This window comes from Thalia democratica, chromosome 1, assembly GCF_965202585.1.
Source record: "Thalia democratica chromosome 1, ktThaDemo2.hap1.1, whole genome shotgun sequence".
Classification (NCBI taxonomy): domain Eukaryota; kingdom Metazoa; phylum Chordata; class Thaliacea; order Salpida; family Salpidae; genus Thalia; species Thalia democratica.
This window is the reverse complement of record NC_139165.1, coordinates 65,451,092-65,523,180: the sequence shown is the minus strand read 5'-3', so window position 1 is coordinate 65,523,180 and position 72,089 is coordinate 65,451,092. Positions and strand designations below refer to the sequence as shown.

The following is a 72,089-nucleotide window of genomic DNA, read 5'->3' as shown; positions in this document are numbered from 1 at the left end:
TACAATCAAAGCTTGTTTTTATTTTCTGATTCACGTTAAACAAGCTTATTTATTTGATCATTTTTTAGAAGAAAATATCATAATTAAGGCTTGCTTCTTGTGTTTTGTTTTTTATTCACTTAATTTATCATATACAATAACAAACCTGTAAATAAAATTACTAAATAAAAAGAATGTTTAAAGAATAGATCTCTTTCTAATGAATTACTAGCTTAATTGTCTTAAAATATGTTATATATTTAGTAATGTAATTAATATTACACATTTAAAGTACTTTCTGGTTAGATACTTGTTAAAAACTACAATTTCTAATACTTTTTCTAAAACTGTGTCTTTCAAAACTTTTAAAAAGAGTAGTTTACTAAAAATAAGAAAATAGGGTTTTATAGATAATTGAAGCAGTTTTATAATTCATGTCAAGTAATTTATTCTCTTACTTCTTTAAAAGATTACTAAATATTGTACAAAACTTTTAGATTAGTTAAAATAGGTTGAAATATAAGAGATAATTGTTTACAACAAAATATTTTAACAAGTTCATATCTATTTTTACTCTAGTCATTGACAGTGGCTATAGAAACAGCATTATTTACATAAACCACTAATGAAAACAATAAAACTAAGCAGTAACAAATTTAGCACTTAAAAAGATACCTTATCAACTGGTAGTATAAGTATCAGTTATATATATAACTATTTTTGTTGTAGTAGAGCTATACTTTATTCTTTCTAGAAGTTATTGCTACTTATTTATATAACTGGTCAAATTTTATACTACAAAAAGTTTCTAGAACAAAGCTTATCATACTACTTTTAAATTATCGATGAGAGTCTAACAGAGGCTAAGCCTTGACTTAAACTTAAAGTTTTCTTTATGTAAAAAAAAATCAGTCTCAAACTCTACCCCTTGCACCGATAAACGTTTTCTGGGGAAAAGTGAGTGTGTTACATCACTTGTAATTATACCTGCCCCATTAATATTTAACTTTAAGTATAAAAAATTAAATAGACAAAAACTATCTTTTAAACAAATAAAACCTTTGGTGACACGCCATTTTGAGAACACTCACAAGGCTAAAATCTCAACACTAAAAACCACAAAGTGTGGGAAAATCATGAAGCTCAAATCCCCAAGTAAGTGTTCACCGGCGCTACAACAAAAAAAATCACACCAACAATCCAATCATGTGATCACTGCCAACATAGTGAACTCACAATCAGTTGTTTGAAAAACACATAAAACTAGTATTATAATAAATACATTAGCATTAAATAACTATCTTGAAGCCTGATAACTAACTTTTTTACTGAAATGTTTCTCAGAAAAATTAAACTAAAAGAAAAAACTATTACGAAAAATGTAGTTTCTGAAACTTATATTGGTAAAGTTAATTTTATTTTAATAAAAGTAAGAATAATAAAAAATCTTATATTTATACAATACTAATTAATATATACAGCTAACAAATAAAATATAACAAAACTGGAAAAAAGCAAATAAACAATCACGCATAACCATACAATATCTTTCCCCGTCAACAGACCAAAACCAGCCAATCATGATCAGAGTAAACAAAAACAAAATAGACCATACATATATTAAGAGAAAAAGATTAAAAAAAAATCAAAAGCAATTAAGAAAATTCCGCATGCACACAATTTACTCAACCATAGCACTCTAAACCGGGAGCGGGTCAGAATGACACAGCGACAAAATGACACGGTTGTCAAATAGACACCGTGCGTCTCTTTGGCACAGCGACAAAATGACACGGTGCGTCACTTTGGCACGGAGGGTAACTTTGGCACGGCGACAAAATATCACGGTGCATCACTTTGTCATAGCGACAAAATGACACGGTGCGTCACTTTTGCACAGCGACAAAATGACACGGTGCGTCACTTTGGCAATGAGGGTCACTTTGGCGCAGCGACAAAATGACACGGAGGGTCACTTCAGCACAGCGACAAAATGACACGGTTGTTAATAAGGGAGGGAACGATTTGTTTTGAAACTTCAATCTTCATTGGTATGGACAACGATCTTATTTTTATAGGAAACTTTTCGGTTTCCTGTCTTCTAACCAGTTTTGTAGAATCAGCAACAATCACATTGATTAACTTTAAAACCAAAGACCTCAGGAATTTTTGATTGTGACTTCATAAAATAAAGTGAAACACGTAATATTTATATCTTTTACTGTCCATCGTCGTACTTATAAACAATATACTCATTTTTAAGCAGTAGCAAGGTGTTAGGTGTGCTTAAAAGCTGTGCTTAATAAACGACAAATAATTACTTGTATCAAACAAAGTTCACAAAGATGCAAAAGCAGCAACTTTTTTAACAAAATACGACTGCCAAATTAAAGGGAATTTATTTTTGATTTCTTTCGAATGGGAAAACTTAAACACAACTGTATATTTGAACTTGAAACGAGTAATAAAATGTGGCAAATGGCTTGCCATTTTGCAACTAAGAAAGATGAAAACTCATTCAAACATACTTTTAAACATCAGCAACATTCTGATTTAAAACAAAACAATCTACACTTTAGAACAATCAATCAGCATATCAAATCAATAATATAAACAGTAGTAGTAAACACATAAAAAAAATAGTTTTATCAGCTAAAACTCAGACGTTAATGAGAACAACTACTCTGCTGTTGTAATTCTAAATTCTAATGCGGTATTATTTTACGTTTTTATGCTTAAAAAAAGTAATACTTGCGCTCTTTTGGCGACTTAACTGGTTGCAATTTTGAACTAAGATACTGCGTTTTTTGACGATTTACGTTAGTAGCAACATCTTCAAAAAATCATTGTGCATTTGACTTAAAAGATCAAAATTTTGCGCCTCTATGCGACTTATATTAATTGCAACATTTATCGTGCACTTAGAAGTAGAAATATATTACTCTTTTTCAAATAAAATTGTGCACCTAAGCACTAAAAATGCATAGATAAAAGTATCAGTACAAATAACCGCAAATAAATTAGTTTTTTTAGCCAAACATTCCCTACATCAAGCATCTCTATAAATAAAACTCAATAAACCACTTCCACAAATTGTACAACAATGCATATTTAAATATTTTCTACAACAGTTCTACCCTCTCGCTCATATTAATTCCATAATTTTTTCCTAATTTTTTCTTAACATAACAACTAGACTTGCCAGAAAGGATTAACAGTAGAAAACAAAAGTAAATTATTATACAGTGTATTACTATTTTGTAATATTTTTTTTAATTTTAGAATAGGATTTTTTTAATTATAAAAAACTTAAATTGCTAACACAACTAATTTTTAATTTTGTTTTGTTAAATTCATTATAAAACTATGGTGTTATATATTCATAACATAATCTTTTACCAAAACCTTTTTTTGTTCAAAACTACCTAAATTAATTAACTTATTTTAAATATTCACTGGATAGTACTTAATGCTATTTTATACAAACTAGGTTTTAAAATGAGTGAATGGTACATTTTACTTTACAAAGTTTTTTGAATGTTTTAAAACCCTTAAAACACAGTTTAATACTCAGAGAAAGCTATTTTAGAATATTTATATTTATAGGTGTTCAACTAGTTAGTAATCAAATCAAAAGATACTTATAAGTAGTGATAAGTGATTAAAAAAGACTTAGAATAAATCAATAAATAAGTACAATTTCAAAAACATGTTGATTCTAGGCTGCAGCAGCAATGTTGTATGTATAACCTCTAGTGCTTAATTTTCTTAAAAGTTATAAATATATAAATGCGCACGAATGGTTGCATCAGACTCTTAATTTTCTCTTAACTGTTCATAATACTATTTTTAACTTTTTCATAAATTTAGGCTCCAGGACCGTTTATTTCAATTATTTGCTTTTAGACTAGTTTATTATACAATTTCAATACAGAGTTTTAGATAAACATCTAAATTTATTACCTTTTATTGAATATTTTTTTGTATTTTTTTGGAAATATAGGTTTTAACAATAAAAAAAATATTTTTAACTGCTCGTAATAGATTGTTAAAGCATGTGATTTACGACTCGATAGCTGAAATGTTCTTTGGTATAACTTTTCGAGTGATAATCTTTTGTCGTTTAAAAAACAGTAACAAAAAAACTTTTATGTTTAAATAAACTACTAGGTTAAATCAAACATATTTAATATAACTGGCTAATTACTACAAAAGCAGCTTGACTCTGAATTTTTAAAAACTAGTGCTAAAACACGCATGACTTAATCTAACAACGAAATAACTCTGTATTAAATTAAATCTAGATTATTTTTTAATACAATTCCTGATAATAATTAATTAAATGTTTAAGAAAAAGTACTAAATTTTATTCTAATACTAAATTCATTACATAAATATGAAAAGTCGTGAAACGTAAAAAACAAAACTTAAGAATTTTTTTGTTTTTATACTTTTACTTAAATTTTAAAGCATTTTATCATATTTAGTTTCAAATGTATCAAGCTACTATAGTTTGGAAAAATTTTTATAATTAAAAGTTATATTACTAAGAAGTTTAGTTTTGCTTAAAAGTTTGTTATAATTTTGTTTTAAAAAACTGAATGAAAGCTTAAAATAAAAATAATTTGTTACATTATCGAACAAAAAATTTCTACTGTTTGGTTAAGCTTTTTAGTTTTGTTTGTTTAATAAACTATCAAATGTATAAATTTACAACGCTGTAAAAACTACTTAGTACAAATTTTTTAAAAAATAATTTAAAAAAATTCAAAATAACGTTTTATTTTAAGGTTTACTTACTTACATATTTAATGCGCATTTATTTTTAAATTTTAATTTAGTTTTCAAACATGTGCTTTGAATGCTACATTTTTCGAAATGTTTACAATTCGAATTCAAAATGTGTTACTTTTGGAGTAAAGATGATAACTAAAAGAATAATTGGTTTAACTCAAACTTCTGTGTTGTTATACTTACTTTTCCCAATTTTGCTTACAATTTTTACACGTACTATAGAAAAACTTTCAAATTAAGGTTTTTAAAAGTTTGGTTTAAGCAGTAATAACGCTTATTGCAAAAATAAATAGTTAAAAGACGTTCAGAGCGAATATAGATGAAAAAAACGGTGCAAAAAAGACAATCTATGCTATAGTGACGCACCGTGTATCGTGTTTTGGCGCTGTATCAAAGTGACGTATCGTGTCAATTTGTCGCTTTGCCAAAGTGACGCACTGTGTCATTTTGTCGCCGTGCCAAAGTGACCCTCCGTTCCAAAGTAGCTCACCGTGCCAGAGTGACGCACCGTGTCAATTTTTCGCTGTGCCAAAGTGACGCATTGTGTCATTTTGTCGCCGTGCTAAAGTTACCCTCCGTGCCAAAGTGACGCACCGTGTCACTTTGTCGCTATGCCAAAGTGACGCACCGTGTCATTTTGTCGCCGTGCCAAAGTGACCCTCCGTGCCAAAGTGACGCACCGTGCCAGAGTGACGCACCGTGTCATTTTACGCTGTGCCAAAGTGATCCTCCGTGCCATAGTGTCGCACCGTGTTATTCTGTGTCATTCTGACACCCACCCAATACTTTGAGCGTCTTTTTTTTGTCGTTCAATAAACTATAATAAAGCAGAAATGAAAAGTTCTTTGCTTGACTTCTTATTTAAACCTTGTTGCGAAAAATATTGCTTTTGTATTTTCTACAGCTAATGAGGTATACAAAAAGTTAATATCAAAACTTAAAGTAAGAACTCAAAACACTAAAAATAGTTTTGTAATACTTTTAGTTAATCCAATTTTATAATTTAGGAATTTAACATAAAAGCAGTTACTTTTGTTACGTTACCAGTTTACTTTTGAAACAAAGATATTAAAAACGATTTAAGTGGTTCTAAAAATTTAGCTTTGTTCTGTGCGTAACATTAAAGTTTAAGAGAAAACTGTTTTAGCTAAAAAAAAATATTTTTTTTTAATTCAAAAGTAAAAACTAATACATAAAGAGGTTAACATTGTTTATTACAATGAGCTTTTATTCAATGAGTCGGCGTGTTGAACTCGTTTTTATACATAAAATTGAGTTTTACATCATTTCTAGGTACTTAAACCCTTAATAATGGATATATGAGATCACCATACTTTTTTGTTTAAGTTTAATGCTTATTTTAGCTTTAGTATTCAATTTTATAATATTAAACAAAAATGTTTATTTTATTAATTCAGTATACTATACTATAACAAGGAAAATTATTTTGTTTATTTTAAAACAAGTTTGATTTTATTATTTGTTTGAGATTTGTAGATTAAATGTAATTTACTTACATATCAATAAAAATATGTAAGCAAATAATAACAAAATTTCAATTTTTACTTACATATAAAAGATATAATAAAATTTATGTACTATATTGCAAACTATACTGTGCTTTTCAGTTTTAAGTTTGAAATAAATATCGTGTTTAATAGTTTATAATAGTTTATTGAACAACAAAAATAAAACGCTTAAAAAATTTCGTTTAAGGACCTGGTGCATAGAAAATATTTCGGTTATCGAGTTGTACACCATTTAGATACCTTTTAACGTCTTGTCTAGGACTTTAAAGTGATTTTATTACTTATACTTTCTCGTTTAATCTTAAGTTGTTTGTTCAGTTTTATGTGATTGCTTTTGCAGATGTAACAGGAAAAATGTAAATGAAAAGATCGTAAAGTCGAAATCTAAGGTAAATGACGGTTTAGTTCCTTTAGTAGTCTAAAGTTTTTACCAGGTTTGTCATTTGTCAATTCAACGATATCTATCTACAAATTAACTTGTATATATAACTTAATTTAAAACAAACAGTCATTTGATAAGTGTTCAATGCTCAGTCAATAAAGCAACATTCTAGCAAACCTGGTTTCTACTGGTTAATACTGGCTCTGCAGTAAGCTACAAAAAAAGTGAGTAAATTTTTTTTAAATGAATTAGCATTTTGTTGTAAAAAAAAAAAAAATTATCGTTATTATTATTATTTTTTTTTTTATAAAAAATAAATTAGCTCACGACAGTACTTACAAAGAAAATGATAAGTAGTTCAATAACTTATGGTCTTTTCCATACCAGTCTATTGACCATAGTTATGTTACAAAGTAAGTTTTCTTTTTTAACTTTCTCTTTAAATTTAGTTATTAATCAAAAATATAATTAGAAAAAAGTAAAAAGTAAGGCTTAGAGGAGGATTCTACAATTAAGTAAAAATTAAATTATAGTATTTAGTAGAGTTAAAGTATACTTTTTAAAACTTAAAAAGTATTATTTACAACTTCAACCGTATAAAAATAGATTTAAGTACATCTTTAGATAGCTTTTTATTGATGGGTCTTAATGTTAACTATTATTTTATTTTATAGTCTTAATTATTTTTTAAACAAATCTTTTCATGATGATAAAAAAAAGTTATTTAGTTTTTCAAAAAGTTAAGATAAAATTTATGCAAAGAATAAAACATTTAGATTTTAATAGTTTAATAAATGAAAAAAAAAACGCATAAAATATTTGGTCCTAGGACTTGGTCACGGTTATTTAAAAAGTTATAATAATAAAAAAACAAAAAATTAGAAAAAAAAGTTCTAAAACAATTTCAAAATTAAAATTTAAAGTTAAAGAAAAAAATCATCAAAAAAAGACCATACTTATTCGTATTAAAACATTCTCAAATAAAAGTTTGTCTATAATTACTATCTTTTTAACAAGTACCTTCAGTAAAAATAAAACGGTAGCTTGAAAATAATGCCAATGTTTGTATAAAAGTAGCAAGTTATTTGAATATTTGCTGGGTCAGCAAAACTTTTTCAAGGCTTTTTATTTTTTTATTAAATTTATACCTTTATCCCTGACCCACTTTGCCCAAACATAAAAAAAACAATCAAAAATAAAGTTTTAATGATTAAAATTAAAAATAATATGAATAAAGTTTTTTGCTGACTCTGCAAATACTATTTGCTCTTTTTATGCTAACGATTTGCAAAATTTTCAAGCTACCCGAAAACAATATTCCATCTACATAAAAATGAAATTTAGTCACTTAAATTGTTTATTTTAATATTGCATAGATTTCAAAATGCTTTTACAGCTAAAAATTGCAAATGTTCAAAAGCTTCAAAACTGTTTGCACATAGTCAAACAGAAATAATAAATTAACTTTGAATAAACAGAACTTATGTTAGAGTTCTTAAAATTATGATTAAAATTTACTGTTAAAGTCTTAATATCATTTGTCCCAAGAATTACATTAAATAAAAACTTTTGAAAAGTTTATTGTTGCAGTGAGTAGAGTTTGATACTTCTTGTTTTTTAGTAAAAAATGGGAATATAACTTTTAAAATTTTCATTATAATTTAAAGTTATCAGAACTGTTTTGTTTACTTAATTAACTGTTGAATTTTCAAATTAAAAAAATTAAATAGTTTAAAAGCAGGTAAAATTACACATGATGTAACATACTTGCCTGACCCTTGAAAAATATATCATTGCAAAAGGAAGAGTTTTAGACTAATGTTATATTATCATATAAAAGCAACTAAGTTGAAAAATGTCTGATAGTTTATTAGTTAAGTTTATTAAAGTAAAATTCATTTTTTAATAATAATTTAGATACATTTCGCTCTGTGCCTAAGTCATTTGTTCTTAATACAAGTCTTAAAAAACAATTAGAATTTACTATCAGAATTAACTTATAATCAACAAAAAAGAACATTGTTTACTTATTTAAACAAAAATTTTTTTACTTTATGAAAGAGGGTGTACAAAAAGTGAGCATTATTCTAAAGCTGAAAAAAAAATTTTTTAATTTTTTTCTATACTAAGTTAAAATTGTTTACCTCAACATAAATTGACATTCAACATTATGATGTCAACAGGGTGCTAATGATGTCATTGTTTCTGTTTAGTTAGAACTTAATTTACAAGATAATGCTAAAATGTTGTTTAAATGTTTACTTTTTTATAGACCCGAATTAGGTCAATAAATAATTTCAAGTCCATCTATACAGGAATCATACAAAAAAAAAAAGGATTAATAGAGAAAAGTTTTAATGTTTTAACTTAAAAGTGTACTATTTTAATTGTTTTTTTTATACATGAACAAAAAAAAACATAAGTAGCTGTTTATTTGATACAAGTATATTTTATAACTTAAAAAACATAAGAAGAAACTCTTCTTTTAGAATAATAAACCTTAATCAAATAAGTAGTATCATGTGTAAAGTTTCTGTCCTCTTCTATAGTTTTCAGTTAATTATCAAAAATAATCAAAAAAAATTCTTAATTAAAAAAATTATTTTGTTGTGCATGTTTTTGAAATTGCATACAAGGTTATGATATCAACATTAAAATCAACATAAAGTTTGAAAATCTTGTAGTTTAATTCCTCAAGCAATAGTTAGCCAATGATGAATTTAAAAAACTCAAAAATTAAACTATATGATCACTGTCACAAAATTGGAACCACAATCTGTAGGTTAATTTTAAACAAATAAATTACTAAAAAAGAAAACTACTTTTCTCTCTTGGAAAAAAAACGATCATTAAGCAGGCCACTGAATAATAACTGCTTATCAAGTTTGTTAAGTTTATTTAGCTTTGAAGATAATACCTGCTGCTCCTGCCATATTTTTTTAGGTTTGGGCTTATGTCCCTAATGAAGACAAGTAGTGAGTTCTGCTGAGAAGTCACAAGTAGTGAGTGTTTATAGTGTGGATAACACGATTGTCCATAGCCTTAGGAGCTAAATGACTTATACCTGTCATCTTTTTCTTCCTGTCACCAGCAGCAAATTGAACATGCAAGTTTTTCCAGTGAGTCATCTTTAGATAAAATCTATCAATGGAGTTTTCAGCATCTCAGATATTTTCATAATTAAGTTGATGCTTTAGTTTGTTAACCTTTTTACATGCTACAACACCTTTCTATAGTGTGCCTTTGACTTCTTCTCTGCAAAAAAAAATGCTGCAAATCTTGCATTTAAAAAGTTGCTCTTTGATTTATCTTTGTGTGTGTCAGGAATGCAGTCAGGAAAGACAAACTTAAAAATGTTCTGCATTCAACTTTCCACAACATGACTTGTTTAAATTATGTGGTAAGCAAAGTTAAAACTAGTGTTGGGACTGTCTATGTATCCCTCTAATATAGGTGCAGACAACGTTTTTTAGTCTGCAGGCCAGATGTGAAAAAAAATTAGTTCATGACAGTTGGTAGTACTTTGTTATTGTTTAGTTCACAATAATTACTCAATTTTTAAATTCAGCTTGACGAAAAACTATATCTACTTGACTATTTTACTATACTAAATGCAAGTTTTTTTAAAAATCTTCAGAAGATTGGAACTATGATTTTTTTAGTCGTTCATTTCAAATTGCAAAATATCTATTGTAAGCTCCAAAATTTGGTTTAGTTTTCCAGATTTACATGCTTGAGGCAAAAGTTTTACCTTTTGGAGACTAGATTCTAATATAATTTTATAAACATTGGTAGGTATGTCATTTAAACTATTCCAGCCAATCCCTATTCTAACAAGTTGCAGACATTACTTATATCAATGTTTAGAAGGTACTTGTACACTCTAACGTCTTATATACAATTCTATAATAAAATACTGAAATACTAAAATCTACCATTAGATAATCAAATTTAAGCTTCTGGATCTGTAACAATAACTGCTTGATATTTCTTATTGACCTTATTGACCATCAGATCTTATACACTGAATACACTTTGTCTACTACTGGATGTTCTACGTTGACTGAGTGTTTTTAATTGACTGGATTTTTCACATTGACTATTCTATGTTCTGAATTTACTAGTTTTTATATTTTGACTACTGGATGTTTCACCATGATTTTTGTGTGTTGTAAATTGACTTAATCTTACGTGTTGACTACTGGATGTTCTAAATTAACTTTATGTTCTGTTTTGACTACTTGACGTTTGTTGTCAACCATTGAACCTCCCTTGGCAACCATTGGATCATTGATTACACTAACAGACTTGAATGAATTCAGCTAAGCATTTCTTGGATTTTGTAGTTTTCCATGATTTTGGATCACCTAGCTTGTCTTGCTCACATTGGAATAACCAAATACCTTCATTTTAGTGCTTATTTTTAACCCAATTTTGAATCCCTTCCACCAATAAAATATAAGAACCTTTTTTTTTTTATCTAGAGCCAATAACTTCCAGGTAGTGAAAGTTCAAAATTCCAAAAACAAGTAATTTAATTCAAGCTTATATAACAGTATGTTACTGCTGTGTATAAAATAAAGTTACAGTTTTTGTATTTGGTTGTAGACTAAAATTTTCTAAGTATTAAAACTAATTGCACTTTTAAAAATTATGTTTGCTCACACCTTTTGCAAACAGCCATTATTCAAGCATAAAATATGTTCAACAGAAGCTGCTTATGTACATGTACAAAAATTAAAAGTACAACTTCTATAAAGAAAACTTATTTATTACTTTTCCTTTTGAAATAAACTCTGCTTCATTTTTTTTTTTATTTAAAGTTAAAATCATTGATAGGAGTTAAAGTTTTAGTTTTTAAATTTCCTTTTTAAATTTATTAGATATAGACATTTATACATAAATTCCATATAAGTAACTTATAAGGATTGAATTTTGAGAAAGCATTGTATAACTTGAATAAAGGGTGCTTTTAGGTAGAATACAATAGAAAACATTTTCTGGTATGAAATTTATTGTACAAAATGTTTTTATAAAAAATCTTTGACTGCTTACAAAATATATAGATTAGTTTGTCATATTTTTTATCAAAAATTTTAAGTAAAATATATTTTGAACTTTTAAAACAATATCAATTTTTGCATATATATTCATATTTGTATGAAAATTTTTTAATTTGTCTAAGCTTTAAAAAAAAACTTTTACGTATGTTGAAATCTCCTGTTAAAAATGAAACTTTTCTAATGATCTTGAATGCTGTTTTTTGTTGTTCAGAACATGTTATAATATTTTAAACATCTAATTACAAATTAGTTCAAGTATAAATAATGGTATAAAACGGTTAATAAAAAAATACCCATGCACCTATTAAATTTTTTTAAATTAAGTTCATAACTTTGTTTTTTTGTTTTTGAAATGTTTTATTTTTCAGTTATAAAATTTCACAATACTGATATCAAAGATAAACTCTCCACACTTTTCTATGTAATGAGATGAAGAATCATATTTTCAGAAGCATTGACATTAATGAAGTTTCTCAAATGTCAAAAATAAAAGTGAATGAAGGATCAACAAAACAGAAAAGACGATCTTTAAACATTCCCCATTATACTGCCGTACAAAATGCTTTTTCTAATTTAGCTCGAATTGATGACTTTAATCTTGAGGATTTAGGATCTGGATTTTTTTCAGATGTTTTCAAGGTAAATCTTTTAATATTGGTTTTGTTTCAAAATAAAAGTATAGTTTGTTATGTTTTTTAGTATAGTCAGTTCCATTGTAATGCAAAACTATATTATTAAACAAAATTTATTAATTTTCTTTTAGTTTTTGTAATAAAAAAAGTAACAAAATGTTACTTCATAAGTATTTTTAAAGTTTATTTTATGTTATTTTTAAAAAATGTTTTATGGTAAACTATTTTAAAACAAAAAAACTAGTTGATTTAGTTTAGTTTAAAGTATTTAACTATATTACTAGTAAAAATTTGTTACTTATCAATATAAAACATTGTTATATGTAGGTTACTCACAAATTAACTGGCCAAGTAATGGTTTTAAAAAAGAACAAAGACACAAATAATAAAAGAAGTATTTTAAGGGAACTTCAGTTGATGAACAGATTATCTCATCCAAATATTCTCAAGTAATACTTGTACAGTACAGTTTTAGTACAGATAGTTACAGTACAGCTTTAATATAATTAAAGTAAATTTATATGTATTTCTAGCTTTTAAAAATAAAAAACAAAACTAAAATAATCATAATAGTATTGAGTGTATAATATAAGCCTTGATGATTACTGAAAATACTGGTTTTAGAGTTGAAATAAGATAATTTAAAAAAAATATTTTGTCAAACAGATGCTATACCAATTCTTGTAAGTTTAAAAAAAAATTAAAAATAAGTTTAGTATAAATATACAAATTTAAATGAATTTATTATACTTATAAACAGTTATTTATAAATTTCATTGTGTAAAAAATAGGTTAAGGGCATAGGGGGGTAAACACCCTTTTTTGGTTTTTGATCTTATTTTATGAAGTTTTTACTAAGCTACAAGATGCTTTTTACAGATTTAAAAAATTCAAAACAATTTTTGAGATATAGCCGGTCAAAGTCGGAGGCAACAATAGGATCCTTATGGGAGGCGCAAACTAAAACAACAAATAACTAGAAATCACTAAAAATCTATCTTCTCCTACGTTTTTTGAGATAACTACCTCAAATTTTCAGGAAATGTTCCTTGCAATATTTAGAAATTTCTGTCGGAACAGATTTTAAAAAAATTAAAAAATAAAAATTTTATAACAAAAAAACAAAAAAAAAACTGTTTTTTTTCTTTATTTTTTAAATAAAATTTATATTTTTTAATTTTTCAAAAATTCCTTCCAACAGAATTTTCTAAATATATCAAGGAACATTTCCTGAAAATTTGAGGAAGTTATCTTAAAAAATGTAGGAGAAGATAGATTTTTAGTGAAATAGTCTATTTTTGCCGTTTTAGTTTGCGCCTCCCATAAAGAACCTATTGTTGCCTCTGACTTTGACCGGCTATATCTCAAAAATTATTTTGATTTTTTTAAGTCTGTAAAAAGCATTTTGTAGCTTAGTAAAAACTAAATAAAATAAGATCAAAAACCAAAAAAGGGTGTTTACCCCCCCTATGCCCTTAATTTTCCCTATTTTATAATACAATTTAATTTTGTGTATAGAGTTTGTTAATTAGATAAGTAGTATAATTATTTTTAAAACATATTTATGACAATTTAAATTCTTTATAAATTCATTTTTTTATATTTAATATTAAATTTCTAGTCTTCATTTTGAGCTTATTTTTGAAATATACTTACCATAAGTTTATAACTTTTAGTATAAAAGGTGCATGAAAATAAATTTATTCTAACTTGCTGACTTTTGTAGCTAACAAAATAAAATTAATTTGCATGCAATTGACAGATTAAAAGGTGCTTGTGTTGATGAAGGTCAAATTCATGCTTTAACAGAGGTAAACATTTGATATTTAAAATAAATTTTCTAATAATTTTATATTATTTTAGTATAAAACCATACTAAGAATGTTTAAGGATGACAACTGTCAAGTATTTTGAAAAAAAAATTATAGTATAAATAGTTAATTTATATTAATTCTGCTCACTAACAAAACTATTTTTTTACGTTTGTCCTAATGTAAAGTTTGCCGTGTTTATTGTTATAACCTAATTTCAAAATATGTAATAAAATCGACTGTATTTTTTTTACAAGTTTTATAGTTAACTTCATAATAAGTATATACTAAAAAAGCGCTTTTTAAAACTTAAAATAGTTAAATAAAATTTATCACAAAAAACGCGTTGCTTTACATTTTTTCTAATACACCAAACAGATGATTGTGAAAAAATATTTAAAAATTAAATTTTGAAATAAATATGAGTATTTGTTTTGAAACTTTCATATTGACTAAAGTTTGTGATTAAATTTTTTTTAAAGAATCTCATTCTAATAATATATTTCTTTTAATTTATTAGATACTCCTATATTATATTTTCTTTTATCTTGGTAGTTTTAAAGATCATACATAGACTAAAGTCTTTTTTAAAACTAATCTCTTATAAAAACCCTTACCTGAATTGTAAGTAAAATATTTCCTCAAATTAATTTCATTTTAATTTATAAAAAATAAGTCTCTATAAACTGCTGCAGTATATAAATGGTGGAGATTTGGACCAGTTGATTCTAAACAACATCAAATTATCATGGAATGTTAGAATTAGGCTGGCTATGGATGTTGCTCTAGGAATGAACTATTTGCATTCCTGTGGAATTTTTCATCGAGATTTATCTGCAAAAGTTAGTTTTGTAAATCAGTTAAATATATTATCTATGCAAGTTCATGGCTACTTGTTTTATTTATTTTTTATTATTTTATTTTTAATAAATTTTTTTTGGTGGATATCTTTTACAAAACTTTTGTCTAAAATATTATATAAAAACTCAAAACGCTTTTTTGTACTTTGAAACTTATAATTATTATAATCTTTGCTTCTGTGTATAAGGAAACTTGAACGAGAGGTTTTGTTTATTGCTTTCTGAATAATTCATCATTGCGCTCTAATAAATTTTCGCAAATCTTGGTAGCAAGACTCAACACTAGCTTTTATTGATTGTATTTTATGTTTTTTATTTTATAAGTTTAAGAGCATCAAACTGTTTAATTTTTTCACAACTTATTGTTAATTAAGTTATTCTAATTTAAACTAACGATTCTAAAACTAATAATTGAAATTATAGTTAGTTTTTAGTACATTTCAGGAACATTAATTTATTTAAATTTGAAACGAACAAAGTTTGATTGTTATATTACTATCATTATTGTTTTAATAAAATGTTTAACACGATAGAATAAATATAAACTTTACTAAAAGTTTTTTCTTACTCTTTAGTCAAACTTTTTCACAACTTATATTTATTAGCTTCATACTGATTGTAGCTAAACTTTTACTTCGGATAGTTTTTCAAAAGGTTTAAGTTTATGTTTCTTTAAAAAATTTAAGGCTTGTTTAAGTTTTCTATCCGTATCTACAGCGTAGTTTTCAAAAATAAATCCAAGTTGATATTTAGTGTAGTTTTTAAATAATCTTATCAAAATAGTTTCTATAATATAAATTAGCTTTTTACAATTATAGTGTTTAAAAAAAATTAAATTCAAACGTTATATTTTCTGCTACTGCTGACCATATCTTAAAGTAATTTGGAGTTGTTAAAATAATAGTTGAAGATATCCATTTTTTATAATGAGTTGTACACTTATTAAATGGTAAACAATACTGTACTTAATACTGTACCAATTCTTATACTAACTCCAAGTAGTTTATTATTAATTTATAAAAAATATTAATTTTTTATTTCAAAACATTAAATACTTAATGATATTAAAAGTTAAATTTTTTCTGTATCAAGTAGCTTCACTTTTTATTTTTAGGCAAGTGTACTAACTTCCATCAAATTTTTGAACTGTTTATGTTTTTACGTATCTACTTTTTACAATTAAACAACTTAAGTAAAAATCTAAAAACTAATATGAACAGAATTGTCTGGTCCGTGTCATGAATACCGGAAAAAGCAAACAAACCCCTTACAGCTGTGTGGTCGCTGACTTTGGGTTGGCTGAAAAAGTACCCACAAATGAAACCGAAATCAAAATATTGCAAGAAAAGCACTCAACAGGATGTATTTACGTTGTTGCACCTGAAGTTATTCATAGCAAACCGTACGATCAAACCGTATGTATTTGTTTATTTGGTATGAAATCTAGAAATAAGCTTTATCAGGAATATTTTGTGTAGGAATTAAGCTTAGGTTAGCTTTAGATCCATGAAAAATAATATATGCAAAACCCAATTTTCAAATAATAAAACATATGTAAGTTAGACCTTTTAAGTTTCTGAAAGTTCTATGTTGAATTAAATGACTAGTTTTGTCATTAAAATAGGCTATATATAAAAGTAAATTAACTAAACTTGACATGTCCACAATTGTTGACAAGAATTTTTTTATATATATTGATAAATAATAAAGGAATATCCAATTTAAGAAATGCAGTTATAAGTTAGTAGTATTTTAATTATCTTTCTATAGGTTTTTTTGCTTTATATATGTTTATAACTACTAAACTAATAAAGGCAATCAATAGAACTTATGTTTTTTTTAATAAAAAAAGTTGATTTTTATGTTTACAAATAAAACAATATTTTTAATGCGTTTGACCAAAATAAACTACTGTAACAACTTAGTGAACAAAAAGCTATTTACCATAAACCAATAAATATATATTTAGTTGTTTTTTTAAAAACGCTATGCTTTTAGAATTTTTTTGATACAATTTTTTATTTGCCTTTTAATAAAATGAATATATATTTTATACATATATAAAGTTTACACAAGTTCTAAAAAGTTTAAATCCTGTAACTTTCACAGGTTATGCCAAAAAAAAACAGTATTTATTTTGTTGTACAATTTAATTTTCACATTAAATTTATTCACAAAATATTAAGAAATTCGGTACCCTTTTTAAATATGTATTTATTTCTCTGTACTTGTACTTAAATACTGTTTCAGGCTGATGTGTTTTCATTCGGCATCATGTTGTGTCAGCTGATAGCAAGGCTGCCGTGCGATCCGGACAAGCTACCAAGAAGCAACGACTTCGGACTGAGTTTGGACCAGTACCAAGGAATACTCAAGTCAATCCCACCCAGCATACAGTCCGCCCCTCCCCCTCAGTTTCTACAATTGGCCTTCGACTGCTGCAATGTTATTATTAGTTGTTCATTTTATAAAGATATTTATCATTAAGATAGAGTATACTTATTGTTTTCTTTTTTTGTAATCTTAATACTCAAGAAACAGCTTGTAGTATAATTAAACAAAAACTTTAAATTTTTAAAAGGCTGACTGTGGTTAGGACTATGAGCGTTATTTGTTTTGTAACACAAATAAAAAACTTTTTTTCGAAGTTTTTATGTAGTATGCATTTTAATAAATTTATAGTTTACTCTAATTTTTCTTATTTAAACAGTCTGATAGTAACAGCATGTGTAGTGCGTTTAGTACATTTTTGAAATAAGATAGTGTATAACTTTTATAAAAAACTTTTTTTAAATTATACTTATTTAATTCGACTTAAACCAGTTTTTTTAAATTGGTTTTGCAAGTAATTTAGTTAAGGCCATAGGTAAACATTTTTTTTTACTAAAATTAACTTTGGCTTTTATATGAAAGCTTAAAGTACAAACTATAAGCCAGTTTTTATAGAATTCAAAAATATCATTTATCTTTTGAGATATTTAATTTTTTGTAAAAATTTTTCAATATAAACGTATGGACCGCAAATTTTTTGGGGTCAATTTTCTCGGAAATTTTAAAATTCACTAAAAACCTATCTCCTCCTTCATTTTTTGACCTAGAGACTTCAAATTTTCAGGAAATGTTCCTTTTAATATTTTGAAGAATCTGAATGTTGGAATTTTTGAAATTTTGAAAAATAAAAATTTTATCCACAAAAAACTAAAAAAAAGGGTAGTTTTTTGACAATAATTTTTTTTTTACTCAAAATTAAAAAAATTCTTACAATAGATCTCTTTAAAGTTTAATGATACACATTCTGTAAAAATTTGAGAAAGATTACTCAAAAAATGAAGGAGGAGATAGATTTTTAGTGAAATAGTCTTTTATCGCATTTTTAGTTTTTGCCTTCCATAAGGAACCTATTGAACGCCCTTTGTTTGATCGCTTATATCTCAAAAGTTACTTTGAGTTTTTTTAAGCGGTTAAAAGTGTCTGATAGCTCAGATTAAATTCTACAAAATAAGATCAAGTTGTAAAAAACAAAGTGGACCCCCCCCCCTATGGCCTTAATAATGCTAGGCAATTAATAATGCAGTGATATAAGTTTTCTAAACAAGTATGTGTTAAGGCAGTGCTTCTGAACCTTTTTCTAGTGGCGGAACCCTTTTCCAAAGTTCAACTTTTCTGTGGAACCCCTAATTTAATTTTACATAAAATGTTTAATATAATATTTCCTGCAAAAAAATAAAGAATTTCAGTGAAAAACGATTTTTTTAGCAAAACTATATCATTGTTAAAAATCATACCAATTGTAATAGTATTAAGTCGAGTCAAACTCAAAGTGCGCCAGATGCAGTAGGTATTTTATGATTCTATAATAAATAAACGAAAACAACAATGATTAATCGCAACGTCATAAAAATTTTTCCTCGCATAATAAAAATATTAATAATGAATACCCATTAAAAGTCCTACCGCTAGATACACACTAAGCAGATCAATGAATGCTATAATTATATATGTTTTCCATTTTATGTGTTCCATTTTTTTTTGGAGTTTTATGATTTATGTTTTTTGTTTCTTTCAAATTTCTTTATTAAATTTCGAAAGGCTTCGCGGAACCCTAGGGTTCCGCAGAACCCCATTTCAGAAGCACTGTGTTAAGGCATAGTCTGTTGTGTTTTAATATGCTTAAATACAGTGGGCGAGTTTGGAGGGATTTTTTGCTCAATTTTTCATTCTTTATTTTTTTGAAAGGCGTTCAACGAAAGTCGGGCGCCTTAATAGTGGACTAGGAGTAATTTTTTCTAAATATCTAAAATAGGTTAAAAGGAAATTTTTGTTTACTTTTTAATTTTAAAGTTTCACATAACAAGCGTTAAGCTATTTTCACTTGGTTGTAAAAACCTAAAACAATATATTTTTGTTGGTAAACAATATTCAATATAAAAACGCATAATTTATTAACATGGATTTACTAAACGTTGCTCCTTGGCATACCAAGTTCTTGTTACATTAAACTTCGAAGTTAAACTTTATAAAGGCTTTAAAAGTTTTGTTTTATATTTGCTTTGTTTTGTAAAAAACTTTATGTGTATAATAAAAAGTTTTTATTACCAATTATAGTTGCCATTGTAGATAAAAATACAAAACTAGGTTGAAACGGTACTTTAGATGAGATCTTTTTGTTTTATCTAAAATTGTATCTTAAGTTTCATCAAGTTTTTTTTTAATAATATTTCTAATATATTTTATAGCTTATTAAAAAGCACATGCTTCAATTAATATTGAAGCCGTGAAAAACAAATTAATCAAAAAGTAAAGCATTCTAAAACACGGCTCAATATTTATTTTTTTTATTATCACTACATTTTAATAATTATGAGCATTATATTTTACTAGAAAATTATTTAAAGGTCATTTAAAAGTTATGTATGATCAAATTTAATCATATTACTCTAAAATTGTATACAAAGTTCCAGAACAAACCCCTTATAAACATAGTCTTCCATTTTTATATCTTATTTTACTTTGTTTATTTTCTAGATTCATTTCTGCTAAAGTTTTTAAATGTTTAATCATTTTAATTTTTGATGTTTTTTTAACATTTGATTTAAATTTTTATTAGTTTTATCCCTAGTTCAAAGCTAGATAATCTATTCTGAACTTATCTTATATTAAAACTTTGTTCTTTGTTTTATTTTTTTTTGTGTACAGGTTGAGCCGAAGTTGCGGCCAACATTCAAAGAGATAATCAGTCGCTTGACAAAGATAAGAGAAGAAATTAAACATTCAAAAAGCTTTTCAAGTAAGTTGTTGTTTTAATACAGTTAGATAATGTTTTATGTAATTTAATTTTTTTGAAGCTATTATGTTGTATTCTGCTTATGGTAAATTACTTCTGCTTTGTGGTTCTTTGGGAAGTATATTCTCTTAGAAGTACTTTGTTGTTTATAACATTTTATCAGTTTTAATAAGAGTATCAAAATTAAAAAACACTCAACAAGTTACATGAACTCAGTTGTGGATACTTGACATAGTTTTTCAAGTACTTATTAAATACACACGTGTAATGTTTTAAAATACTTAATGATACTCAAGTTTTAATGAGTTCCGTACTTAAGTGCATGCACTTAGTCATAACTTAATTCATGTTTTCTATGCAAAACTTAGTGATAAGTTATTTGAAATATCCTTTTACTGTACTGCTGTTTTGTTTATATGTAAAAGTAAAAATTACTTAATTTACAATAAAATTACCAAATGTAAAGAAATATAAAAAACTACTTCCATTCATTTTATAAATATTTTAAACTTGGACTTTAAATTTGTCGTTTTTTTTTTAATTATTTACGTAACTTAATACTAATTTTTTTATAAATTTAGTATTTTATCAAAAACATTTTTTTATTTGTATTAAAAGGTCTTTAAAAACTGTGCAAATTGTCTAAAAAGTAAATAAACATACTTGTTATTTGTAAACACTTGACGAATTATAATTGTTATAGTTATATGTATTGTACAGAGAAAAACAAAAAAAAAACTATATATTTGTACATATATTTGTTTAGTTTGTTTAAATAAACTAAATAAACTAGTTTTTTTAATACAGCTTAAATGAAGTTTTTGTTTTACTTTTAATAAACACTTTCAACTCTAAAAATAATGAATATATAAGTTTTTTTTTTTAGGTGAAAATTCTTTTGCCGACGAAAATAAATTGATTTTGTCTCCTTCAAAAAATGTTGTAAAAAGGAGAAAAGTAAGTTACTATTAAGTTAAGTTAGTTCTTTCACTTTAGATGTTTGATGTTTAACAAACTAACACGTTTGTTAACTATCTTTTTGTTTTAAGTATTCCACAATTCATTTATTTTTTTCAAATTTATGTTTTAAATACAGATAATCCTTACTTTATAATTATTTTTGTATAAATTAAAACTATTTATCTTCAAATTAGTAATTTTGTAAAGTTTGACCGCAATTTAAAGGCAGTTTAATTAACTTATGCTTAAAAAATAGTTTTTATTTAAATTAAAAACATTTCCTACTGAGATTGAAAAATACACTGAGTAATAGTACTGCAGCTATTTAGCTTCTGATAACTTTCATAACCTTCAGTTTTACACCATAAATTATTAAGTTCTAAAATAAATAATTTAAACAAATTACCGTTCATCGGTAACTTATTCCAAACTTTGAAATTAAATGTGTTTAAGATAAGCAACATTGTTTTACGTGCTTACATGATTGATAGTGGCTTCAAAATTCGCGTGCAAACATTTTTCTGGAAGTAAATATTAAAGGCAAAAGTTTATTTACTTTTTTAACTCATAAATCATGTGCGTATAATGGTGATTTCTTGCTTTTTTACTTACCCAATTTACAAATTGTTAATAGTGTATGTTTTTATAATCGAGTTAATGTTCAATTCTTATTTTATGTTGTTAAACTTGTTTTTATTTATTTTATTTTTAAATAAGCATCCAAAAAGTCTACAACAAAAGACTTCAACACAGTTGAAATATTTTTGGAATTGGTAATACTTATGTACAAAAGATTTTTACCTTTATCAATATCTTGTTAATGTTGATACCTTTTTTATATATTTCAAAAATATTGTTTATATATGTGAGAGTATACAAATAGATATTTTCTTAGTTTTCGTAGTAAAATCATATGTCAGTTAGTTCTGTTATTTCCGCTTTTTTGGTTTTCGTATACAAGTTCTAAACACGTTTCAGAACCAAACAAAACGAAATTCAAGTTCGCGCTTGTCCATGAGTTTTTCAGATTTGTCGTGGGAACTGATCAACCACGCTGCACAGTCTTCCAATCAAAACAACAAAGAAATGCAGTCAAGCGGTGGGTTTTCAAATCCCTTTGCTGCTCTTGAGGTTAATATTTAAACCATAAAGTAGAATTTTGTAGGCAGTTGTTAATAATAAAGAAGTATGTTTTTTTTTTCTTATAAGTTTCCATCCTATTTAATACACACCCTATCAGTTACCTATAAATATTTCCTCACAACTAGTTCTAACCGCGATTTTTAGATCAGTTACTGTTTATTTAATGATTATGAATTCTTTAATAAAAAATTATAACACTTTAATTTTTTTACTTATTTATTTGAATTTTTCAAAACAGTGCTTGAATGGGCAGACAAACAGAAAACTATCAGACGAACCGAGTTGCAATATTTCTCAAATAAATTTAGACAATAAACGAAAAAAATCAATTAAACCCCACTCAAGGTATTCGTTGTACGGTAAGAACTCTTGCTTTAAGTTGTGTGATTAAATTAGAACGCGTCGGACTGAAGCTTATATTTTCTGACTAAAAGACGTTAAATTTTAAATAATACTAATTATTATCAACTGTTAGTGTATAAATAAACTTTCATAGTTTTTTTATATTCTAATTTTGTAGTTTTTGTTTTCTGCTCACTAAACAATATCCATGTTTCGACAAATTAAAACTCTTTGGTGTTATAATAATTCTTATAAATATTGTTTCATCATTTTTATTTAGTTAAATTTTTTATTGACATTCAAGTTTTTTAATAATACGTATGTCTATTTAACCGTTCCAAGTAAATAATATGTGTCATTATATTTATATGGAATGCTTAACAAAAAAGATATTTAAAGCTAAGTGTTGTATTGATAAAAACGATATACACACAATTACTTGGTTACATGACAATTCAAATTTGGACAGTTCAAATTCCGACAATTCAAGTTCTTATAAAAGTATTTATTAAAAATTTTTTTATTAAGAGACCATATCTCAAAAGTTAATTTATTTTTGAAAAAATTAAAAAGTAAGTTTGTAGGTCTTATTAATATATACGGCCATTTTTTCTTTTTTGAAATTTTCAAAATATTTCTTAAGATGTTTTAAATTACAACAAAAAAAATTTTTTTAGCTCATTTTAGCCATATCTCAAAAAATAATTCAAAGTTTTCAAAAATAAAAAAATGGCCCATAGATATTAACAATACCTACATACATTTATTTTAATTTTTTTATATATGCATTACTTTTTGAGTTAAAGTCCTTTGATTTTTTTTAATATGAATTGTGCGAATTTGAGTTGTCGTGCACCCCATTTAATTTTATTCTAAGTTAATTTTTTTTGCTTAACTGTTAGCAGTTTTGCTTAATACATAACTAACTGTCTTTATATTTTCAAAACTGTAACGCATACAGGAAGCTTGAAATCATTAATGAGAAGTTTTAAAATACAAATTTGTATAATTGTTTTATTTAGTTTTTAAAATTAAGTTTTCTTGTCTTTTTCTTTTATAATTAGAATTAGTTTTTCTGTGAAAACTATAGCAATGTTCTCTGCTTGCTTATTTTTGTTAATTTACAAATTCATAAGTATTGTTTAGAAAAATATTAGCAAAGCTCAAAAGTATTATTTGTTTGGTGAAGTTTTTTTCTTATCTTCAAAAATATATTTTTTTAATTAGTATTAATTTGTTTAAAACTAAAGTTACGTAATTATATTTACGTAAGCTCAGTTTATTTTTTGAAAAGAAAAATATTTATAGTTTTTAAGGCGCTTATAATCAAGTTTCTTTATCAGGTCTATTTGTTTTGCTATGAATATTTTTTTTTGTAAAAATATTTTTTTCTATAAATAAGTATTTTTTTGTTTATGGAATTTAAGAAAAAAAAAAGTTAATAACTAAAAGTCTGTTTAAAAATTTCATTTATTGTATTTAATGCAATAAGATTAATTAATTGTTTTTATCATAGATGTTGTAAAAACGGGTACAACATCAAGACAATTGTCATTTCTTTCTCAAATTTTTACAGCTAGGTTTTAAAAAATGTTTTTCACCGTACTATAAAGAAACAGTTGGAAACAAACTTGACGACTTAAAAATATGTATATTGAAAATTGTAAGTGCTCTTTTTCCGTACAAAGTGATTGTGTATGTATCCTTAAATGATTTTAACTTGAAAATTGAATAAAAGTACAGAATAATAAATTAATATTGTTTAAACACCAAACACTTTTGTTTCCGGTTCATGTGCTGTTTATTAAAAATACTTTTATTAATATTTTTTGGCAGGATGGTTTTATAAAAGAAATTAATAGTTTACTTTTAAATAAATGAGTATTAATTTTTAGGTGACAGTTTAAAAAGGGCAGATGTTCATGGTTATCACGACATTGTGACGTGTCAATTGGACGAGTACAATGCGGCCGTGCACCGCGCCATGCTGCTGTCACCTAGTGGCAGAGGTTTAAACACTTGGTGGCGAGCTCACCGATCATCGACCACGTGTGAGTTTGGCTGCGAACACGAAGATCAGACCAACTTTCAAAGTTTGTGATTTTTTTCCAGCTAAATATATGTAAATTAAACTAAACATTATTTTTTTAGCAACTTATAGTCTTTAAGTTGCAAATTTCATATAGCCGTTTTTATACTAAAAAAAAATCAATAGTTTTTCAAATATCTCCAATTCTATTATATAAAATTGAAGAGTCGACAGTATGTTTTAGTTATTTTATAAAGCTTGATCAATTTTAATTAGTTTTTTTTCCATAAACTGTGCGTAATTTCTTTTTATAACTAGTCTAGTCAGTATACTTATACATGTATATAATATGATATAATACCAAATATTTATAAATAACTTTTTTACACGATTTTATAACAATTTATTTGCTGAATCGTTTTTGTTATTTTTTACCTATTTTGTAAATAACTTGAAGAATGGATAACACTTGTGTTTTATCTGTTTTCATGCTTTTTAAAATATTTAATTACACTTTTTTATTGAAATTAAAGATTAAAAGCCGTTCTATACTCTGTGATAGGAGTAAAACTAATTTGTTAGTTTAAAGGTGTATTACATAAATTCTTGAATAAAACTTATCCGAGAGAAGTGTTTATTTTAATACTAAGGGAGTGCTTACAGTACAATATCGTTAGAGTTGTATAAATATTATTCTTTGGTATCTCAAGAAACAAAAATCATAATAGCAAACTATTTTCACTTTTATTTGCTATTTGTAAAAGTTAATAATTTTCTGCTAAAAAAATGTTTAATTTAAACAATTAAATTGTCATAATGTTTTAAAGTTCATCTATAAAATGAGCATGTATTGCTGATATGGTAATAGTTTTTAAGACTATAACTGATAAGTTTTAATTATATAGCAGAGAGTAACAAAGGGTTCATGCAGGCACTGTCGCAAAATTCCCGCCATATGAAAAGGATGTGTATAAGCATACCGAGTGACCTCAACAAACTTGATCAGATGTTCTACTGTGAATACGACTTCAATTTTTATAAAACGTCCAAGTCAAGTGAACAGGTTTTTTTGAATTTTACGAAAAGTTTAAATAAAGCTTTTGAAATTTGTTCTCGTTTTCGTTTAAATACAATTCAATTAGTAATATTTTTATTACTAAGCGTTTGTTCTATTTAATTTTCAAATCTACATTGATGTTTTTATTGTCTTCCCTACTTTGATAAGTCCTAAGTATTTTGATTTCAAAGCTCAGCATACAAAGTAGATAACCTTAATTTCGATATTACAGCTGCCATGCGTAAAATAGCCGAAGTTTTGGATTTTTTTTTGCTTTTACAATGTTTTAAGTTTGTGCTTTGTCTAGCTTGTTTAACTTTTATATGGCAGCTTTACTATACTATATAGATAAACTAAATAAAAAATAATTCACTGTTTACTTTTATTGTTTATTTGCAGTGAAAATAATTTTAGGTATCCACAAAAGAAGATAAAGAATTCGCATCAGTTTTTCCCACTCCTCCCGATTCGCCTCAACAAAGAGTTTTACTTGAAAAAAGAAGTAGCGAGCTGTTGAATAACAAGAAGCAAGCAAGTTTTGACAGCTGCTGCTGCACTGTGAAAATTACTCCGCACTCCAAGTCACCGAGTCCCAAGGCGACTCCTCAACTGCATGACGACCTTGTTTTGTGCCACAACTCCAGCTGGACTTCGTGCATGTGCGGAATGTCGATTCCTTACTTGTCCTACCCCGACACTGCTTCGTAATTGTTTGTTAAACTTGAATATGAATTATTCATGTGCTTAGTTAAAGTGAGATACACGCATATAATTTTTAACTAGATACTTGCGAGGTCTGGCAAATGTAAATGAAACTGTTTAAAACTTATTTCTTTTCTTTTTGTTTAAACCATATTGTATGCTACTTATATGCTACAGTAAAAACTTAATTATTAACCAAATTAGTTATGGTATAAACTGATATTATCTTGTTATTTTATTTTTCGAAACTTAAACTTCAAAGAATTTTCCAAAGTCAAAATTTTCTACGGAGAGGTTTGAAAAATAATTAAAAGTAGTTTATTTATTTATTTCGAAATTGTAATTGATAAAAAAATAATAATACACATAAATTTATAAAGTAAATTTTTCAATAATTTCAGTTAAATGTGTTTTTAATAGAAAAAAATAAACTTTTATACTTGTTTTTTTTTCTAAACTGACAAAAAATTAAGTATATATAAAATTTTAAATGTATTTTTTTTTAATATTTAAATTTGCTAAAGAGTAGATAGTTTAATAATTTTCTGTTTAGTTTTATTTCTTTATTGAAACTTTTTATTTTTAATTTTCTACACCTGAGAAAACTGAATTTTTAATTTCTGTGAAATATGTAGTTTTAGCTATTGATTTTTAATAAAAACTTATAGCTGTCCTTTCTTTACACCTTTCATTTTTATGAAAATATCCTTAAATTTTTTTTATAATTTTCAACATCTGAGCTTATTAAGCTCATTGTAATTTGCATTGTCAAGTTTAACTCTTTTCTTATTAAAAAGAGTTTTGCATGTTGTCAGATTTGCATTTAACCATTGTGAAAGTTTTAGATTGAATCTATTTTTGTTTGTCTATACTGTTTCAATCATCCTAAAACCCTCAATTTTCAAAAATACAAAAATGCTGCGTTTTTTTGAAAGCTCGTAAATACATTCCATTTTTTTATTTATTCCTAGGCAAATCTTCAACTTACAAATTATATTTCGTCCAAATAAGCACACAGCCATTTAGTTTGCCCTGTGTTTACCAAGTTTTTTCATTGTATGTATTATGATTTAATTTTGTGATGTTGTTTATTTTCGTATGTATTAAAGTGTTGTATAAACGATTGTAATTTTTTAATGTAATTTTTTAAGGATTACATAGAAAAACTTGTAATTTAAGTAATTAAGCAGTTAATAAAGTACTTATACTTATTCAGACTACGTAGAACTGTGTAAACAAACTAAAAGTTAAAATAGAACAGGTACTACATTGAAAATTACTGTTGTAAACTGGTATATTAATTAAAGATATCGAAATTAAAGTTTTGTTAATGATAAATTTACTTCTGTTTCAAGATTTTATTTAGACAAACAGTATAGTTTCAAATTTAACCCGAGAAAACTATAAAATTTTATTTTAAATTTACACAAAAGTTTTTAATGATTATCTTCATTTAAAAGAACTTAGTTGTTAAATTTTAATAACCTGTAAAAAATAATAAGAATAAAGTAATAATAGAATTAACTTAAAGAAGTATGTATCTATGTATAGTAATTTTTTCTGAGAGCAATAATTTAAAATATACTACAACAGATTTGCTACAATACTTTAAGTTGTAGAATTAAACTAAAACCTATTTCAATTTTTTTTTGTTTATTGTTTAGAAATAGTTTAACTGTAAAAGACGTTTTAAGAAAAGAATCAAAGTATTAACAATGAATCATTAAAAAATTTTTTATTTAAGTCACATTTAAAGTAAAGGTTATTCAGAACATTAAACTTAATGTTATTTATGATTAAAGGTTATGATGTTTTCTAAACAACCCTATTCGCTTTAGTTTGTAACTCCAGTTAGAGCTTCAAAGTATCAAAATTTTAAAACTTTATGGTAGAATATTTCACGTTCATTCTTAACGTTTCATGGCAAAATATAATTAACCAAGACAGTAAAACTCATGTGTACAAATACAGCTTTCATAAAAATAAGGATCTCAAGTTTGTAGTAAACCACAGTAATCAGTAGATTTTATTAATTGATTTTTATTAATTTTCTACAATAAAGAGTTTAAGCTTTTTTAATAAAATAAATTTTGAATGTGACCGATTTAAAAAAATTTTTTGTTGAAATGAATAAATATTACATTTTCACTATAATGATTTTCGTAAAATAACAACAAAATGTTTACTTCATACTTAGTTAAAAATGTTTAGATTATTAAAAAACAACCTGGTTTATGTTTTGATTGTAGAAGATAAAATTTGAGTTTGACAAATTATTTAGACTAAAGAATGATTGTTGATGTATTCATTTCTCATTTGTATTTGGAAAGTTTGTCGAAGTAAAGCAAAACGCTATTTAAACTTTTATAGAACTAGCAATAGTTAAAATTAAAGTTTTTGTTGTTTTGTTATTCATGTGAGTAAAAAAAAAAAAGATTTAAAAGTTACTGTTTAATAAACTACTTAAGAAGTTTTATTCATTCTAGACTATACATATGTCAAAGTATGAATAAACACTTAAAAATTGTTTGAAATTTATTTGGAAAATAGCTTTTTCAGACATTAAATATTAATTTCGTTAATACTGCAGCTTCTTGATTGTTATACATTTAACTTTGTTTTTTAATTTTTATGAAAGAAAAACAATTGTATTTAATTTTGTGGTTTTCAAATGATAATAGCTTGAGTTTAAACTGTTAGTTTTCCTGTCTAAGACTATATTTTTAATCGTATCTACAGTGTTTTACTCTTTAAGCTATAAATACAAACAGTTAATCTAAAATTGTCCACATTTGATATTTTTCATAAAAAATAAACTAAAACTAATATAAGTGTTTATTTAGTTAAAAATTAATTTAAACTTGTTTTTTTTTAATAGAACGAACAAAAGACCTTCGTTTTTTCAAAAAACACTTAATGATTACAATTTAAACGATTAAAAACTTTGTTTTTATGACATTTTGAAATTTATCGATCTGTAAACACTTAAGCATTTCAATTCTTATATTTATTAATGCACTACAACACGTTTTAAAAAGATACTTTAGTATGTTTAGTAAGTTTTATAACTATAATTTAATTAGTTATATACTAACATATTTTGAACGACAAAATAAATCGCTGAAAAAGTTTGGTCCAAGGACTTGGTGTACGAAAAAACCTTTCGGTTATCTAGTCATACTATTTGTTTTAAATTCAAATTAGTATATGTTTTACTTATTAATAACTACTTTAAACAAAAAAAAAACTTGTTTTTTCAAAACTATTTGAAAATTCTACGAAATTAAGTTATAAAAAAGTTAAGTTCCAAAAAAACTCAAATATTACGGCTTTTTTATGTAAAAAAATCAGTCTCATACTCTACCTTTTGCAACGATAACCTTTAATGGGCAAAAGTTAATGTGTTACATCATATTTAATTTTACCTACCTAATTTTTAGTTATCTTTTAGTTAATCAAAAAGATATAACAAAAACTATCTTTTAAACAAAAAAAAACCTTCTTGACACGCCATTTCAGAACAATCACGAAACTTAAATCTCAACAACAAAAAGCCAACAAACATGAGATCACTGCCATCAGAGGGAACCCACAGTCAGTTGTTAACAAAGCACAATAAACTAATAGTATAATAAATGAACGTTGATAGACTGTCTAGCTATTTTACTCCTATAACATTAATAAAAGTTTGAAACTTATTTAACTAAATTAGACTTTCTGCATTTTATACAGTTAAATTAAAATATAATCTACAACAAGTGAAAAAAAAATAAAATTTAATCAAGTTCTGAAAAACATATAAATAAAAATAAATAAATAATATAGAAAACAGAAAATCACACGTATGCATACTACCTACAAATTACCTAAAAAAATAGTTTTCCGTATGAACCAAATAAAACTAACCAAACATAGGTAAGTATTATAAATTAAAATAATTATATAACAAATACCAAAAACAACTAGGCGGTATTCACACGCAACATAAATTTAAAGCATTCATTATTTACTAAGTAAAACAGCTAAACAAAATTTTTTGTAGCTGTATTTAAACTCACCATTTTTAAACATTTTAGATGAAGCACTATTCCATAATTTAATACCCAAGTACCTATAGCAGTTTAGAGCAAGCCCTGTTCTAGGTCTTTTAATCATAAAGTTGTTATTTTTTGAACGTCTGTTATTGTGTGTATAAAGCATACTAATTGTAGGAAAGCAATTGTGGTCGGTCGACCTAAAATCTTCTCTAAGCATCAACTTATAAGTTTGAATTTTAAACACCTCGTTAAATTTCTTAATACCAGTTTTCAGAAACAAGTAGTTTGTGCAGGCACACAAAAAACACTTCTTACAATTATTTTTTGCATACCAACAATTGATAACTTTAAATTGTAACTAACAGCAACACAACAAGCACATATACAACACTTAATATGCAGTAAGACCAAACTATAATGCAAAATTTTTAAAGTACTTGTACCTAAATATTACATCAATTTTGAAATCATCAAACAACTTCTCGAAAAATTAGATTTAAGCCAATTTTGATGTGCCTTCCAATTTAGCTTGTCGTCTAATACGACACTTAGATATCTAATATTTTCACTCTGCTCAATCACAAAAAAATGCTCACCTTAAAACTGGGTTCTTTGATTTTTTAGTTCTAATGAGTTGTGAAAGCTTTTTTTTTGAATAACTAGTACACAATTTATTTTTACACAGCTAATTCATCAGTTTTCCTAAATTTCTATAACAGCATTCACATGGTCAGAATCACAACGATGGTAACTCAAGTAAGCATCATCTGCAAACAACCTCAATTTAAAAACAATAAGCTATAGTCATATCCTTTATCTACACAAGAAACAACGATAGATCAAAACAAGAACCTTGAGCATTCTAACGTAAATTATTTTACGCTCATAAAACAATATTATTTATCACAGTAGACTGGATTTTATCTTTTAAGTAATTTTCAAGTAAATTTAACATTGAGCACCCTTAAGCTTTGATATTAGAGTTTTATTTTTAACTGTATTAAAAGCGTTTTCAAGAACCAAAAACACAGTTCAGTTTACAATTTTTTCAACATCCTTAATAAACTCTCCAATAATCTGATTTACTGCTAACTCAATCGTGCTATTTTTTTTTAACCATATTGTTTACAATCTAGTGAACGTTTGACAGAAAATAACTACCCAGTCTCTCTCACACTCGAAAATTGAAAATGATTTGAAAGTTTTAGAAAAAGGAGATAAAATAGAAATTGGTCTATAATTATTAACATTTTATTTTTACCGTTTTTATAAATTAGCACTACCTCAGCATATTTAAGAGACTCAGGAAACACATCAAACTCTACACATTTATTATAAATAAACTAAAAAGTATAGTACTGACTACTGGTTACTAATTTAAAAATATTTTCACATTAATAAATACTATTTTAATAAAATTACTTTGACTACATATTTAAACTAGTAATTTTTATAAATGTTAAATGTTAGTTTTTGTAAATTTTAGTTTTATTTATTTTGTTTTTAAACTTTTTATTTAGTTTTTAAGTTAAAACCACTAAAATAATTATATAAAGTTATTAGTTTTACTAATATTTATTATTTACCTCTGTACTTAAAAACATCTTGAATTTAAAAGCTGTAAGCTTAATTTCGATCAATTTTCTTCAATAATTTAGTTTTGCAATTTGTACATATTCAAATCGGTAAAGATTTCTACCGGTTATTACACCAAAATACTACTTAGTACTTACCTTTTTTTTAAATTGATTTTGACATCTTGATTGATTTTACTGAATGTAAAAGCATCTGCATTTATAAATACTTAATCTAGTTTTCTTATAAGCTAATCTTAAAGTTTTTTTCAACTCTAAATTTAGGTAAGCACTGTGTTGTGTTTGTACGTTATATATGTATTTTTATATTACACTAGTAGTTTTTTTTGAAATACTACTTAGAATAAAAAATAAAATATAAAGTTTTTTTTTATCAATACTAGTTAAAAACTTTAATAAGTATATTACAAGCTTTCAAAGTTTTAGAATTAAAAAATGTTACAAGTTTCAAAAATGTTTGTTTTTATAATATACTTTGCTTAAACTGTATACCAAATAGTTTAATAAACGACGGCTAGCTTTAGTTTGTGATAAGACTTTTAACATTTAGTTTTTATTGTTTTCAAAGTAGGAAGTAATTACATTATTTGGTTAGAAGTACAGACTTTAATAACATGCTAATGTAACGAATTTAGATACTTGATTTAGAAAAGTTTAAACAATAAAACTCAAATATTTTTGTATTTAAAATAAATTAAAAACATTTTTGGAAGTTATTTGAACAAGTATCAAGTCTATCGAAACTATATAGATTAGTTCCTGATTAAAAAGTTTGTAGAGACTTGACTTTAAATTTTCACTTGTGTTTTCAATTCAAAAAAATTATAAACATGTCTAGTAAAAAACAATTAGAGTAGGATACAAAAGTTGTGCATTTTATGTATGTTTAATGTGTTTGTCAATTAACTAGACTAGTTGTGATATAAATAACTTTTTAGTAGTGATCACCAAATTGTAGTACTCGGATTCGGATCCGTATCCGCCGGATCCTAATTTAGAAATAAGATTCGGATCAAGATCCGGCCTAATCCTAGTTTCAAAACAAGATTCGGAGTTGGGCCCGGCTGGATACTAGTTTTATGAATCCGGTAGATCACTCTAAGCTTTTTGAATTATACTCAATTATAGTTAAAAATTGAATGGAATTTAAAACTGTTCAAAATGATATCGAAATTAAAATTTATTAGGACATAAATTATACAAGTTAGTAATTTAACAAACCGAAGACTTGAGAATCTCAAGTTGAGATAACTCAAATCTAAGGCTGTCATTTAATATTAAAAACATAAACTATTTTTATAATTTAACCTATCTACTAATTATATCCCCTAGTTAATAAAAATATACTTTTAGATTGATTTCTTTTACTAATCTAACCTATACAAAATACGTTATTAAAAAACATACTTATTAAGCACAAAAACATAGCTAATTAATATACAACAAAATAAATAAAAATTAGAAATGAAACAGTAAATACTGACGCAAAAGCGCCTACACAAACTGAATACATTTTTCTTGATTTCGTTTAATGTTATTATAAATACAAGTGAGGCAGAGAAAAGCAAGCCAATTAGCGGATAGTTTAAACTAATGAAAACGTTTTGAAACCAATAAGTCAGGGTTCAGAAAAATGTATTCAGTTTGTGAGGGTGCTTTTGTAAAAGAGCAAGCAGTTTAAAGTTTGAAAAGAGTATAAGTTAGTATTGTCAATAAAGCTATCTTTCCATTTGCGGTTACTTGTGTGTTTAACTTCGGTTTTTCTTTTTTGATTAGCATTGATTCTAAATTATAAAGCTTAACTCGAGCTCACCTATAGAAATTGCAGATAATTCTTAATTTTTTAGATTTAACATGGTATACATTCATGAAAATGATCATTAATAGCAATAAAAATAGCAACTCTTCGAAAAATGTGTCCCGATATCTTTCCTATGTAGAAAATGTTCCGTTTTTTTTTAACACTTCAGTCTAATACTTCTGAATATTATTATTTAAACACTATTTTTTAATTATGGTGGTATTATTTTTACATTGTGGTTTTCAAAAAACAGTTAAACTTGTTTTAAAATATTAACAAACTATTTCCTAAGTAGATAGTAGTAAAATACGAACATTGATGGGCTTAAATTTTTTTTGTAATTGTTTAAAGATAAATTGTCAATTTTATGGTTTTTAAGAAAACTCTTTCTTTCGATTGTAGTTTGTAACTTTTAAAAGTTCTTCTTTGAAATCGACAAATCTTGTACAAAAGTATAATGCTATACCTATATAATAACCCACAGACTTACATGTGTTGCTTTAACAGCTAGAGGAAGATTTCGGTACCTTTTTCATGCTAATTTATTACTGATTAGGTATCACATTTCGTTTTGGTTTTTTTAGCCGTAAGGTTTTTCCTTTTATTAAAAGTCTGCTTAGAAGTCAAGTAATGTTACGTAAAATTTGATGCTTAAAATAAAAGAACATAAAAATCCTGCAACTAATTTACATATATCACAACAAGACTTATTTTTAAATCTATACCCTTAATCCTAACCGAATTTACCAAAAAATATAAATTAAATTTAAAAAAAAATCATCAATTAAAACTTGATAATTATAAGTTTACATCTTGTAGTTATTAGTCTTGTTTCGATATATAAAAATTAGTTGCTGCTTTTTGAATACACCCAAAAATCCAGCCTAAATGACCAAAAACTAATTTAACATAAACAAATGAATTGATTGGAAAACAAAAAAGAAAAAGTATCATAAGTCTAAAACTGAAAATAAAAGTTACTGTTAATCAAGCTTGAATACCTAAAATATAAAAATAATAAAAATGAATAATATTATTAATAGTTATAATAATGAAGTGATTTACTGGATCCTAGTGTTCGGATTAGGATCCAGCCGGATAATGTCTTTTTGGTTTTGGGTCTAAATCTAGCTGGATTTTAATTTCAAAATATGACTCGGATCCGGCCGGATGTGAAACTAATGGATTCGTTGAATCAATACTTTTTAATAGTTGTATTGATAAAAGGTCTGCTTATTATCCTAGTAAGTATGATTATAATATGTTTTTATACTGATGAATATTTTGCAGAACAAAAGTTCTACTACTAGGTTAGAGGAGGGCAACAAATCCGGCCGGCTAAGTGAAAATTACCGACTTACCAGTTGTGGAATTTGGCCCGTAAATTTAAACCTATTTAAGAAAATTCCACTAGATAATTTAGAATTAGTAATGAAAAGCAAGAAAATGTCGTATGTCTCAAGACGAAAAAACAATGTTTCAAAATTAACAAGATGTTTGAAACTTACACTAGGTAGAATAAAAATAAAAAGGTCACATCATACTAGTATTTTGTCAAAATATGTTAAAAAACTGAGTAATCTTTGTATATTAAAAGAAATTGAAATGCTCCGGCCTGCTAAAAACTATAACTTTTTACATTTTACCTGCCGAAAGAAAACGTTGCAAACCCTTGTATAAGTTAGAATTTTAAATATGTGTGCAAAATATTAAAGAAGACATATTTTATTTTAACTTTTACACATTCTTACAGTATACGTGTTTATTATTTTTGTAAATAACTCCAGCTAAATAGTTTTTGTGAATGAACTAGTGATTGTAGCGTTTTTATAAAACTATTAAGTTATTGACATAAAATCCTTTTTACACATTTTTTTCAACAAACAAAGCTTTGCTTGGAATGTATTTAAAAATTTTAATGTAATTATAAACACAATTTTTTTTTTAAATTAACAAGAAATAGTGAAATTAGGAACACTTACATAACTATTTGACACAATATTTATATTTAGCAGAAAAAAAGCAAAAATTCAAGATTTTAAACTAAAGTTGTTCAATCTTTTTATCTGCCAGGCCACATTTCGAACAAAAGTATTTACACGGATCATAGTTTTTTCTTCATTATTTTTTATAAAGAACTACTTTTTTAAATAAGCTCTTTATATTTCAGTAAAATGAGAAATGTCTTTTAGTTAAGACAAATAACTATATAATAAACTACTATAAAAAGCAAATTATAGTGAACAATTTTTTTTCCCTTGTACATATAATTAAAAATTAACGAATTAAACGTAATAATAATTTTAAAACCAAAATTAGTTTTTAATCTTTAACTCTTTATTCTGTTAACGAAAACTGCCGGCTACTAAAAGAACCACGCAATTTACTCCCGTAGATTTTAATTTTTATAATTACTATATAATTTATTTAAAACTAATTTTTTATGCTCTCTACAATGGCTAAAATTACTAAAATCTTGTTAAGCAGGGAAACTTGTTAGTTGTTTATAGTAAGCTGTTCAAGTTTATATGTGAATCATATAAATGCATATTGAAATCTTTAAAAATAGCTATAACATTTCTTACTGTATAAAAGTGTAAAAAAGTTATTATAAACTAATCTAGATAAAACTTATATCCGATAGTTTACTTTAAACCGAAAATTCTAAACAGTTTTTTACAAAAATACTCAGTCAATAAAATGTTACTTAAAAAGGGGCAACAATGTTGTACGTTCCTGATAACTAACCTTAGTTTTTTGTTCAAGCGTCATAGTCATTCAATTGTATATAGTTATTTTAATAAGTAAACTTTTGTAACTAAAAACTTCAATAGCATAACACAAAAAAATATCGATAAAAAAGTAAATATACCTTAGGAAATGTTGACATAAAATTAAACAGTTTTTTTTATGGTTAGTTGAAAGCTTTACAAGTTTTTTAAATAAATTATTTTTGTATTTATTTAAGAGCATTTTTACACGCAACTTATTTTAGCTCAAACGTTGAAGACACAATCATTTAAAATTTTTAAATATCTAAGACCGAGTATACTTTTAACTTGCACATTTAAAAACTACGGTCTATGTACAACAACTTCAGAAAAACTAGATAGACTGTGGTATTACGTTATATTTCTCAACTTCAATATAATAACATTTAAATATTTTAACACAACTGTTTGTGTAATGACCAGCAAAACTTTAACAAGCTGTTAATAGAACTACTTTCTTAGTTAAAATAGTTCTATAGCTACAAAACTGTGCAAATAATTTTCCACAACAGGGTTGATTAAAATAAATGACTTCTATAGTAACTTAGTGTTTAAATATTTGTTTAGACAAACACGGAATAAAAACTGTCGGATAACACAACAGTGAAAATAATAGCTTAAAAATGTTTAAGCTTGCAACTTTAAAATAGGTAGAAATGTGATATAAATCGACAGTAAGAATATAACAAACCTCGCTTATCTTTGTAAACTTAATGAAACCTCGAAATTTAATTAAGTTTACTTTTTTAGTTATATAGACGGCAATCCTTTTTTAACGTGAAACAATTTTTATATTTTAAGATAAAAAAATAGTCGTAACAAACACTAAATCAACGAATATCACCAAAAAGGTGTGACAAACAGAAAAATATGGTTTTTATTTTGTTAGACAAATCTGCATAAGGGAAAACTTAGTATAGGAATTTTCAGATGTGCTTAGAAAAGCAGTTATATAAACAGTAAGCTCACTAGCTACTTAACTTAAATATTAATAAAAACTTACGAAGACTTATTGAATACATTTTTGAATTAAAATAGTTCTTTTTTACTCAACTTTCTATAAATGTGGCTCTCGAACAAATATTTTTAAGAAAAATATATCTTATTTATAAAAGGCTGCTGTTTCCTAAATTAGAACTATGCTACATATTAACCGTAATAGTATTGTAATCATTAAATTACTTCTTACAGACTTATTATATAACTAGCTTGGGGTTATAAAACATGTCGACAAATGATAAGATGACATAAAATAGTTTTTGACTAGTATCAGGGTTCGTGCGCGAAATTTTTTTCATTTAGCCTGAATGAGAACAATTTAGCCTGACATTTTTTCAAAGTAAGTAAAATCCCCTTTAGAAGTCAATTTAGGTATTGGTAACTACTTGATTACTACTATTGTAGTCTCTGACTTCAACCAGCTTTATCTCAAAAATATTTTGAGCATTAAAAATCTGCAAAAAGCAACTCATAGCTTAATTACAAGTCAATAAAATAAGACTAAATTGTAAAAAAGGTGATTTGACCCCCTTATACCCCGTGCATTGTCGTGTTTTATTAAAATTTAAAATGAAACGCTTACACGAGTATTAAGTATTAAAATAAGCAAAAATGTTTATTATAGTATTTTGACTAATACTTAAAGTGATACATAATTATAGATCCTAAAATCTAAATAAATACAGTGATTGTTGACGTCGTATCGGATTTAAAAAGCTTACACTTAAATAAAAAAAACCTTAATGTTTTGTTCTTGTAAAGAAAAATTAATTATACCTAAAATTTGTAATCCCACAAAACTTAGTACTTATATCTTAAAGCTAAGTTTTAGTGTTGTGAATATCTCTTATAACTTTAAACAAACAGTAAAACAAATGAATAACTGCTAAGAGTTTTAATCTAAAAAGTATTTGGTATAGTGCCTTTAAATTAGAAATTAAAACAGTGCAACTAACTAAGCTCTGAAGAACATAGCTGACGTAAACAAATTCAAACAAACAGCTAAGTTGTTGAACTAAATTGTAATGTTAAACTGTATTTTTTTTTATGAAGTTTCATAATTATGACGTATATAATCTACTCAAAACAAAATAATGAAGATTCTTAAAAACTTTTTAGATATTCAACAAAAGGTCTTAAGCATTTATATTTACAAATATTGACTGATTTTGTCTTTAATAACTAAATCTTTGTTTAGAAATATATTCACATTTCAATTTGATCTTAAAAAGATTTCTCAATTTTTTCTAATCAAAAATTTTCAAGCATTTGAACTGAGAAAAACTGAGATTCTCAAACTTTAAAATAAAAAAACTGATTTAGCCTGACGTTTTTAAACTTTTTTCAAAAAAACTGATTTAGCCTGACTTAGCCTGACGCGCACGAACCCTGTAGTATTCAATCTTAATTTTAGAAAATTTTTCTTATTCTAAAAGAAAGTATTAAAAACAGCTTTTACTTACATTATACTAACACTCATACAGAAGAAGACTTAAATTAATATAAACATGTTGGTTGTTATAAGATTTTATTAAACTTTAAATTATTATGCAAGTGGTTTTTAATAACTTAAAAAATATCTATAGAAATATTACCGTTGTGTATATATTGTTTATATTTTCTATATGAGTATTTGAAATTCATTTACATTTTGATGTGATTTTGATGATTCATATTTGCAAGAAGTTTTCGTTTTCCTTTTTTTTTTGGATTTTCAATATTGTTATAAACATATACTACTTGTCTGCTGGTTTTCGTAGCTTTCAATAAAAACTATTTATAACAAAAACAAAAAAACATTTTTAATATATTCAATTTATTTATAGCACTTCAAAACAAACACCAAAAAAATTGACACGGAATGACTAAAATTTGATAGAAAACTATTAAGTAAGCATGTCATCGTTAGTTGAAGAAAAATAGTACCAAAACAAAACGTTGCATATTTTGATACTCTATACTATATTCACATATAAATTAATAGACTTGTTAACGTTTGAGTAATGAAGAGTACGCAAATTAAATAATTAGCTTCTTTATTGCTATAGCTTAAAAAACTTTAAGTAAATGCAATATAAATTATTATGCAAACAAAAGTAAACATTTCAACATTAGCATACATTAGACTGGGTGTTTTTTTAACGACTTTAGTTGTAAATGTGCATGACTGTAAGAAGCAACAATTAAATTTAAACTATATATACTGGAAGAAAAAAAATATCAAGTCTGTGTACTGGTAGTATTTTAATTGATACTATAGCCTGTTTAATCGATTAAAGCATTTTCATAATAACTTAACTGCTTTCGAATTGTGAAAAAAAATGTTTTTGTCAACAAATTATCAGAAGCATTTAGTTTATATTTTTTTCAAAGAGGCAACAATTTTAGTATAAAGTAAGCACTTTAAATTTATATGAAAAAATAAAGCCACCTCAACAATAAATATCCTAATCTCTTTTGTAAATTTCTGATTACAAATCACAGTACTTATAATAAATAAAAGTATAGCTAACGGGAATTAAACTCAGTTTGTAAATAAATAATGGCTATGCGCTTTTAATACTAGCTATAATAACTCTATCATTTCAAATGCACTATTATGTAATTTGAATTTTAATAACTTCGCCATAAATGTAATATACAAATCAAAACAGAAGTGTCAGCAATTTTAGTTGTGTAAATAATTCTGAGAAATAGAAAAAAAAAATGATTCACAGGTTTTAGAGCTTAGATAAATATAAAAGATTGTTTAAGTCAAAAATTTGAGTTGCAGATGCAAGTTAATAAGTTGCGAGTTCAAATTTTTGAACATATTATACTGGATGTCACAAGTCATACTTATATCAAACAGCTCTAAAAAACAATTAAAGTTATTTAATTTCATGGCATCTATCATTAAGTTTAAAGAATATTTTTGTATGTTATTGATAATGGTTATTAATATTATTGTCATCCGGATACCAAAAAAAGAGGAAATAAATAAAGAAAAAATCATCCTATGGTGGAAATAATATCATCTTAATAGAAGATAGTGCTGTGTAGTTATCTTATATAATGCAGCACTTGGAAGTAATGTTTTGGCTAGATGAATATTCCCAGATGGTGTGTTTGATATAATCAACTATCCTATAGAAAATTCTTGAAAAAAATGAACTTATCTTTGAGGCACTTAATTAAACTAACTTGTCTGGAAATTATTTAAAGTTATTTACAGCTATGATGTGGAACAAAACTTATGCGCCTAGTTTTAGCAAGAAATCGAATGGAATTCTTTGGGTTAATGCATCGTGAAAAAAAAAAATAATAATTTAACCGAATTACAAAACACTGATGCCGCCTTTCACAAACTCGGGATAGCTTTCAATGAGGCAGTTGGGGGGAATGAGGTTGCTGTTGCGGGGATTTTGGCAGCTGTGCGCGTTCTGCTTGAGCACGGCCAACACAACGCTCATGTTGTCAGCTCCGATGCCGATGTTGGGCGAATCCGTCAGGCAGTAGTCCATCAGTTGGTTGCAAATCTGTTAACATCATTTAGTGAAAAAAAGTTTTACAACTAAAATGTAACCCTTGTATACGTATTTTTTAACCAGTAAGTAGAATTTCAATTGACTACACCATGAGTGAAAAAGGCGTAATTTATTTACTAAGGAAAATTTGAACAAAACTGTATATTTAAACGTTGTTGAAGAAATATCAAAAGAAGTTTGTTTTAAATTATAGCTGAAAATTTCTGACTACAGTTTAAAGTTTCTTTAACTTGTAGTTTAATATTATATCTTTTTAAGAAGAGTCGTTTTTAATTTACTAAACTTCTATAGGAACTAATTATTACCTCAAATTCTTTATAATTGAGATATAAAATAATATTTGTATCTATTAAGGTCTTAACTTTAGCTTTAACTACCCTACATACTTTTTTCAGCAGCATTATTACCATCTAGGTTTTGTAATAGTTTTTCAAATTACCTCAATAAACTTAACACTGAGAAAATTTATAAAATTAAAAGTAAATATATTACTAAATTCGAATATTAAGGATTTTTTTTAAATCTGCATTACATTTTTTTCTAAAAAACCAACCTTTTCTGTTTGATTTGTCTGAAATTTTTACTTTTTGATATTAAAAAAAAACACAAGAAATTTTTCAAACTATATTATTAATGCTTCCTAAAAACTTAAGAAATCTAGCTCAATAAATTGTACGAAGATGTTTTATAGTAAATTTTCAATTTCAAAATAAAATTGACAATAAAAAATTGTAGTGTATTGTTTGTATCGGAAACTTTTACAAACTGACTTTATCTCAATTATTGAATTTTTTATGTTAAATAAAAATTGATTTGTAATTTATACTTTAAGCTTTCATACATTAACGAAATTTATTCTTTGTAAAAATGAACATATTTTCATAGTGCACTTAAACTTATTTAGTAGATAAATTTATAAAAGTCCTAATAGAATATTTAGACTACAGATTATGTGCAATCCTTATATGAAGTTACCAAAGACAAAAACCTAATCAGTATTTTACTAAATTTACAATTTTTCATTAATATTAAACTATATTACCGTCTCAGGTTCAATGCCATCAGCAATTTTCTCTCTAACAAAAGTAACCACTTCAATGTTTGACATGCAATCCCATATTCCATCTGATGCAAGTAGAATAAACTCATGATCTGACGTCATTTCTTTAACTATTACATCTGGGTATGCTGTAATAACACAATGACTATTACCCATTGCCCTTTTGTTTTATTATTTTATTAAGCTTTTAAATGTGTTTTAAAAGACTTAAAACTAATTCAACTGATAAGTATAATATTATCTAAATAATAATATAAATTTACCAGTGACAATTTGATCTTGAGCTCTCTTATCAACGTTTTTCTTGAATGAAAAGTCACCGAAAGCTCTTGACAATGCAAGGTTGCCATTCACCCTGTTGTTTTCCACAAAGCCGCCTCCATCCAAAATCCTTTCTTTTTCTCTAAAATGATTGGGCTTATGATCAAATGAAAGAAGTTGAGGATGACCTCTGACACTTGCTATTGCTCTCGAATCACCAGCATTTGCCTTTGGAAAAATTCATTCTCTTTTACTCAAATTACTTTTTAATGTGATGGCAAACAGAATATATAACTATAAACAGAATAAAAAGAGGTAGTATACAAAAAACGTAACTCTCAACATTTAACAAAAGTTTAATATTAAGAATTTATTATTTTTAAACTGATTAAATTAAAGTGACAATGTACTGTTTATCTTAAGGTTAAAAAATTATATATGTTTTGAAACCTTGAAATTAACAAGAAAAATGTAAATAACAAAACTATATTTTAAAAATTTAATGAGTTTTGCAAAACTCACACAATAAATAGTACTGTCTTTCACTAGCACACATACTGCTGTTGATCCTGAATTATCTCCCCACATTGCTTGATCTTCTTTTAACTGCCAATCTAACATCATGAAAGCACTTTTCATTGCTTCAGGAATAGTTTGTTCTTCTGTTTAATTTGTACAAATTATTTTTACTAATCTAATAAAAGTCTTTAACTACTTTGTTAGAACTAGTTGAAATAAATTAACAAAATGTAGCTAAGCAGTTTATAAACAAAATTTCTGCAAAACAGTGTAATAGCTATTTTTATAAACATTGGGTCAGTTATAACAATATCATAAACATAATCACTAAAAGAACTTTTCAACCTGAACAATAAATAACTTAAATCGGGCGTGGGCAGGTATTTAGTGGCTGCAAACCAAAGATTTAAAATAAAAATATTTGCAGGCCACACATATAGTTTTAGTTTTTACTCTTCATAATAAACCTTAGAATATCTAACATAAGTTTGAAAACTAGTGTTCCTGGGCCGCATCCAATATATAACAAAAATATGTAATAAATACATGAGGAATTTGTAAAAAAAAATGAAGGTCAATAAAAAAAATCTGAGATTTAGAAAAAAATAACTAAACTAGCTTGATTAGCCTAGGTGTGTGGCAACCCTGTCAGATGGTTAAACTTAAACAATTATAGTAAATCATTTGTTATAAGTTAACATAAAGGTTTGATAGATCAAACCTTTATTTAACTTGAGCTTGTCTCTCAGGACATGTAATTCCAGGCTTTGGCCTGATAGACTTACACCAATGTTTTCTTTGATCATTTATCATAAGTAATAAGCAAATAAATAATAAAAAATAACTTTTTGTATTTAATTTTAATTGTTTATAAATAATACAAATTTAGAAAAATATTCACTTTTGTTAAGCTGCTTTGAAAGAATTGACTCTATGTATCTACTTGCATACTGTGAAGTAGCAGCCCCACCATGCCCATCAAATACTGCAAATAATGAACAATCCTTCTCATTATTGTAACACAGCTTATGTTGACATGCATCTTCCATGTCTGTTTTATTTACAAAACCTTTTTGTATTTCTTTAAACTCAATATAATTTAATATATTATGTATATTAAAGGGATACTACTTGTGAAGTCTTACTACTAATGCTATGTTTTGAAAAGTACATTTACAATAGTTTAATTTTGATTACTAATTTAACATGCAAACTTTTTCCAATAATATATCTATATAATATATGTTTACTACCAAAAGTTAATTTTGCTTTTTCAAACAAGAACAGTCAATAACTTAAATGAAAAATTTAACTTTAAATTTTAAAATGATCTGTTTAAAATTGTAAGTAAGTTTACTCTATGACATTTTTATAATAACTAATAAAATAAAGTTTAAATTTATTTTTTAACTAATTTATGTACTTAATTAAACTAAATATATCTAAATGAATAAAACAGCTCTATCTATTTCTTTTAAGTGCTAATAAATTGCAGCCAAAATAAAACACGTAAATTTGATTTTTTTTAACACAGAAAGATTAGAAAAATTGCCAGAAAAAAAATTAATTAAAAATAAAAAACTGACGTATTCTCCACCCTTGCATTGAACAGGCAGCAACTTGTATTTGGTCATTTTCATCTTTATTTACTGCTTTCGATGTAATAGGTTCACTTAATGATTGACCCATGATTCTAATTTTTGCTTAAGGAATATAAGTAATGAAAACTTGCAAAAGTATTAAACCAATACGACCTATGTATAAGCTGTTTGGATTGTAAACTTTAAATTTTTCACATTTAAGATAAAACTTTAAACTATAGTTGAACACTTGGTCTCTTAAGTAAAAATAATATAAAAACAATACTTACCATTTAAAACATATTGCTAATTTTTTTTTTATTAAATGTTTGGTTACAGACAACAAAAATAAAATGGATTCATTATAGAACACACAACAGTTTTTTTTGAAACATATACACTTGTTAATATTTTAGTCTTTATAAACAAATTTGAAAAATATATAATACAAAATTCAGTCAGTTAACTAAATTCAGTAAGTAGTTTCATTGCAATTTGGTGATCCTTTCAGCAGTGAAACTTGGTAACTGTTTGAATTTTGTAATAAATATATTTATTACATGAATGTTCATCTTGAATTGAATCTTAGGCTAAATATGGTTCATCCTCTAACAATTTAATAACTATATACAAGTTATATTAAGTTTACTGAACTAAAAAAACTTTTAATTTCTAACACTGTCTATTTTTATCCAAGTCTTAAAAGACATAAAAAGGTCCAAAGATTTTTTTTTTTGCATTATTATCATTGAAGCTTATTTTATTAGTAGTATAAATATCCTAGTCAAATTTTTATTAAAATTAAAACTTGAATTATTTTTTGATTAACAGTAAAAAAAAATAGTCTTTCTTTAATAAACTAACATATGCTTCTGTGTATTTAACAAGTTAACACACTTAAACGGTGCTCTATAAAAATAAATAATGTAAAAAATTAGAAGTTAAAGTTGGTGTATGTGTGTATCAACTAGAGACAAACCTAATTACTATTAGGGTGGCCACAAATTTTTGAGAAATTTCTTTCAGGTTTTTGAAAGTACACCTTTTTGGTCTATTTTTGGTTTAATATGAAGTTTAAAATAAAAAACTTGTTGAATGGTATAACAACATTTAAAACATACTGTACAGCTACTTTAAAAGTGTTTTTTAATAAAACTAATTATAGATAATTACAAAAAATTTTAGCTGTATGATAGATTTTTTGTGTCTAATCAATTTTTTTAACTAAACATGTAAAAATTGTTTAAAATTCCAGGTCTTTTCAAAATGTTTCAAATTCCAGGGTTTTCCAGGATCCCAGGTTTACTAGCATGAAGTTTTTGTGATATTTGATATAAAAATAATTAGATATTCTATAAAACCTAAAACAAAACATTCAATTCTAAATTAATAAAAGTCAATACTTGTACTTTTCTGACAACATTGAAACTTTGTATTTAAGTTCTTAAAGGTATTATTTAAATTTAGTATTTTTTAATTTTTGCTATTTGGCCGTTTTTTATCAGCAGTGACATTTCTAATACAGTGATTTTTCATTGTATGTTAAAATGTTTATACTCAGCTTCATACATTAAATTTTAAAAAAGTCAATACTTATACTTTTCTGACAACATTGAAACTTTGTATTTAAGTTCTTAAAGGTCTTAATTTAATTGTGTATTTTGAAATTTTTGCTATTTGGCCGTTTTTTATCAGCAGTGACATTTCTAATACAGTGATTTTTCATTGTATGTTAAAATGTTTTTACACAGCTTCATACATTAAAGTTTGAAAAAAGTCAATACTTAAACTTTTCTGACAACATTTAAACTTTATATTTAAGTTCTTAAAGGTATTATATTAATTTTTCATTTCTTAATTTTTGCCATTTGACTGATATTTATGAGCAGTGATATTTCTAATACAATACATTTTAACTAAAACTTTCTTTGTTGGATTAAAACTTTTTATTTTAGTATACTAAGTTCGAGACGTTTTTGGCTATTTTTTAGCCGTTTAGATATAATAATTTAATAAAGCTACTTAAATTACATATACTATAATATTTTTTCTTAAGAAAATTAGAAGGCCTAATTAAGCGATTTAACTTTTTAAAGCAGTTTATGTTGCTTTGCACTGCATACTGCACCCCATGACTTTACTGATAACATCTATCAAATTTCAGACTAAATATAAGTAAACTGAAAAGTAAGTAAACTAGGTTTAAAAAACATTGTTGTTAAACTTTAACAAAATTTTTATTTTACCATACAAAAGATACAAGTATTTTACTATATTATTGCTAAATAAAAGTAAAAAAAGAAAAAAATTAATAATGAAATTTGAAAATATTTGGTTAATAAAAATGAATTTTTGTAATTCACGATATGTTTGGCAAAACTAGTGTTTATTGGAAAAATAAAAAGTTTTACCTAATTCAAAAATTTTATCGTTAAACAAACAAAAAGCATATAAAGTAATTAGAATTATGTTAATAGCAACTTTGGTTGTACACATCTTTAATCTAAATTAAAAAATAAAAATTAAAAATTAAAGTTGTTCATAAAAACTTTTCATTGAAATTAAAACAATAATGAAAAATATGATGATTTTTTTAAACGAAGTTTAAAACTCTTCACAACTTTCTAACAAAACTTTAACTCTAAAAACGTTTTTAAAAACGGCTTTTTATTTTTGTGTACTTATTAAACACCCTTTTCTTGTAGTTTTGTTTCAAGTCAATTGGAATATTCCTGTGCTAAGTTATCTAAAAACAATTCACATGCATAAAGTTAATTTTATAGGCAAATTTATAAATTTTTCAAAAAACATAAAACTTTAATGTCAATTATTTTCCTTATCTAAAAAGCTATCTAAATTTTTTTTTTAATTTTAGAGAATGCACCTTTGTCTTTAATTTAAAAAAAAATTGGTTTGGGGTTAGAATTATTTCATGGGGTCCCTCGAAAAATAAAGGTTTTTTTTTTTCATTATTATTGCCTTAGAACCAAAAATAAATATTCTTTTTATTTTTTCCCTTAGTTTGCATGTTATTTAAACTCTTAAATGTTTATTTTATAAATAATGTTAATATCTTTTATGATTTGGCCCCAAAGCAAAATGATGTATATTACACTATCATTTGCCTTGGCCATTTCCTAGATAAAAAATTGATAAAATAAAAAAAAATTAATAAGAATGTGAATTACAACAAATTTAATTAAATTATTTTAGTTAATAATACAAATATAAGTATTGACTTTTTTTAAATTTAATGTATGAAGCTGTGTATAAACATTTTAACATACAATGAAAAATCACTGTATTAGAAATGTCACTGCTGATAAAAAAGGCCAACTAGCAAAAATTAAAAAATACTTAATTTAAATAAGACCTTTAAGAACTTAGATACAAAGTTTCAATGTTGTCAGAAAAGTACAAGTATCAACATTTTTTAAATTTAATGTATGAAGCTGTATATAAACATTTTAACATACAATGAAAAATCACTGTATTAGAAATGTCACTGCTGATAAAAAACGGCCAAATAGCAAAAATTAAAAAAGACTCAATTTAAATAATACCTTTAAGAACTTAGATACAAAGTTTTAATGTTGTCATAAAAGTATAAGTATCGATTTTTAAAATTTAATTTATGAAGCTGTGTATAAACATTTTAACATACAATGAAAAATCACTGTATTAGAAATGTCACTGCTGATAAAAAACGGCCAAATAGCAAAAATTTAAAAATACGCGATTTAAATAAGACCTTTAAGAACTTGAATAAAAAGTTTCAATGTTGTCAGAAAAGTATAAGTATCGATTTTTTTTAAATTTAATGTATGAAGCTGTGTATAAACATTCTAACATACAATGAAAAATCACTGTATTAAAAATGTCACTGCTGATAAAAAACGGCCAAATAGCAAAAATTTAAAAATACTCAATTTAAATAAGACCTTTAAGAACTTAAATACAAAGTTTCAATGTTGTCAGAAAAGTATAAGTATCGACTTTTATTAATTTAGAATTAAATGTTTTGTTTTAGGTTTAATAGAATATCTAATTATTTTAATATCAAATATCAGAAAAACTTCATGCTAGTCCCAGGTTTAGTGGCCACCCTGTTACTATAGATTAATATTTAATTATTATTTTGTAAAAGTTTCCAATACAAATAAATTAAATTTAAACTTTTAACTAACTTATTTGCAAATTTAAAAAGTAAGTAAAAATTTATAGCTTTTGTTTTAATACCAAAATCATCAAACTTTTAGGTAATGTTACTTGTATACTTATATAAAAATTGTCAGAAGTTTAGATAAAAAAAGATTTTTTTTTTGAATAAAAAAAGATGATAAAAAATATTAAACAAGATACTTTTCATAAGCTGCTTTTGAACTCACTAAATTTGATTTACTACATCTAAACAGCTACTTTTAATTTTTTAACGCAACCTGTAGATTATTTAAAAATCTGCAAACCAAGACCAATCTGTAAAAAAAAAGTTAGTTAATAAATGGTCAGATTTTTTTGCTTTTTTTTAATCAATTAATTTATTGTTATCTTTAAATACCAACATTTAAAGTCTTCCAAACTATAAAGGAATATTTCCTGAAAGTTCAAGGTGTGTTTATCAAAGATGAAGGAGGAGATATATTTATAGTGAATTTTTTCATTTACAAAAAAATTGAGACCATGAAAATTTGTGGCTCATACACTTGAATCCGGAACTTTTTACAAAAACTACAATATCTCAAACATTTTTCTTAATATATAAAAACTTTCTTATATTTTATACTTTAAGCTTTCATATCAAACCAATTTTATTTCTTGTAAAATAAAATGTTGAGCCCCCCTTAAGCTCTATATGTCCTGGACAAGATGTTAAAAGGTATAGGTAGTGTGCTACTCGCTAACCAAAAGGTTTTTTTGTGCACCAGGTCTTAAGACCATATATTTTTAGCATCAATTTTGTTGTTCAATTGACTATATATATATATATATATATATATATAATTGAATAGAGCACAAAAGTTTTAGTTTATGTAAATGTATTTATTATTATAAGTACATTATTTTTTTTCAAAACTCAAATAAACAAAATCAAATAGTGGGTTGCATTCAGGGTGGCTACTGGTTTTTAAGAAGATTATTTTAAGAATATATATATATTAATTATCAATTTTTAGTTTTTAAGTTCATGTTTTTTGTCATTTTTAAGTAAAACATAAACATAGTGTAAAATCAATTTGTACAAAAGTATAAAATTTATGAAAAGAGTGCTACTTTAAAAGTATTTTTTAATAATCAAACTCCATATTTTATATACTTTTTTAGAATATTTCATTTGTTTTGAACTTAAATTTAATCATTTTATTTATAAAATCAATTTTTTTTTATAATCATTTTCTGGGTTTTCTTTAACTAAATTTTCAAATTCTAGGTACTTCAAGGTAAAATGGCCACTCTACTCTATCAACTTAGTAATTTCTTAAGAACAACAATAAAAAACCACTCAAAATATTTAGTTTTAGGACCTGTACAAAAAACATACTGGTTTTTGAATTGTACACCACTTGGATACAATTTAATGTCTTGTCCAGGACTTAAATATTTAGAGTTTAGAGTCTAAAAATAACTTTTTTTCCTATATCATTTTATCTAAATGATTTAATTTAGAACTTGTTTTAAGGTAGAAAAACATCAGTCTTACTCTACCCTCTACAGTAGACTAAACATAACACTAGAATAATTTACAATTTAATGTAGAATTGAGAATGAATGCTTAAATTATTAAACTTTCAGCAGTCTAAGCCTGAGATATTTACTAATCAGGTGAGTTTTGCTCTTAATACTTAGTTGCAACACTATTTTTTATTGTTGAAATAAATTGTTTTTATTTAACTTCTTTTTCTTTCTTTTTTTAAGGTAAAAAATATACTTTCAATGTTTAAAAAGCTTTAATAATTCAAACTGTATCTTTTTTTAATACAATGTAACTAAAACATATTAGTTATGTAAGTTAAGTGAAGTTCCATTCCTTGCTTTGATACAAATTTGCAGTCCTGATTGTAAATTTTTAAACTGTAACCAAGAAGAAGTTAAATTTGATTGAAAAAATAAATGAAGTAGCATAGCCTAACGGATGCTTTTCGACATAAAAGTACAAACGAAAACTTAATTAGTAAAGTAAATTACAATTTTAGAAACAGAAACATATAGTTTTATAACAAGATATATTAAACAAAACATAATTTAGTTTACTATCTTTTTTTTTTTTTCTCAAAAAGTATGCATAAAACTTTTAATAAACTACATTAATAAAAAATAGTTCATTTTTTTTATTTAATTAATTATTTTATAATTTTTTCTAATATTTACAGTTACGTCAAAAAATGTGTTTAGCGGTCTTTTTCCTGATTAATTTTTATTTTACTTGTATAATATTTTTATAAACAAATTAATGTAGTTTTTATTTCTATTCAAAATAAAAAAAAACTATTGAAAATCAAACAAATTAATTTTAAAATTTATTACAAAACATGTTAGAGAAAGATAAAAACTTTAAAAATATGATTACGAAAACCATATTTAAGTGTTTAATTACAAAACCAACTCGTATTTTGTTAAAAATTTAAATTTTTGACCATCTCTAATAAATTTAAAACTATGTAAGCTTAGTGTAGTGAAATATAAAACATCTAGATTAAACTGTGTATTGTTTATTGAACGACAAAAAAAGCGCTCAAAATAATATTTATTCCTAGGACGGGTATGCGATGGAACCTTTTGGTTATCGAGTCGTACACCACTTGGATAAAGTTTAACGTCATTGTCCAGGATAACTAAACTACAACTACTACTAAAGCTACAATACAACTTAACTTCTGTTTAAAGCTACATCTAAACTTCTGTCTTTTGTTTTTTTTTTTATAAATTAACCTGCCAGGTGTTTTTATACATTCTTGATTAATATTTTTTATTTTAAATGACAAAATTAATCTAAAATTTCAAAAAAAAAACTAAAAAAAATAAAATAAATTAAGTAAATTTATTCAAACAATATTTTTTTGCTTAAGTAAAGAGAAAAAAGACGCTATTTTAAAAAATCAGGCCTAAATTAATTCTAATATAAATCTTTAAAGATACATACTTGAAAAAAAAAGACTTTATAACCAAACAATAGTTACATTACAGTATATTTAACAAAAAAAAACGCTTAAAATAATTGGTCCTAGATTCTGGTACACGAAGAACCTTTCGGTTATCGAGTTGTACACCAGTTGGACATCTTTTAACGTTTTGTCCAGGATAGCAGTCTTAAACCACAAAACAAAAACAAATGAAAAAATTAAATCTAATAAACGAAAATTAAAAACTTTTAGCCCACTATTTAGCAAAAACGTGCAAAAGAAAGAAGTATAATGAAACAGGAACCGCTCAGTTCCAACCCGCGCACAATTCCCATCCAAATTAATTCCCAGCAATCAATTTTTCACATCACTTTTACACAGCACCATTTTTGCACGGAGAATTATTTTTCCATAGTTTCAATTTTGCATAGGTGTCAATTTTTTTTACGAATTATTTTTTTTTTATGATTGCACTTTGTTCAAAGCGTTCTGTTTGCATGGCATAAATTTTTTACTGGTGCCATATTTTGCGCCAGTCGTCACATTTGCACGGCTGACATTTTTCATAAACTTGATAAAACTAAGTTGACAAAACTAATCTAAATACATTTATAAAAACATAAACTAATATTATATAAGATGTAAATTTTACCTGTTTAAACATTAATTACGTATTAATGTTAAACTAAACTTGAATATAAATTAAAATAAGTTTGACATAAATTAAGAAAAAAAGCTAGTTGAAAAGTATTCTAAGTAGAGTAAAAAATATATATAAAAAATCATTATTATTAAAATACGGACAATTTTATTTAAGTTTTGTTTTTTGACTAACTTTTCTATTTTTACTTTGATATTCATTGTTTTTCTTTTACCAGGTCCGAATATCCACACTAAGTTTTATGCTCTTAAAGCAACAATTTTTTCAAAAGAGAGTCTGATAACACTATAACTTTCATCACGAAAAGTTAACTGCTGACAATAAAAGCAATACAATGTTTTTCTATTTTTCTTTGAATTTAACCTACAAAATTTATACCATATTTTAAACTTAGTTTGAATTTGAACTTTAAAAATTACTGCTTGCTAAAGTATTTCAAAAAAAGAATACTAATAAATCTAAAATAGATTTAACCTATCATGTTAATTTTTTTTAGTATAAATCAATTTAAAGTTACATCGACTTTGTTGTAAAACTAAAAATAAAATAAAAGGCAAACTAGAACAAGAAAGAGTAAGGACATTTTACAACCAATATCCTCTAAATTGTACGATAGATTAAGCTTGTAAGGTATAAAGTTATTATAATAAAATATATAACAATATTTACACACGTATCTTGGTAAAAATCATGTAACAAAATAGTAGTTTATTTTATTTATTGCTTAAAACTGCACTTACACACGATACGGGGTAAATTGTTATACTTTAAACTACTTTTATACTAAACTTTACTTTTATGTTAAAATACTAATATGCACTAATAGTTATAGATTAAGTCTAAAAAAGTTGTAAACTGCAATAACATGCAAGTTTAAGCAAATTTTTAAGCTTTAATGACAAGTTAAATCTAAAAAATAAAAAGTATTAAACCTAGTATACTATTAAACTAACTAAAAATAAATAAAACTTTCAAACTTTTGTTTTTAATTACCAAAAAAAAGTTTTTTTAAGACTCTTGACGTTTGTACAATTAAAATTAAAAGTATATCATTAAACTTCATTGACAAAAATCCTGGTTCGTGCGTGTTTTTGTGCGTCTATGTATTTTATGTTATAATTTTGACTTTAAACAAAGTCAAAGTCATCTTTAAATTGATTTCTATTAAAAAATTATAAAAAGTTTAACAACTAAAGATTTTATAAATTTTTTGTAGTTTTTAAATATTTTACATAAATATAAATTGTGATTAGCATTAAACTTCTTTTTAAGTTTATTTAGGATAAGTTTATTTTAATTAAAAAATATTGTATACTAAATAAATTAAATTTTTTGCATAACAAAAATCTAAATACAGTTTTAGTTTTGTTTGGATTTTAAAAATGTTATGAAATTTAAATTCAACTTATTTTAATCTATTTTAAATATAGTTTTATATTGATATAGTTTTATACTGTGCAAAAATGTCATCTGTGTAAAAGTGACTACTTGTTCAAAAGTGATGTCATGCAAAAGTGTATACTCGTTCAAAAGTGACGCTTCGTGTAAAAATGAAACCCGTATGAAAATGACGCCGTGCAAAAAAAAGATCCTTGCAAAAGTGACGAAAAACTGTGGGAATTTATAGGGTAGGAACTGATCGGTGGGAATTGATTCGGGTGGGAATTAAACGGGTGGAATTTGATCGAATGGAATTTGATTTGGGTGAGAAATTATTCGGGTGGGAATTAATCGGTAGGGAATCGTGAAGGTGGGAATTGTGCGCGGGTGGGAAATGTTAAGTAGTATATATTTTAAATTGTTTTTTTAATTTGTACTTCCCTTTACTTTAATATAATATAGATTTAATCATTACAAATATTATATGATTATATTAAAGTGGGATTTAACATCATATATTCTATCTATTATTAAGTATTAATCCAAAGTAATTATGATTATCTTTAGTAAACACACATATACACCTACTTTAGCTTCTATTCTTTTCTTACCGTGTTTAATTTTCTAATAACCAACGCCAGTGAATTATTGAAACCTTTTATTAGATATTTTTTATGATTGAAGTATGAATAGCTTTTAAACTGTTAAAATAAGTAAACGAACAATTACTTAAGGTTTAATATAACTGAAACCGAGGTATTTTAATTTAATTATTTTTATTTTGCAGAATATTTTTTTCTCTGCTTAATTTGAATAGCAATGTTATACAGTTTGTTATTTGAATAAATAATTTATCAAACCAGTATAAAAATGTGTGGTCAGTTTATAATTTAACATATATAATAATAAACATAGGATTTATAAAAATGAGATATCGAACAAAAATCGAAACTTTTTATATTTTATTATTTTACATATTTTTTATCTTCAAACAATTTAGCTTGTTGTAACTATTAGTATAAACTTATATTAGAAGTAAAACCTAATCTTTTAAGCAACATTGGTAGCTAGTGTCTATTTTTTAATGAAAGTTTAATTATACAATTAATTTGTTTTTATTTAAGCAAAAAAGTGGCGTGTAAGAACAAGACGGGTCTGTTTTGCACGATGAGTCACTTTTGCATGGAACACTATGCTGGCAGAAGGAGCCGCTTACAGACCAAAGTAAGGGTTAGGGGTAATAGTGATACTAAAAAACTAATAATAAATATAAAGTAATAATAATAAGTAATAAATAAAGAATAAAAAAGTTAAATAAAAGCTAACCTTACCGACTAAGGGCAAAAGTTACGGGTAACAGTTATACTACAAAAATAAATAGAATAAATAGATAAAAACTAATAAATAAAAAAACACCTCAAAACCCGTGCAAAAGTGATCCTTCGTGCATTTCTGAAACCTATCTTACCAGTTGAAGCAGAAAATGCCATAGAAAATCTTTTTTTAAAGGGTACTGACTACACTAAGGTGTCTCAAAACAAATATAAAGATTGATAACACAATAAATCAACTTAATAAAACTAACATTTAAAGTATGAAAAATAAAGTTGACAATGTAAATGTATGATACTGAACTTAAAATTACAATCATTGTTATCCAAAAACTAAAACAATAAATATTTTACCTATTTTTACGATCTACTCATTACAAATAAACTTTGTTAATCTTTCTATAAAAACCGTTAAGTCAACTAAAAAATATAATAATTGTCATTTTAGGTTTAAGTAGTAATTATAGAAGCATTGCATTGGTATAAATTGAGGTATCTTTATGTTTTTAAATATATAAAAAAAATAATGCTTATTATTTTCTACAACACAAACGCGCTACAAAATCATTTAGATTTTAGTAAATTCCCAATTTAATTAACTAACTATTTAATGTTTTTTTTCTGCTAAATTTTTTTCTAAGTATTTGGGAGTAAAAAAAAACGTATTTTAGTAGTATCATTTATTAAACTATATAAAACACGCTTAAAACCATTGAATTAGTATCAAGTGTTATATAAATATAAAGTACTAAAAATTTGGTAACTGAACGTGAGCCATTAAAAGAAGAACGATTTTACAATTTTAATAAGTTTTTACATCATACTATAAATTAGAGTATAGATAAGTTAAAAAAAAAAAATATTAGTCGACAAATTGATACTTGTGACGTTGAGCTTTTTATCAAAAAAAAAAACTAATACAGAATGGCAAGATTAAGCTGATTTTAAATAAAACTTTACAAATATGCTCTTTTTTTGCTTGTGAGTAACCGGTGATGTCTACTTTATTTTATCGACTACTTAACTGTATGCCAATATTGCATATTTTGTTTTTAAAAAACTAAAAGATATGCAAAAAATTTAAGATAGTGGAAAAAATGTCCAAATTTTGAAGTTTTTCTTAACAAAATACTATAAAAATTAATAATCTTATTTATTAAAAAAGGAGTACATTTTTGAATATGCATGAAACTGCATTTAACTTTTGATATCTTGTATAGCAATAACTAATGTCGTGCAAATGTATTACTAATAATTGTGTGTTAAAAATTGTAGGGTTTTCGTTGTATAAGTATGCTTTTAGTAATCTTGTCGTTCGTTTTCGTTTAACATTATTTTACCTTATTTAACATATTTTACATTACAACAAAATCGGCGAAAGTCTGCAGAACAAGTCCGGACTTCCGTTTGCCGTGAGACAAGCTCAAAATTAACAAAAGGGTTGATCATGCCAATTCGATCATCAGACAACAAGTTTCGGTAGACTGAGACGGTCTCAGTCTACCGAAACTTGTTGTCTGATGATCGAATTGGCATGATCAACCCTTTTATTTTACATTACATATAGTTTTAGTCTAGTTTGTGTTTTGTAGTCTTTCTCAAACATTTTGTAAAGCTAAAGTTAAGAAAATGTTATATAATATTCGTTTCTTACTAAAGTAAGCCAGTATTTATTTCGGCCATCATCAATAAAGTTGAGATGTTTTATGCCATCGAATATAAACAATGAACTTCACCGCACGATCAACAACAACAGCATCCGAGACAATCCTACGACCGGTTTCGTCCTAATTAGGACTCATCAGGCAGGAACAGTCGCGAGAAACCGCTGTTGTGATCTAACCAAGGGGACTTTACCCTTTACAATAGGACTGCGTCAATTTTTCGGACTTTACCCACAAACGGTCACTTCACTACTTTGTACTTCAGCCCGCTTGGTTAGATCACAACAGCGGTTTCTCGCGACTGTTCCTGCCTGATGAGTCCTAATTAAGACAAAACCGGTCGTAGGATTGTCTCGGATGCTGTTGTTGTTGATCGTGCGGTGAAGTTCATTGCTTATATTTACTAAGGTAAGATGATACTAAGGTACGCTTATACAACGGCACGAAGTTAAAAATATCTCCCTTTTCTATGTAAGATAATTAAACAAAAAAAAAAATATTTAATGTTAATGTATTTAGAGCGTATATTTTGACGTAACTATTAAATATTTTTCAATATTTAAGAACGGTTTAATCTAATGAATCAGTATTTTTGAATTTTCATGGAAGTGCTTTATACTATGATTTCATATTTTATTTTGTATTTAACTTTACTTCATCAAAGTTTACGCTTAATAATTACAAATATTATATAGTTTTATAACAGTCGGATTAAACATTATATATTGTTAACCACTAATTTACAATAATCTATTAAAATATGTTTTTATAATATAAAAAAACAACTAATTTTCAAATCGTTTACTTAGTTTCGATACTTTATGCATCTCCTCAGAACGAAATAAAGAACAAAGTAAGATTTTTAAAGAATCACACAAAAAAACACATTGTGACGTTTCAACTAAAATTGAATAATTTTAGTTAGCCTATTTTAAAAACAACTTATGTACAAGTTAACTAATTTTTGCTTTGTTTCTTCTTGTGTTTGGATTTATTTTGTTGTTATTTTTTGTTATTATTTAGTGGTTTTTGTTCTTTTAAAATACATGTTTTGATTATGTAGGCAGGGTGGCTGCCTTTCTTTTCTTTTATTTAATGATAAATCTTTTTTAATTTTTTTAATCTCGTACTTTTCCAAGCAACATAAATGGCAAGTTTTATTGTTTTTCGGTTTTGTTTTGGTTCTGCAGAGTATTTCCCATTTTAAATTATAGTCTTTTTTTTGCGGTTTTGTTTTTTGCATATATATTAAAATATATATTTATATACAACTACGTTAGCTTCTATTCTTTCCTTACAGTATTTATTTTTTTACAGAGCTCTTGTTAACACACAGAAACATGTGTTAGTGTAATAAAGAAAGAGTACTGTTTAAATTTTTTATTATTTATATCATATGCGTATTATAACATAAGTAAGGGAGTGTCTGGTTCCAGGGCGCCGAGGTCTGCGATTTAATAGGCTTATACATTCTAAGCGAAATATCCCCAATCACAGGTCCATCAAATATAGGCTTATATAGAGATGATGGTCTTGCAATTATAAAACAATCCTCTGGAACCACCCTTGAAAAAATAAAAAAAATCCCTTATAAAAAAATTTCTTCAATAGGCTTTGAAATTACAATTGATATTGGCAACACTAGCACAGAATTTCTCGACGTCTCCCTGGACCTATCCCTAAACACCTACAGTCCCTACCGTAAACCTAATTCCAAAACTAGCTACATTAACAACAATTTCAACCATCCTAAAAATATACGTAACAATATACCAAAAATGATTGAAAAAAGATTATGCAAACTATCTAAAAATGAAGAAGTTTTTATTAACATCAAAGGCTTATACCAAAATGCATTAAACAAAAGTAATTTTAAATATAATTTAACCTACAAGCAATTTAAAAGTACAAACATTAACAAAATTAGAAAAAGAAATTGCATTTATTACAATCCCCCCTTTTGTAATTCTGTACAGACTAAAATTGGCAAACTTTTCCTGGATTTAGTAGATAAACATTTTAACAAAGACAGCATCTACCACAAAATAATTAACAGAAATTGTATAAAAATATCATAATGCTGCACACCAAATGTAATGGCCCTTATAAATTCACACAACAAAAAATTCATGAAAAATTCAGATAATAAACGAAAAACTTTGTAATTGTAGATCAAAAACAAACTGCCCCGTGGATAACAAGTGTTGCCTAAATAACGTAATATATCAAGCTAAAGTTTCCACATCCGTAAATGACCACAAAATTTATATTGGTTCAATCAAAAGAACATTTAAGTTTAGATATAATGAACACAAAACCTCTTTCTTAAAACCTTTTAAAAGCAAACCCAAAAATTGTACCCAACTTGCAAATCACCTATTGGATCTATACAGTAACCATATAAAATACTCAATTGAATGGAAAATAGTAGAATCAGTAAAATCTAACACAAACCATACTAACATGTGCTCTTTATGTAACCTAGAAAGACTCCATATAGCCCTAGCAGAACCTTAAACAAGAGAAACGAACTGATAACCCAATGCCGACATTACTTAAATGAATATTTATAGTTTATATCTCACATAAGTATAAATTCTACTAAGATATTTTTTTATTTGTACATTCATTATAATAGTATTCCCATTCTCAGTCTTAAACTGTTAATTTTTTTTCTCTTTTTCAACTCTGTTTATTAATAAAATATATTTCATTAAGATATAAGATAAATTGTGCATGCTTTATAACATACCCATTTCCAGTTGTAAATTACTATTATTGTTTTTTTTTTAGTTGAATTAGTATAATTTTTTGAGTTGGATTATTAGTAGATTATACTCTCTTTGATTATCTCTCAAATAAATATATTTAATTTTTATGTTATTTTTTATATTTAACATATGAATTCTAACCCTCATTCTATTTTTCGCTTATCAAATATTTTCCACAAAAAGCCATTTTATTCTTTGTCATCATAATATAACTGTGTTAACAACAACAACGATGCTTTCATAAAATTTTTTAATGTTTACTCCCTGGTTTTATTTTTAACATTATTACATTATTAATTTATTATTAGAACCATGTGCTTAATAATATGTATCTACTACTCCATAACTTCTAACTCTGTAAAGGATTAATCTTTTTTAATCCATTAGATATCAATACCCCACTGTATACCATGGTTTACTTGTATTGTTTATAGACTATAATTTAATAGTTTTTGAATTCAAGGTTGTTTAGCATCAATATAATTTTTAATTTATTTATAATTTTTTTTGTAAAAAAACTTAACTCAAACCAATTTTTAATTATTTGTCATTTTTACCATTATTATTTTACTACAGATTTACGGTTTGAAAATCCGCTCTGCGGTGAAACTGAGTAATTGTTTATTCTCAAAAATAATAAAATATTAATTTTTCAACATAAGTAGCCTTAATGGATAAAGTTTTCAACCAAAACTTTTTGAGTACGCACTGTATGAGTTTTTTGAGAACCATTTGTCATGGACAAGACATTAAAAGGTATCAGTGGTGTGCGACTCCATAAGGTTCTTCGTGCACCAGGTCCCAGGACAAAATACTTGAGCGTCTTTTTTTATGTCGTTTAATAAACTATAACACTAAAGCGAAAGAAAAGTGTTTTTTTTTTCTGGATGCTTTGTAATGTTGTGGATCTTTTTTATAAATAAATTAAAAAAAATAACATATAGTTAAATAAAAATGTAACAACTTTATTTGTCTTAGTTTACTTTTTTTTGATAAACCACTCTTATGTGTAATTTTACTTTATTTATCGATAAAAAAAAATTTAAAGCCTGTAAAAAAATGTGTAAGTGCAAATAGGTCAAGATTACTGTTAACAATAACTTTTAATATAAAGTATTAAAAGAGATTCCTAAAAATTGTTTATAAGTTTAAAATAAAACATAATATATTTTGTTTTGTAACTCATATAATTATTAATTGATTTTTCTGTCTTACATACGCTAAAAATAAAATTCTAAATAAAAGTTAAAACTGGAAAACAAAAAAATTATATCCTTTAATATACGTAAACGCAAGTTACAACAATAAATCGATTATTAGTTAAATTCAATAAAAAAAGCACATTCTTATCATCAAAAATATAAATGCTTTTATCTAAGCAAAACAATAAAATATTATTCGTAACTAAATAATCATTAATTTTAACTTCTTGTTTATTGATCATTAAAAATGTAGCTTTAATAAAGGTGTACAACTAATCAAACTTTTGTTAAACAGTTTAAAAAAAAAAGACGGAAAACAACTTTACTACAGATATTGTGTTTTTGTACATTAAATTTACCTAATATATTACGTACAAACATCAAATTAGTAGGGCCAGCAGACTTTTTGACAAAATTCCTAGAATTAACACAAACGCAGGTTAAAATCAGTCACTGATAGCAGAGGACAAGGCTTTACGGTCTGCAGGGGTCTCATAACCCATCAGGTATTTTTGAACAGACCAACTCTCACCGTTGTCCTGGGAACCGTTTTCGTTTTTATTGCTTCCAGACACACTGCACTTAAACTCGATATCAAGAAATCGCGTGTTGGCGGAGTTGGGAGAGAGCAGTACGTCGCATTTGATGCGCGAGTCCTGTTCGATATCAGTTCCGCGTTTCAAGTATAAAATTGACTGCTTCCAATGAGTTTCTGCTTGGTAAGGCGAGGTAGAAAGCACTACAGTTTGTTGGATGTTTTTCGCTACGCTGTTTGAATCAATGTTGTTTTGTTTTGGTTCGCCTGGCGTTTTGAAACCGGAGCTGGTGCAAGTTGGAAACACTGCGTCGAACCACAACGCTATTCCCTTTTTTTTGAAAGTATTTAAATGCTGCATACGGTTTTGTTTATTTATTATAAAAAAACACACTTACACAAAGGGTTTGTGTAAAGATTTGTTTTAGAAAAATATTGTGTACACACTTTTTTAAAGTTTAAAGTTTTTTAGTCTTTTCCAATCTTTTTTAAAAGTTACTACATGTAAATTCACGAAATGTGTTATAAATTTAAATTAGTTTCATATAAAGCAAATACTTCTATATTTTAGGTTAATAGGTTTTTATTACCAATTTACCATTTTGTTTAAATAAAACAAATTAAACACTTTAAATAAAAAATAACTATATTGAATAAAATATAAAACAATGTATACTAATGATCACAAATTTATAGGTATGTTAAGTTTTAATTATCATTGGCCAATGCTATTTAAAAGTTTCGTTAGCCTTAGAAAATAATTTTATTAATTTAATTGTTTGTTGTACAGCTTAATTTTAGTTTTACTTTGTAGTAATTAAAATTTAAAAAAACATAGACAAATCTTAACTTTGTTTTCAAATTAAGTTTTTTCTTAGTTTAACATTTTTACTAAATAAATTAATTTAATCTCTAATAAACCGTAAAATATTTTATACTTATCTGTGTTTAAAGAAACCATTAGTTTTAAAGCTTAGATATTAACTAAAACTTTAAAAATAATAGAAAATTAAGGTTATACTATAAGGTTTGTTTAAAAAACTTTTTTTTTGTATACTAAATTTATAAACTATTTATATCGTTTTAATTTTTTTATTGAGAAAAGCTAGTTAAAACTCATTTGCTTGAATTGTTTGCTCGAAGTATTACTACAGCGTACATTTAATTAGGAAGTATTCATTCTTTTAATTGTTTAAATAAATTTTTAATTAAAATTTAAACATGACTTTACAATATTATAAAAGCATAACCGCATAAGAATTTAAAGATTTCTGTTTGTATAATGCACATATGGATTTAAGAAAAAAAACCGTTGCCTCTGTAGGCTTATATATATTAAAACACATGTCGACCAAAATAATTCTTAAGTTAAATGCATAATTAGTGCAGCAGTTGCAAAGAAATAACAAGGAAAAGCCGTCAGAATCAATAAACAAATTAGCGCTCGCGACGAAAAAACGCGTCGGAATGAAATAAAAAAAATACTTTTTCTTTTCTGAAAATTTGTTTTGCTTCGCGTCCAAATCAAGCCAATAAAATTAAACGCGAACACCGAACGGTTATTCTGATGACTCAAAAAAAAAAACTTGTCCGATCGCGAACGGACATGAATAATTAACGAGCGATTTACCTGCAGAGTGGCCGAGCCGAAGCTGCGAAAGGTGAGCTGATTGTGCACGCGCTGAAGGTGCTCGAGCTCCACAGCGTACAAATCGATGGTGCAGAAGCGTTGTGGGTGCGACAGAATATTTTCCACGTTCACTTGCTTCACCATCACCTGTTCGGTAAAAAGATTACATTTAGATATGTAGATGCTTTTTTTTTTCCTAAATTAATTTTAAATTGTAGTTATTTTTTGATTGAAATAAGGAAATTACGTATTACTTAAACAAAAATAGAAAACAACAAATACTACTTTTTGTTTGATTCCTGTAAAAACCCAAAACACGACTATAAATTTTTACTCAAGTCAACGCTTTTTTGAATTACAAAATAAATAGTTTGGGTAATAAAATTAAGTAGTATTATTATATTACAACATTATTTTTATTAATGTTGCATGATCAACTACTATTTCATAAGAAAATTTGTATATCTATATTACATATTAAAACTTGTTTGCTAAGTCCTAAGTTTTTTTAAAAGTAATTCTTAATTATAAGTGTATAGTTTTTAAATAAAATTTAAGCTGTTTATGAATATTTTTACAAATTAATATTTTTTCTTAGCTTTAATTTTTTTTGTAGCTGGAAAAGTTAAACAGTTTTTTTTTACCAAAAGAATTTAATTGTACAATTTAGTTTTTCTAAGTATATTTTAATCTTTATAAGAAACTTTTATCTATTATCTTTTTTTTTTTTAAAGTTTATTATGCAATATCATTCTGCAAAGTTTAAATATACTTAAAAATACCAAACTGTACAATTAAACTCTATAACATTTACCAAACAATTTTTTTTACTTATTATACATGTAAAACTAACATCAGTTTATATATGAAAGCAAAAACGATTAGAATTTGTGTTGTTAATAGAGCTATAACATTAATGAGTTATCTAATGCTAAAGTAAATTTATGAAATTAGTAAAAAAAGGAGAAATATAGATTTACAAAAATAAAACTATCGAAGTTTTAAGAAAATCAAGTAAACAATTAGCTGGATAGTTTTAACAACAGGAAAATGCAATCTAGCTTTCTACTAAATCAAATCTATATAATTTAAAGAATGAATTTTGTATATACGACATTATAATTCCTTATGATTTTGGACAATGTTTTACAAAGTTGTATCAATGCTTATTACATTATAATAACTAAAAAAAAGGTAAAAAAAAGGAGTACTGTTTCGTAAACGTTAATAAAAAAAACAAGTTACTTAATGAGATATAATGCTGCACAGATTCTACAAAGAAATAGTTGTTTTAATGTGTAAATAAAGATTTTTAAAACTAAGTATTAATACGTTTGTTTACTACAAGTTTAAAACAAATAATTATGCATGTTACAAACCTCTTTTGAGAATGATCGTCTTGCAAATCCAGTTAAACAACTCATATCAACACCGTAGCATTCATTCATATCGTTCCAAAAATTCACCTTTTCGTTAACAATGTCATCATCACTCACCGGTGAGCAATAAACAGCAGCTATCTCAGGCACAATGAGCCCTCCTTTTTTCAACCATCTTAAATTTTATAAGCATTTTAATTAATACGGTACAAAAGCCTTTAAAAAATTATAGACATGCTTTTACAGATGTATACATCACAACTGTGATTTCAAAAGTGAACACAGAAATAGTTTGACTGCGTAGAGAAATGTATACTATTAGTGAGTTTGTTTTTAAATACATACATTGTATAATATTGCATTTTAAGATAAATTTAATGTTCTAATTTGACTTGAAAATTATATTTAATATTTTAAAATTGATTTTATCTATTATACTATTATGCATTAAAAATCTAAGTCATTAAGTATAAGTAATTTTAATATAAAAATTAAAAAAAAACTTCTGCAACAATTTATAATAAATACTTTATAATAATAACTGAACAGCTAATAATTGACTTATAATAAGAACTAGCCGGAGTAATCAAAAGTTATTTTGACTAAATATCTATTATATTCATTGTAATATACTGACCTTAGACCTACAAAGTTTTAAACTTTTTACAATAAATTTTCTCAGAATGATAATTATATCAAAAAGTACAGTAATTAACATGTGAAAATTATAAACTTCGGAATGATTAATAGGAAAGTGAACTTAAAGTCCCAGAGTTTTTTAAGTTTTAAAACTAGCCTTAGAATCCCTTCAATAAAAAAGTGTCAAAAACTTACTTGGAATCTGATGGTAACATAATAAAAGAAATTATTTACAGTTAAAAAAAAGTACCTGTCTCTGGCCACTATAACAGATGACAACATAGATTCATATAGAAGACAATACCCCATCCATTCACTGACTATAACATCTACTTTTTCTGGAAGAGTCACTTCTTCTAATATACCTTGTATTATCTCAACTTGGCTTTCTACACCATTCAGTTTTACAACCTATATAAATATTTTAAGTAAAAAGTAGTTTTAAAAGTTTGATACATCTTAAAGTAGTTTAAGGTATAAATATGTATATATAATATGATATAAATATGAACTGAAAGACTTCACTTCTATAAATAATAAATTTTAATTTAAATAAAAATATAGTTTACTCCCATCGAACCGACTGGTTTTAGATTGGAAGTCCAAGTACCTCTTAACAACTTTTATTGAAAAATTAATGATTACTTTACAGACAAGAAAAGACAGAAAACTTTACTTTATATAGTTTTATAATTTGAATTCTTTTTCACCATGTTGTTTTTGTTACTAATGTTACACATGTTCATTTTAAATTAGACAACTTACGAAGCTTATTTAATGATACCCACTACCAAGTAATATTAGCTACTGTGATCAAATAATTAACTATGAACAAAATAAATAAAAAACATAACAAACACAGTAATAAAACAAAAGATGAATTAAAAAATATATAGTAAACAAAAAAAAAGAAAAGAAATCATTCTGATTACTTTTCCCTGGGTTCTTTAAAGAGTTGTTTTTTTTTTCTTGTTTAAGTAAAAAACTTTAGTTAATAGATGATTTCCTTTTTTTGCAGCCATTAACAAGCTTTAAACTCATCAGTGCTAACATTTATGCTCCTTAGGTCTTACTTGCAGATTTCCTTAAAATGCTTGACGATCATGTTTGTGTATGCCAACAACCAATTGCTGTACAATAGAGACTTATATAACTTGTTGTCCATCTTCAGACATGAGCAAACTAGCAAAATTTGCGCTGGTGAAGGCCTAATAAAATTTCATTAGGGGTTAGATCAGTATGTAACATTTTCTCTTTGTTGATCTTTTGTGCTATCCTATTCTAATGATACAACAGAGACATTAAAGGAGGAAGATGTCGTTTTTTTCTCCTTTTACACTGTATAACAGAGTACTGCAAACACAGAGGCAGAGTTGAAGCTAGGCATAGGGTTACTTAACTTTCATTACCAAAATCTTTTCAAATCAGTCAAGAAAATGTGCTTGACACCTTACTAGTGAAGCTATAAAACCAGAGTGTATTTAATATAAATACAGGTTATGTTTTTAGGCTTAAATAGTACTGAGATCTAAATAAATAGTCTCCAAGCACTCAAGCTAACATGTGTGTTTTACTTACGAGTAGCTTACAATGCTTAAATTACAAATAATGTATTTTTAACATATTATCTATTGCAACAAACAAGTAAAATCTATTAAATTTTAATGATAGTGAGTATAGAAACGGCTAATAGTCTTGAAAAAATAATTGTTAGACAAAGGAACTCACAGCATTTAATTCTTTTATCAATTTTCTTAAATTCGTAGCTACTTCACTATACGTTGAACTTAATTAGATGTTGCGAAGATCATGCAAAGTTTATTTGATGATGCAATGATGGTAACTAGAAACAAAACACAGCAGAGCAGGCTAAAATACTAACGCTTACTTGAAAATAAAACGCAGATTTATACGCATTGAAAAGAATTTATCTTCTTTGAACGAACAAAGTTATTTATTTTTTTGGCAACTTGTCTTGAAAACTTTAAAAAGTATTCATTTTTATATACATATTTAGTTCTAAAATTAATTATTTCTTAAAAATATAAAGTAATGTAAACTTTTGGCACAAAACAATTGATTACTGTGTGTAAAGATGCATTTGATGCACCATTCGAGCCAGTGTATACAAAGTTTTCATGATACGCAGTTAATTTAAAAGACTTCTGAATATTTTGCACTCGGCGAGGGAGTATTTCTAAGGGAGTAAGAAAATATCTCACAACCCAAAAATTTTAGAGCATAAATCAGAAAAAGTAAGTAATGCAACTGCAAAGAAAAATGCAAGGTTGATAGCAAGTTTGTACTAACAATGCCATTTGTAGAGGGACAATAGTAACAGCAAAGAACATCAAACAATACATTGTCACTCAAATAGTCAATATAGTTAAGGCCATAGGGGGGGGTATACCATGTTTTTTACAAGTTGATCTTATTTTATAGAGTTTTTACTTAACTTCAAGATGTTTTTTACCGTTTTTAAAAATTCGAATTAGTTTCTGAGATATGACCAGCCAAAGTAGGGCCGCATAACAGGTTCCTTATGGGGAAGGAAAACTAAAACGGCGAAAAAAGACTAATGCATTCAAAATCTATCTCCTCCTTCATTTTTTAAGCAATCTTCTTCAAACTTTTACAGTCTATTCTTTATACAATAACAAAAAAACGTTATTTGTGACCTTAAAAAATTTCAAGTAAAAATATCTTTTTTTTGTAATTTTATGACAAAAATAAAAAAAAAAAGTGATTTTTCATCAAAAAAAATTTTTTTTTACAAAAAAAAGGTATTTTTATTTAAGATTTTTTTAAGTCACAAATAACGTTTTTTTGTTATTGTATAAAGAATAGACTGTGAAACTTTGAAGAAGATTGCTTAAAAAATGAAGGAGGAGATAGATTTTGAATGCATTAGTCTTTTTTCGCCGTTTTAGTTTTCCTTCCCCATAAGGAACCTGTTATGCGGCCCGACTTTGGCTGGTCATATCTCAGAAACTAATTCGAATTTTTAAAAACGGTAAAAAACATCTTGAAGTTAAGTAAAAACTCTATAAAATAAGATCAACTTGTAAAAAACATGGTCTACCCCCCCCTATGGCCTTAAACACTTAAAAGTAAACGTTAGTTTAATAACAGATAGAAACTTTAAAAAACTCTTTTTAAATATATTTAGGATCTAAAAGATAGAAATGTAGACTTTTATATTAGCTAGAAAATTTTAAAACAAAAAGAAACAGCTGTACTCATTCTAGTATTAAAAAAAAAGATTTAAAAGTTTAACAAAATTAAGCTCTAAATTTAAAAAAAAAACTTTACACAGGGTGGCCACTGGTTTTTGAGAAATTTCTTACAATTTTTTGAAAGTACACATATTTAGGTCTATTAGTTAAACATAATTAGTTTAAATTAAGTATAAGGTAAAAAACTTTGTTGAACAGTATAACAACACTGAAAAGCTACTTTAAATGTGTTTCTTAATAAAAATGTTGTAGATATTGACAATATTTTTTATCTATATGATAGATTTTTCGTGTCATCACAAAAATTTTACTACTTAACATGTAAAAATTGTTTAAAATTCTTGGTTATTCCAGATTTTTCAGTGATTTTTGTTCAAAATTCCAGGTTTCTTTCAAAATTTCTAAAACTCCAGTTTTTTTTAGCCTATACTGTCGAATTCCAGGTTTTACCAAGATTCCAGGTTTAGTTGCCACCCTGTTTACAGTATTTGTCAATATCCTTTTAAACTAGAATTTCAAATAACTTTGAATGATTTTTCAAATCTAAAATATCTGCTTTTAAACTAACTAATTTCAATTTGTAATAATGCAAAAATTAGTTTAAAATTTGAAAATTTTGATATATGCTATACTCTATAAATTTATTGACAATTTAGTCTACCTTTGAATGCCAGTGAAACAATTGCATAATAAAAATTGTTGTGTTTTATTCAAAAAAGGATATATATTATTATAACCTTTTTAGCTTGTTGAGCAATGTTGCTAGCTTCAACTGCATATACTTTTTTTGCTCCTGCCTTTGCACAAAAAACACTTAAAATACCAGTTCCTGCTCCAACATCTAGAACTACCTTAAAAACATTTATTATGTAAAAAAGTGTTGCCTTGAAAGAATATTAAAAGTTATTCTTTAAAAATTGATTTGAATACCTATCATAAAAAGACAATCTTTTCATACAAATTTATATATCTAGTTTAAAACTTACATAGTATATTCTTTAAAAGCTATTCTTTAACAATTGATTTGAATATCTATCATAAAAAGACAATTTTTTCATACAAATTTGTACATCTAGTTCAAAACTTACATAGCCTTTAATAGTTATTCATTCACTTTCAAATAAAAAAATTAAAACTAATAAGTTAAAACAACGTAAAGAAAAACAAACTTTGTTTTTAATACGATCTGCAAGGGCATATATGGCATTTTTATAAGCATTTGTTCTAACTTCATCACTCAGCATTTCTTCATGAACTGCAATGTCAGCATAAGAATCAAAGTACAAACTGTCATCACCACTCCTAGACATCCGCATCTTTTTTGCAGCAAAATCATGAGTCATTTTTGTTATAGAGAAGTAAATGTCTTCTCAAACGATCTTAGTTTTTAACTGGACATTAAATTTGACTTATTAATTTTCTTCACAAATTAACTTTAACTAAAACCTAAAAAAAACATTAATCATTAAATAAAAAACTAAGCGGTAGTTTTCAACAGACAAAGTTTTTACAAGTTTCTAACATTTTAGATTTCTTCGAAATGAAGAATATTATTACAAATAAAAACTATACATTCTAGACTGGAAAAGGTAATTTCACCTAATCTTTTTTACAATGCATAAAAACTAGAGTAAAATTATAAAAATTTTAGCTAATTTTTTACTTCAAATAAACAAAACTAGTAAAAGAAAAACTAAAATTTATAATTGACTAAAGCTATTTAAAGCATTTACAAAATGTACCTTATATTTTGGATTAGTTTTAAAAATGCTTTTTGAGACAACATTTAAAGTAAATTTAAATACTTTGGAAATTTTTTTAAGATGCTAAAAATAAGATTAAAAAATATATAACATTTATTGTAAGCTTAAATAGTTTAAATTGACTTAAGTTTAAATAGTTTAAATTGTATTTACAAGTAGTTTTTTTTTTTGTTAACTTTTTACAAGTTTTACAAGTTTACTTTAACAAGTTTTTGTTAACTGTCTTTTACACAAAATAGTTAACTTCAGCCATAGGGGGGGTAAGCCATGTTTTTTACAAGTTGATCTTATTTTATAGAGTTTTTACTAAGCTTCAAGTTGCTTTTTACCGTTTTTAAAAATTCGAATTAGTTTTCGAGATATGACCGGCCAAAGTCGGGCCGCATAACAGGTTCCTTATGGGGAAGAAAAAACTAAAACGGCGAAAAAAGACTAATGCATTCAAAATCTATCTCCTCCTTCATTTTTTAAGCAATCTTCTTCAAACTTTCACAGTCTATTCTTTATACAATAACAAAAAAACGTTATTTGTGACTTTAAAAAATTTCAAGTAAAAATACCTTTTTTAAAAAAAAATAAAAATTTTTTGATAAAAAATCACTTTTTTTTTTTTTTTGTCATAAAATTTTTATTTTTTTAAATTATTAAAATTCACAAATAACGTTTTTTTCTTATAATGTAAGGAACATTTCCTAAAAATTTGAAGAAGATTGCTTGAAAAATGAAGGAGAAGATAGATTTTAAAGCCCGTTTTTAAAAACTCGAGAAAAACGGCTTTAAAGTTACCCTTTATATACCCTTTATAAAGACAACCCTTTATATAACCGGTCATAAAAAAAAAGTTACTTAATATTTTTAAAATCTAAAAAAAGCATCTGAAAGATTATGAAATTTACTATAATATAAGTCTATATGTTATTTTTGGTCAAAAAATGGCTTCTACCCCCCCTATGGCCTTAAGTAACCAAAAAAAAGTTTGATTTCATAAAAAAACCAAAATACAAATTTTGTGACTATAGTGTCATTTATAACTAAGTATATTGACAATTTTTGCTTAAATAACAATATAAACCTTATTTTTTTACAAGCATAAAAAACATAAAATTTATAACCTAATAGATTTTTAAAAGTGTATTTAAGGTAAGCATGTCTATTTTTATACAGCAGTACTCAGCTTAGCGTTTTTTTCATAATAATGTTTCAAATATGTTGATTTCTAAACTAGAAGTATCTATTTTTTTTTCATTCAATCTAAAACAACTATATTACGAGCTATAATAAACTACCAACAATAATTTAAAATTTTAACAAACCTTTATTATTTGGTCATAAACAGGGTTGCCACTCTTTGAGTCAAAAATCTTTCCTGAGTGACCAGAAACTTCCCTGAGTAACCTTAAACTTCCTAGAGTTTTTTTCAAATCCTTAAAATTTTTATTATTTATTAAAAAATTACAGTTTTAATTCTAAGAATAATGAAGAACTAGCCGGAAGGCTGAAAAATTTCTAAATAAGCGCTTAAAAAAAAAAAAAACTTTTTTTAACAAAATATTGAAAATGGATTAACTAAATCTCATTCTAGATCTAGAAAAAAATTTCCCTCAGATTAAATTTTTTTTTTTTTTTTTTCCCTGAAATTTTTAGAAAAAACCAAAACTGCCCTGAGTTTCCATGAGTTAGAAAAAAATAATTAAAAATCCCTGAGTTTCCCTGAGATTTTCTATAACTTGAAAATTCCCCTAGTTTCCCTGAGTTCCCTGAGTGTGTGGCAACCCTGTATAAACCAAAGTTTTAGTAATAGAGTAATTTTTTAATTTGTTGTGCTAGTAGTTAAAACTATAACTAAAAAGTAAAATTTATAAATAGCTCAACAACATATTAAACACTGAATTAACTTAGTTATTTTAACTTATAAAAAAAGTACCATAAAATTTTCAATCCTCAAAAAGTTCAAAATAACTTGAGTTGCTCAAGCTTTTCAAAAATTTACAAACCTGAGTTGCCTGAATGTGAGGCAACCAACCAAGTTTTTAGAATGACATCATACTTTTTACTGTCTAAGC

At 25.6% G+C, this 72,089-nt stretch overlaps 3 protein-coding genes across 5 annotated transcripts; 1 reads left to right on the top strand and 2 right to left on the bottom strand.

Moving 5' to 3' along the window:
* The first annotated feature begins 12,125 nt into the window (after nucleotides 1–12,125).
* LOC145833915 (uncharacterized) lies at nucleotides 12,126–26,725 on the top strand. Of its 2 annotated transcripts, none has more exons than XM_082941193.1 (13): nucleotides 12,126–12,386; nucleotides 12,707–12,828; nucleotides 14,142–14,190; nucleotides 14,886–15,032; nucleotides 16,271–16,465; nucleotides 17,301–17,495; nucleotides 20,247–20,337; nucleotides 21,221–21,291; nucleotides 22,273–22,425; nucleotides 22,676–22,796; nucleotides 24,675–24,872; nucleotides 25,717–25,871; nucleotides 26,280–26,725. In XM_082941193.1, exons 1-13 carry the CDS (start codon nucleotides 12,177–12,179, stop codon nucleotides 26,571–26,573), a joined length of 2,001 nt encoding a protein of 666 aa, XP_082797319.1. In that variant the 5' UTR covers nucleotides 12,126–12,176; the 3' UTR covers nucleotides 26,574–26,725. The 2 variants fall into 2 exon arrangements, with proteins under 2 accessions (XP_082797319.1, XP_082797311.1); XM_082941185.1 differs by having other exon boundaries at nucleotides 25,714–25,871.
* Nucleotides 26,726–39,637: 12,912 nt separating this feature from the next.
* On the bottom strand, nucleotides 39,638–44,896 carry LOC145828534 (putative protein phosphatase 2C T23F11.1). Its single transcript, XM_082936293.1, has 6 exons — nucleotides 44,724–44,896; nucleotides 44,039–44,188; nucleotides 43,141–43,280; nucleotides 42,621–42,846; nucleotides 42,340–42,485; nucleotides 39,638–41,288 (listed from the first exon to the last, which is right to left on the bottom strand). The coding sequence occupies exons 1-6, from the start codon at nucleotides 44,824–44,826 to the stop codon at nucleotides 41,088–41,090; spliced, it is 966 nt and encodes a 321-aa protein (XP_082792419.1). The 5' UTR covers nucleotides 44,827–44,896; the 3' UTR covers nucleotides 39,638–41,087.
* A 16,215-nt stretch (nucleotides 44,897–61,111) lies between these two features.
* Nucleotides 61,112–69,696, bottom strand: LOC145832715 (protein arginine N-methyltransferase 6-like). Of its 2 annotated transcripts, none has more exons than XM_082940032.1 (6): nucleotides 69,433–69,696; nucleotides 69,001–69,114; nucleotides 65,278–65,438; nucleotides 64,389–64,563; nucleotides 63,010–63,156; nucleotides 61,112–61,734 (listed from the first exon to the last, which is right to left on the bottom strand). In XM_082940032.1, exons 1-6 carry the CDS (start codon nucleotides 69,604–69,606, stop codon nucleotides 61,291–61,293), a joined length of 1,215 nt encoding a protein of 404 aa, XP_082796158.1. In that variant the 5' UTR covers nucleotides 69,607–69,696; the 3' UTR covers nucleotides 61,112–61,290. The 2 variants fall into 2 exon arrangements, with proteins under 2 accessions (XP_082796158.1, XP_082796168.1); XM_082940042.1 differs by having other exon boundaries at nucleotides 61,112–61,710.
* Nucleotides 69,697–72,089: the final 2,393 nt, after the last annotated feature.

What these genes read in the sequence shown, in the direction of transcription:
- LOC145833915 (XM_082941185.1), top strand. Translation starts at nt 12,177, where the DNA reads ATGAAGAATCATATTTTCAGAAGCATTGACATTAATGAAGTTTCTCAA. An exon ending in TCTCATCCAAATATTCTCAA is followed by an intron (nt 12,829 to 14,141) that starts GTAATACTTGTA and finishes TGCAATTGACAG; the next exon opens with ATTAAAAGGTGCTTGTGTTG. An exon ending in ACATTCAAAAAGCTTTTCAA is followed by an intron (nt 20,338 to 21,220) that starts GTAAGTTGTTGT and finishes TTTTTTTTTTAG; the next exon opens with GTGAAAATTCTTTTGCCGAC.
- LOC145828534 (XM_082936293.1), bottom strand. Translation starts at nt 44,826, where the DNA reads ATGGGTCAATCATTAAGTGAACCTATTACATCGAAAGCAGTAAATAAA. An exon ending in AATGCAAGGGTGGAGAATAC is followed by an intron (nt 44,189 to 44,723) that starts GTCAGTTTTTTA and finishes TAAATAAAACAG; the next exon opens with ACATGGAAGATGCATGTCAA. An exon ending in AAGACAGTACTATTTATTGT is followed by an intron (nt 42,847 to 43,140) that starts GTGAGTTTTGCA and finishes ATTTTTCCAAAG; the next exon opens with GCAAATGCTGGTGATTCGAG.
- LOC145832715 (XM_082940032.1), bottom strand. Translation starts at nt 69,606, where the DNA reads ATGACTCATGATTTTGCTGCAAAAAAGATGCGGATGTCTAGGAGTGGT. An exon ending in GTTATAGTGGCCAGAGACAG is followed by an intron (nt 64,564 to 65,277) that starts GTACTTTTTTTT and finishes ATAAAATTTAAG; the next exon opens with ATGGTTGAAAAAAGGAGGGC. An exon ending in GACGATCATTCTCAAAAGAG is followed by an intron (nt 63,157 to 64,388) that starts GTTTGTAACATG and finishes TTTACCGAACAG; the next exon opens with GTGATGGTGAAGCAAGTGAA.